Consider the following 70,180-nt stretch of genomic DNA (forward strand, 5'->3'; position numbering starts at 1 on the left):
CAGTATTCTAAATACTTACTGGCCCACAATAAGTTAGGCAGGCTAGAGCATGCTTGGGTGAAGATTTACATCTAGCCCATGAAAATACATAAAATGCTTACATTATATCTTATAGTACACAGATGCACGAATATAATTATAGTGCACGGTATGCCAAAGGCTCAAAATAGCAGAACACTTGTTTAATTGTAGTTTAGAATTTCTCAAATCACAACCTTGTCCTAAGAAGTCTGTGTCCTCATGGCATTGTCAGCCCCACAAAAAAAGCAGGAAATCATCTATCATTTGAACGTGAAATCTCCATCATATAGGAAAACATTTCTAACTAGATGTGTGGCTTGGGGCAAGCCACTTGATCTCTTCAACTTGAGAAACATTTTTGTGCCTACCACGTGCAAGGCTCTGGGACGGACTTCTGTGGGATGACTCAGATATGCCTCTAGGATTTGGAGCCTGAGTGATTTGGAGACTGGAATGCTTTCTAAGCAGCAAAATAGGAAGGAAGCAGGAAAACAGCAGGAAGAGTTAGTGGGGGGAAAAGCGTGACACTTTTGGTTTTAGACATATGAAGTTAAAGGTCCTTGTTGGAGGATCCAGCCGCAGCTTCCAATAGGTAACCGAAATGTGGACTCGGAGCTTGGGAGAGTTGTAGCGGCTGGAGACGTAGATCCGAGAGTTGCCGGAAGTGATAGTTGAACTTGACTGAATCTGTATTGATTAGGTTGTAGGTTCAGCTGACACAATAGTGATGCCCAAATAATAGTAGCTTAAACCAAACAGAAGTGTATCTTTTTTTTTTTTTAAAGATTTTATTTTTAAGTAATCTCTATGCCCAACGTGGGGCTCACACTTACAATCCCGAGATGGAGAGTTGCATGCTCTAGTGACTGAGCTAGCCAGTCTCCCCTAGAAGCATATTTCTTTCTCTGTCACATAAGAGTTCAGGAGTGAGCAGTCTAGGTCTGGTATGGTGGCTCTGGGAGGTCAGAGACTTAGGCTCCTTCTGTCTTTTTGCTTCAACAACCCCAGGGTCGTGACCTTGTTCATAGGGTCCAAGATGGCTCAACAGGACCACATGTGCACTTCCAGCCAGTGGAAAGGGGGGGGGGGGAGTGGGAAAAAGACATGACCTGAAAGTATGATAGGACCAGAACCCCAGTCTTTAGCTAGACATGGCTGCCACAATAAAAGTCACATTTCTTGTGTCCCTTGTAGATAATTGGTTAAGGGGAGGTGAGCAAAAGACATGTGAGCAACTTCTAGGTCCACTCCGTAAACATGTTTTGAATATCAATACGTCTTTGCACACTGAGTCAGAGAGGGCAGTGTTGAGAAAGTCAAATTAAGGAGAGTCTTCTTAAGGAGGGTTTTTTCAATGCTACAGACAGGTCAAGGAGGGTGGGAACCGAAGACATTCTTTAGTGGCCCTCAACCAGTCTGATTTTGCTCTCCAGAGGCTATTTGGCAATCTCTGGAGACATTTTTGACATCTGTGACAACTGGGGGGAGGGGATGCTGTTGGCATCTAGTAGTTAGAGGCCAGGGATGTTACTAAACAGCCTACAATGGGTAGGAAAACCCCCAGCAACAGAGAATGATCCTGGCCCCAAGTGTCTATAGGGCTGACAAGAGAAACCTCGCATTAGAGGATTAAGACAGCAATTCCCAAACTTTGCTACACAGTAGATTCATCCGGGAGCGTTTCAAAATCCTGATGCCCGGGTCACACTCAGACCAATTAAGTCAGTATCTCAGAGTGAGTTTGATTACATTGTTTTTCAAATCCCTTCCAACTCTAACACTTCGTGAGTAATACGAATGATTGAATACCTCATTTACATCCAAATTTCCAAGTAGCTGACAGTGTGACTCCAATCAATCTCTGTTATCTGGGAAGCCCCATTAGATCCATGTCCGTGGGGGTAAAGCAGAATGGGGATTTCTGCACGTGCTCAGTGGTGAGGATGATCAATCCATTTTGGACCCCTACGTCTTTCACACATTTTCATATAACTTCTACGGGCTGGGCTAGGGAAGTTAGGGAAGATCAGACTCTTTCTGGGTCACGTAAAGGCAAATATATGATTAAGAAGAAAAAATATCTTTGCCCCACACATACCCACGTGATAGAGGTTGATCCTTACTTCCCCTCTCTCGGCCAGTTTGCTACACAAGAGGGTAAAGTAGCTCGTCCTGGAAAGAAATGACTTGGAAAGGTAGCACCACAGGCTGGTGTTCACGACAGGACTAGGGGCACTGTGGAGGGGCGACGGAGATACTCGGTAGGACCTGCGATCCTTATTGAACCGGGCAGGGGACCCCGGGCGACTCTGCCTCCTTCTGCTGAGCCCTGAAAGCAGGAGCTTGGCTCCCTAATTGCCCCATATGCTGGTTTTATTTGGTGGCTCAGCTGGGTGGAGTGAACTCTAGGAAGAGATGCATTCATTTCTAGTTACCTCACCAGATTGCTAATTTTCACTCTGGCGGCATAAATCACCATAATTGCTGTGAACCCCAAGTGGGCAGGCAGCTCTTCTGGCACAGGGCAGCAGCTATTGCTACCGCCAAAGCTCTTCGACGGGAGGCTTGGGGCCCGGAGAGGCTGGGGAAGGAGTCTGGCATGGCTTGCTCTGCTGGGCATTCCAGATTCTGGATGGAGGCCCTGCTGGGAACTCACCCTCCTTCACCTGGGGGAAGAACTGGAGTTTCCAGAGGAGCAGTTTCTTTTGAGTTAGTGGCAAGAGTCTGCAGATTAACCCAGATCTTTGGTCCCGGACTAACTGGACAACCGTTTACATGCTTGGCTTGCAAAGAGAATGTCAGCCCCTCTTTATTCTGGTCTCCTCCCATTAATGCACTGCTTGGTTGGGCTTGTTTTTTGCATCTCTTCTGAGGAAAGCCTTAAAAGTTCCTAAAGAACAACCTCAAACATGGGCGCCTGGGTGGCTCAGTCGGTTAAGCAGCCAACTTCGGCTCAGGTCATGATCTCACAGTTCATGGGTTGAAGCCCTGGGCCCGGCTCTGTGCTGACAGCCCAGAGCCTGGAGCCTGTTTCAGATTCTGTGTCTCCCTCTCTCTCTGCCCCTCCCCTGTTCACGCTCTGTCTCTGTCTCAAGAATAAATAAACGTTAAAAACAACAACAAAAAAGAATGACCTCAAACAGAAACCAGAGGCTGCAAAAATATCACTAGAGAAAAAATAAGCCTAATGTAACATGTCACTTTGTTGCCCATACTTATCATAGTGACTGGTAAAAATTTCTGTTTGAAGAAAACCAACCTAGGGGTGCCTGGCTGGCTCGGTGGAAGATCATGTGATTCTTGATCTTGGGGTCATGAGTTCGAGCCCTGCATGGGGTATAGAAATAACTAAAAAAAAAAAAAAAAAAAAAAAAAAAAGACACTTAAAAATAAAGAAAACCAATCTAAATTAAGTTTAAGAAGCAGGGTCACTTAAAGGATGATTAATTCATAAATAAATATGTGAAAATTCCTTATCATTCTCACAGAAGGTGAGGAGGTGGAGATGAGAGAATAATCTTTTGTTTTTCGTTTTTCACCAAGTTCAAATTGTAAGGCTGTCTGGATGTCTGATTTTTTTTCTTTTTTCCTGATATTTTAAAGATAGGCCTTAAAGTGAGGAATGAGGAAATTTGTGATGAAAAAGAAAGAGCCACTTTTTCTTTTTAATGTTTATTTATTTTTGAGAGAGCGACAGAGTGCAAGCAGGGGAGGGGTAGAGAGAGAGGGAGACACAGAATCTGAAACAAGCTCCAGGCTCTGAGCTGTCAGTACAGAGCTGGATGTGGGGATTGAACTTGTGAACTGCGAGAGCTGAACCTGAGCCAAAGCTGGATGCTTAATTGAGCCACCCCGGCGCCTCAAGAAAGAGCCTCTTGAGGAATATTTTTTGCCTAATACCATGAAGTTTTGGAGAATTGCAGCCAAAGTATCCATTATTACTGATGGTATTTGATGGCCTAACAAGAGAGGGAATTTTAGGTCAGGGATATTTGGGGCAAAATTGAGGCTGTGCCTGGGCATAAAAAGATAAGGCTGACAAATAATGGGTTGCAGCAGGAGAAACTGCCCTGTGAAATGGCCCTGACCCTGGGCTGCCCCTTCTCCTCCCCCAGCTGCCCCCAGATGACAGGGAGCAGACCTGCTTTGTTTTTTGTCTTCCAATCACCTGCCCTCATGTTTAGGCAGCAGAGAGCAGCTGTTATAAACACAGCTCTGCCACCAGCCCCGAGTGCAGCATTTAGAGTATTCTAGTCCTTCCTTGATCGTTTCCCACCACCTTCCAGATCCCTAAGGGTCCTTTCCAGAACCTACCACAGGGCCCAGGCACAAAGTAGAGGTTTAATATGTGTTTGGATGAATCGATTCAAATTTGGAGAAGAATTTGGAGGAAGAGGCAAAGGGGTGTTTCAGGACTTCACTTGCTCTGGGGTCCCGTCCCTATCAGGGAGGGCCTCAAATGCAGGGGCTCAGGCCATGTTTGTCAATATCTTTGGGTTGCCTCAGGGCCCCAGTGGAGCAGTGAGGGAGGCGCCATTTTTTCTGAAGTTCCTCTGCATTAATAACAGTAACAACTGAGTGGCAGTTATATGCTTAGAAGCAAATCATTCTGATTTTGCCTTCCAGAGCAGAGGTGTTTCTCCTGAGACCTGAGTTTTACCCCAGCAGAACAAGCTAAGCTGTGTTGGTTGTAGCAATACCATTTTGTTTTGGTGACAGGAAGTCCTGATTTTTCTCACCAACTTCCCTAAGGATGCCACCTTTCAGCTACACACACTTAGATGATTTCTGCCTTCCCCCATCCAATCTAGGGTTGCTAAGAAGTTCAGTGCCTTCTGCTCTGCTTTCTACCTTCCCCAACTTCTTAGCCAAATGCCAGGAGCTGTGACTAGTTTCTGGGACAGAGCAGAAATAATGTGGAAATTGCGATTAGGGCCAAACACATATCATCAGTCTAGGAACAGACGTAAATGCAAAGTCCTTGTTACTACAAAGAGGGTGGTAGGAAATCATTTCTTACCCATCATGGGTGGTGGTGAAGGTGGTGACCAAGCATGCTAAACACAGGCTATTTATTTTAATATATATATATTTTTTGGTGAAGGTAAATTATTTACAGGGAACTGTCAATGGCTGTGTTAAGAGGGTCACAAGGAAGGTATCCAAGGAAAGCAATATAATGATAATGGGGGATTAATTGTATTGATGTAATATTAAAAATATCTTTTAATATTAATAAAAACGTTAATTAAATATATTAAGAACCAAAGGACAATTAGAATGCATTCGTTTTTGGACTGCATTTGATTCAGTGTCTCTTAAGAGAAGGAGGATACCATGTGTATCTGTGTTTGGCTGTCAGGTTCCATTATCTACGCTTTTCTTTCTTTTCCTTTGGCTTCAAAAAAATTCCTTGGTGTTACAGGAAATATGTGTATTGCATAACAAACTTGCACTCCTGAAACATACCTATGTAAATAAAATTTAATAAGTTTTCCTGTTCGTATTTACTGTTGAGATGTATGTTCAATAACTCCCAAATAATTCTAAAAGTTTCTACAGTATTTTACTGCTCCTACTATTACCCATTGTGGTTCTATAGCCCTTTTCCCCACAGAGATTTTAAGACAAAACAGACTCTATGTCCCCCCCCCCCCCCGCCTTCCAGTTAAATATTGGAGAAGAGCAGAATATAACATTTTTATTTTTTAATGTTTATTTCTTTTTGAGAGAGAGAGAGACAGCACGAGTCGGGGAGGGGCAGAGAGCAGGCTCTGAGCAGTCAGCACAGAGCCCGACGCAGGGCTGGAACTCACAGACCGCTAGATCACGACCTGAGCCGAAGTCGGGCGCTTAACTGACGGAGCCACCCAGGTGCCCCATAAATATAACATTTTTAAAAGCCAAGAAGCATAGAGAAAGGAAGTCAAATGGAGTAAGTCTCTAATATCCTAATTCCAAGCTGGCAAGTTGAGCAAGTTGAAGGATTTTCCTTTCCATTCACGGGGAAAAGGAATCAGTGCAGTACTGATTCCTTAGGGACCTGGAAACCTGGAGCTCTTGCAGTCAGCGAGAACTACTGCTCCGTGGTTTGCTCTGCCATTTCTAAGCCCATGCTGACATGTTGGAGGGGCACAGTCCAAAGGTGCAGCAGTGTAATGTAGCCTGAAGCTGAAAGCAAAAGGGTCCGATTTCCTCCCTTTTACTTGATCGGAGGGTCATTCACTTCGGGGTGCCTTCATTTCCTTATTCATCACACAGAGCAGTGTGGTGTGGAAAAATCCTTAACGGTTAACGTTAACCGACTGAGCACCCAAAATTATTTTTATTTTAGACACAGAGAGATTGTGAGTGGGGGAAAGGAGCAGAGGGAGAGAGAGAGAAAATCTTAAGCAGGCTCCATATTGAGCATAAGCCCAACTCAGGGGCTCCATTCCACGACCCTGGGATCATGACCTGAGCCAAAATCAAGAATTGAACACTTGGGGCACCTGGATGGCTCAGTCAGTTAAGTGTCCTACTCTTTAAAAAAAAATTTTTTTTTAATGTTTATATTTCAGAGAGAGAGACAGAGTATGAGCAGGGCAGGGGCAGAGAGAGAGAGGGAGACACAGAATCTGAAGCAGGCTCCAGGATCTGAACTGTCAGCACAGAACCCAATGCGGGGCTCCAACTCACGAACCGCGAGATCATGTCCTGAGCTGAAGTCAGACGCTTAACCGACTGAACCACGCAGGCGCCCCAAATGTCCCACTCTTGATTTCAGCTCAGGTCACGATCTCATGGTTCATGGGTTCAAGCCTCACATTGGGCTCTGTGCTGACAATGCAGAGCCTGCCTGGGATTCTCTCCCTCCTTCTGTCTGCCCCTCCCCAACTCACAGGCTCTCTCTCTCTCTCTCTCAAAAATAAATAAACTTAAAAAAAAAAAAAAAGAGTTGGACACTTAACTGACTGAGCCATCTAGGTTCCCCCCCAGAAGGGGTTTTCACAAGAGAGGAGCCAGGTGGCTCCCTGAGGTCTCAGATTGAGGGGATCTGTACTTGACAGATGAATTTTACAGTAGCCATAGTCTCTCTCAGTTTTGGGATTATAGTAACCGTCATTTGTAGTGTGTTTACTGTGCATTAGGTTCCTTGCACAATTATCTTATTTCGTTATCACCTAAGCCCAGTTAGAACAACATTATCCCGGTTTATAGATGAGAAAACAGGCTCCACAGATTAATTTGCCCAATGTCATTTAGCTAGATAACAGAAGTGTTGTTTCCTCATCTGTAAAATGAATTAATAACAGAAGTAGACTATCACCTACAGAATCGCTCGAGATAGTTATGAGCCACGAAGAGGCAAAGCCCTGGTAATACAGGGAACCTCTGTAAACCGAGTTTTGCCTTTTCCAAACTTGAATTTGAGTTCCTTTTTCAAAGCGCAGGCGCGCATGAGGCGCGGGGATCGTGACCTCCCCGGCGCCCCTTGCGCAGGCCACGGTCGCCCTCTGCCGACGGTGGGTGGGAGAGCTCTCAGAGTGAATGTTTCCGGGCCTGAGAACCGACCAAGAAACTGGACGGCCTGTAGAGGGCGCGGCCGGCGCCCAGAGTAACCCACTTGGCCGTCCCTTCCTTAAGCACTTCCTGTTTGATCTCTATGATTCTCTGTTGCGTCATGGGAAGTTCCGGTAGTTTTCAATTTACTGTAAACAACAGGGACGTGCGCCGACCCGGAAGTGAAAACTGGAGCAGGCCCGGAGCAGTTCAGAAGGCCGGGTAACGGGGTGCGGGCGGCTGTAGCCAGTAGCCATGGCCGTGGCCGTGGCCCTGGCGGGGGCTGTGACCGGAACAGAGCTAGGCCCCGCGGAAGAACTCGCCAAACTCGAGTATCTGTCTTTAGTGTCGAAAGTTTGCACCGAGCTGGACAATCACTTGGGGATCAACGACAAGGACCTGGGTAAGCTCGGGGAGGCCCCTGCGGCCGCTGGGCTTAGGGTCGAGGGAAGCGAAGGAGAAATGGGGTTGATAGGCTGAGTATTGTGTCCGTACGAGTCTCTTTTTCTCTGTCGCAGACACTCGGTCCTGCGGTACCTTCGGCCCGGAGTCACCGTTTGAGAACTCTCCAGGCCGAGCTGTTTAGAAACCATTGCCCAGAGCTGTCAGTGAAACCCAGAGTGGCTATCGCTCCTGCTTCCTGTTTTTATTTTCCTCAGGTCCCAGTTAATTAAACAGCGTTAATAACAGCAGCAGCAGCCGCATCATAATGATGATGATAATGGCCGAGATTTATTGGCATGCCAGATGTTATGCACGGTGTTTTACTTATGTTATCTTACTTGGTCTTGTCACGACCCTATGAGATGTATTATCTGTTTTTCGATTAAGAAAACAAGGCACTGATTAATTAATTAAGTAATCCCCCTCGATATCACATATCAAATGTGAGCCTGATCTGGAACCCAGGTCTTTTGAGGTTTGCCTTTAACAGTTCTCAACCATTTATTAGGCGTTTTGGGACAGACGGTACAGGTGGAGAACCCCAACCGAGGAACTGAAAAAGGCTAAGGGCCTAGAGCTAAGGCCACAGAAAAATGGAGTCCTTATGAAGGCAAAGGGATGGATGGAGTCAAGAGCATGAGTGGAGGAATTGACCTTTGATAGGTGCAGGGATGCCTGATCCATTAAAGGGTTTTTTTTTTTAATTATTTAAATTTATTTTTGAGAGAGAGTGTGCGCAAGTGGGGGGAGGGGCAGAGAGAGAGAAGGACAGAATCTGAAGCAGGCTCCAGGCTCTGAGCTGTCAGCCCAGAGCTGGATGTGGGGCTTGAACCCACGAAGTGTGCGATCATGACCTGAGCCGAAGTCGAAAGCTTAACTGACTGAGCCACCCCAGGTGCCCCTAAAGTCTTATTTAAATAATCCCTGTACCCATTGTGGGGCTGGAACTCATGACCCTGAGATCAAAAGTTGGATGCTTTTCTGACTGAGCCAGCCAGGCGGCCCATTTGATAGCCAGATGGCCCACTTCCTTAATAGGAAGGAGAACAGAGAATGTGGTTATAGATGCGGACAGGTTTAGGGGTTGGTGGTAGGAAGACGAGGGAGAGGCATCTATTTGATTGTTCTGCTTTCTAAATGAAGATGAAGTTAAGTCACCAGCTGGAGAGATGGAAGGGAAAGGGCATGTGACAGAAGGGGTCCGGGGAATTAGATTGTGTGACCTTGAGTAAGATACCCAATTTCTCTGAAGCCCTTTTCATCATCTATGAAATGGGGATGATAGTTGCTTTTCCCAGGGTGACCATATAGCACCTAGGAAGATGCCCTGCTGCCAGTGTATTTTAGTTCACTTTTTTCTTGCTTCCCAGTCAAGATGTGCCTGTCCTGTATCATTTTCTCTCATTCTCTTTCTCTTTTAGATGGTAATGAGCAACACTCCTGTAGTTTACTATCTGGGTAATATGTTCTTTCATTCAGCAAATACTGAGCCAGTGTTAAATTGTTTCGATGTTACCCTCATTATGTACAAAAGTAAAGTGAGGTGTAAACTCCATGATTTTCTAGCCTGTATATAACTGAAGACCCCATTTAATTTGCAAGTAAGGCACAAATATGCTTTTTCTGTTTCTAATTCCAACACCATTTATTCACATGTTTATTTATCTAAAAGGTTTTACTTTATTTTTTTAGATTTATTTATTTTGAGAGAGCGGGGGCTCACGTATGTTGGAGAGGGGCAGAGAGAGAGGGAGAGAGAATCCCAAGCAGGCTCCACACTGTCAGTGCAGAGCCCGACGCGGGGCTTGAATCCATGGACTGGGAGATCATGAACTGAGCTGAAATCAAGAGTCTGACGCTTAGCTGACTGAGCCACCCAGACGTCCTGAGATTTTTTTTTTTTTTTTAAAGTAATCTCTACACCCAACATGGGGTTTGAACTCATAACCCAGAGATCCAGAGTCGTATGCTCCACCCACTGAACCAGCCAGGCATACCTCCCCCCCCCCCCTGCAATTTATGATGTGTGTTTTTTCCAGTACCACTAGGCAATTCTGTGACACCAGCTCGGTGTCACTGAACTCAATGCTGACACTATCTGGAGATAGCATCAGATCCCACCGGTTAAGGGCTCAGGCCTGTAAGACTGACTCACCTTAAACTTCAGTTGCCATTCACAAGTCCAGGTGGTCACCTTTGCTGAGCCAGTGGCTATAGATCAGAGGTTCCAATGACTCCCCTCCTTGGATTTGATAATTTGCTAGAGCAGCTCCCAGAACTTAGAAACATTTTACTGACTAGATTACTGGTTTATTAGGGAAGGAGATAACCCAGGGACAGCCAGACGGAAGAGATGGGTAGGACAAGGTATGTGGGAAAGATTGAGGAGCTTCCATGCTGAGTGCCCCACTGCCTCAGGTCTCCACTTGTTCACCTACCCAGAAGCTCTCCAAACCCAGTCCTTTTGCGTGTTTGTGGAGGCTCCATTATAGGAGGCATAATCGATTAAATCATTGGCCATTGGTAAGTCAACTCGATTTCCAGCCCCTCTCCCCTCTCTGGAGGTCAGTGGTGGGGCTAAAAGTTCCAGCCTGTAATCGCATGGTTGGTTTCCCTGGCAACCAGCTCCCAAATGACATTATCTAGGGGTTTTACTAAAGTCATCTTCTTAATGTAACAAAAGATGTTTTTCACTCTACACTTCCTGAAATTCCAAGGCTTTTAGGAATGCTGTGCCTGGTAAGGGGATGAAGACCAAATATGAATATGAATATAAATATAAATAAGTATAAATAAACATAAATATATACACACACATATATGTATTTAATGTTTATTTATTTATTTTGAGAGAGCGAGCGAGCAGGGGGAGGGACAGAGGGGGGATGCAGAGAGAGAATTCCAAGCAGGCTCCCCACTGCAGAGCCAGATGTGGGTTTGATCCCACGAACCTGTGAGATCATGACCTGAGCCTAAAGCAAGAGTCAGACACTCAACCAACTGAGACACCCAGGTGCTCCAATGGACTTGTTTTTAACCACTAATTCATTTTTGGTAGCTCGGTTAATTTAATGTGCCCCCATATAATTCTGAAAATTAACAAAAAACAAAAACAACCGCCCTAATGACAGCTGCGGTGTGAATATGCTGCTGATTGCTTTGAAATAGACTCTTGAACATTGCATGTCTAGCACCATATGACTGACTTCTCCCTCCACATTTCTCTACCAAATGTGGGCTTTGAAGTCAGATTGCCTGGGTTCCAGTCCTGGCTCCACCGTTTATTATTGGGTAGGTCAGCATCTCAAACCCTTAGCCTCCTCGTCTGTAAAATAGGGCCAGTCATGGTACCTACCAATGAGGGTTATGAGGATCATGGGGATAGCTCATGTGAAGCACTTAGCATAGTGCCTGGCATGTAGCAGGTGGTCAAAAGTCTTAACTACTGGCATTGCTGATACTAACTTGTTATGTGTAGGCTATGTTCATGTAGCCTGAAGGCATTTAGCTTTTACTTAATGTCCTCAAAAAAGTAAAGACAGGGGCGCCCGGGTGGCTCAGTCAGTTAAGCATCCGACTTCGGCTCAGGTCATGATCTCATGGTCCGTGAGTTCAAGCCCCACATCGGGCTCTGTGCTGACAGCTCAGAGCCTGGAGCCTGCTTCAGATGCTGTGTCTCCCTCTCTCTCTGTTCCTTCCCTGCTCACACTCTGTCTCTGTCTCTCTCAAAAAATAAACATAAAAAAAAAAAAAAAGAAATTCAAACACTGGGCAGGTTTGTAGTGAAGAATTTGGGAAGCAAGTAAGTCTTTTATCAACTTGGAGATTGGACCATCCAGCAGCTGCCTGGCTCTCATATGTGGATTGAGTCTGACCTTGCAGAAACTGTAGAATGCATCCTACTGTGGGCTTTCATCAGGAGGGTGAGGGTGGGCTCTTGCTTTTGGACGTTGTTACTTCTGGAGTCTGTATGACAACAGGTCACAGCTAGTAGTCTCATGAGAAGAGTAGGAGATCATCTGGGACAGTGAGGTGTGCCATTTTGTAGGAATATCTTGTTTTCATTTCTAAAAATTAACTAGAACATACACGGATAATCTTGGTACTCTAAATTCTCTTTCTTTACCCTCACTGGATAGTACTCTTTGGTTTCTATGACTGTTGGATTGGCTAATTGGTTTTGCTTTTAATGTACTTGAAAATGATTTTTTGCTCGCCTCTGTTCCAGTTTTAATCCCTTTTCTCGTTTGCAGCTGAATTTGTGATCAGTCTTGCTGAGAAAAATACCACCTTTGATACTTTTAAGGCTTCTCTGGTCAAAAATGGTGCTGAATTCACGGTATGTGTATCTGGAGACCCCTATTTCGTTTTAATGTCACTATTGAATTTAAATTTTGATAGGATTTAACATAGGATTTTGATAGAGAAAGGAGAGAATTTGTACATACCAATCAAAGAAACCATTAAGTGTGTAATGTTTTTTTATGCCACCGAGCAGTGGTGACATAACTGGATTTCCTGTGACACCTTTCTAAGAAAATGGGGTAGGATTTCCATCATTAAGTCTTTATGAGTGTTTATATCCTTGTTCTATGAATCTGGAAGTCAAAAGCAAAAGAGTTTAGGTTCTGGAGGTAGTTCTAAACCGTGGAAAATAAAAATGGTTGAAGGGAACTAAATTACCTTTCCCTCCCAAAAGTCCAAAAATAGCCGCTTTATCCGAAGCTACTTTGCTAGGTTCACGCCACATCAAATTGATACTCTGCACTTCATTTGTTCCAATTAGCTACATTCAGCTATGCAACCACCCTGTAAAGGTCATCCCATTTCTGACTGTTTTCAAGCACTGTTTCAGGGGCTGATCATTTTTGTTCTGTTTCTTTTCAAAGGATTCTCTTATTAGTAACTTGCTACGCCTCATACAAACCATGCGGCCTCCAGCAAAGCCTTCTACTAGCAAAGGTGAGTAGGGCATCTGGCTGAGCTTCAGCCTCCAGAATGGTCTAGCTTGTGAGCATCCTGTAAATTGTTTCTGTCCCTTGCAGCAGCTGCTGAGCAAGTACACATCCTGGTAAAATTTTCCAAATGACTTAAGCTTACATAACCAGATGAATTCTGATGTATCTTCGCGCCCTCCCCCATGCCCACATAGTTTGTAATCAACGTTATTTTTAGGAAATTAAATTATGTGTATAGTAATGTATATGAATAACATGTAGAAAAATGCCATGTTCTGTTTTTAGTTTGATGCAAATCTGATGTTAAGGTTCACTGTTAACCATTAAGAATATTAAATATATCTTTTTTTTTTTTTTTTAACCCCTTTATATGCTCTGTGATGAAACAAGATCCAGTCGTTAAACCCAAAACTGGAAAGGAAAAGCTGAAGGAACTCTTCCCAGTGCTTTGTCAACCAGACAACCCTTCTGTCCGGGTACTGATACCATTTTGAGAATGTCTCTTCTAATTGGGTATTTCTCTGAGCCCTGTCCCTTTTGTGTGTGTCATTAGTTACTGGTTTTACATTTGTGTTCATTGTAATATGTTTTTCTTTTCTAAGTTTACGTATTTATTTTGAGAGAGAGAGTGTGTGAGCTGGGAAGGGGCAGAGAGAGAGAGGGAGAGAGAGAAACCCAAACAGGCTCCACGCTGTTAGTATGGAGCCCGATGTGGGGCTTAGTCTTACAAACCATGAGATCATGACCTGAGCTGAAATCGAGAGTTGGACGCTTAACCGACTGAGCCACCCAGGAGTTCTCATTGTAATATATTCTTCTTTCTTTCTTTTTTTTTAAAATGTTTATTTACTTTTGATAGTGAGTGAGCAGGGGAGGGGCTTAGAGAGGGAGACACAGAATCTGAAGCAGGCTCCAGGCTCTGAGCTGTCAGCACAGAGCCTGATGCGGGGCTCAAACTCATGAACCGTGAGATTATGACCTGAGCTGAAGTCAGATGCTTTACTGACTGAGCCACTCAGGGGCCCCATAATATATTTTTCAAATTGAAAGTGTTGGATCACTCCCTGAGCATGTACTATACATAGTATAGTGTTAAAGAGTTTAGAGAATATTTGAGGGAAATGGGATTGAGAATTGTGGGAAGCAGTGATTAGGGCTATGAAATAAGGTTCTAGAACAGATACATGATGTGTGAAGTGAGATTTTTTTGCTCTGTTATGTGTTCAGTCTAATTTTTTTAAAGTGTTTTGATTTTTAAATTTTATTCTGGCAAGTGTTTATTGAGTACCTACTATGTACCAAGCACTAATCTAAGTACCAGGGATACAGCTGTGAACAAGACAGATAGAATGTCTGCTCTCTTGGAGATTACATCATAGTATTGGGATGGGGGCAGGAAATAAACATGTAAACTCCACTAGTGGGGAGGATACAGGCAGTAAACAAGTACACAGTGTATAATATAGCTGATAACAGTAAGCACTGTGGAAAAAAATTTAGCAGGTGAAAGGGGGGAAGAGTGCAATTCTTTAAAAACACTTCTTTAAATTCTTTAAAAAGAATTGCTAGAATTCTTTTTTTTTAAGGTTTTTTTTTTGTTTTTTTTACATTTATTTATTTTTGAGAGACAAGCAGGGGAGGGACTGAGAGGGAATCAGACACAATCTGAAGCAGGCTCCAGGCTCCGAGCTGTCAGCACAGAGCCTGACACCGGGCTCGAACCCATGAACCTTGAGATCATGACCTGAGCCAGAGTTAGATGCTTAACTGACTGAGGCACCCAGGCACCCCGCTAAGCCTTCTTTTTAAAGCATTGCTTTTTTTTTTTTTTTTTAATTTTTTTTTTCCATTTATTTATTTTTGATAGAGATAGAGCACAAGTGGGGGAGGGGCAGAGAGAGAAGGAGACACAGAATCCAAAGCAGGCTCCAGGCTCCGAGCCATCAGCACAGAGCCCGACGCGGGGCTTGAACCCACGAACCGTGAGATCATGACCTGAGCCAAAGTCGGACACTTAACCGACTGAGCCGCTCAGGCACCCCAAAGCATTGCTTTTTAAAAATTTTAACATCATTTTCTATTTATAATACTTCTTGCATGCTTTCACGGGAGGGGTGATGGCTAATTGCCCTCCATGGGCTTGTATTAAGGACAAAGGGCACTTGCCAGATGTATCAACAGCTTCCAAGAGTGTTTGCTCACTCCTTCTGTCTCTCTCTCAAATGGTGTTGGAAATCTCCACCCGTCTCTGCCTCCTTCACATAAGTGGTCAGTGATGTAGGGGTTGTCAGGTTTGTAGATGTACCCAGAATACAGATTCTTACATGATTTTCTTCCCCTCCCCTCCTAACTTTGCTGGCCTCTGGTGTTGCAGACCATGCTGGATGAGGATGATGTAAAAGTCGCTGTGGATGTCCTGAAAGAACTGGAGGCCTTAATGCCCAGTGCAGCGGGCCAGGAGAAGCAAAGAGATGCGGAGCACCGGTTTGTCCATCATGTCCTATCCTTTGGAGGCTTAGGGTGCTGCAATAATTGAGTTTCGTGGGCCAGCTAAGCAAAATTTGGGACAAGTTTACAGACTCTAGACTGGCCATGTACTGTATTGTTAGATCTATTTTCATCGTTCCCTGCAAAGAGTATTTATGCAGAAAACGCTAAGACGTTTATAAGTTAGAAATCAGGGTTGAAGGAGGCACTTGTGACCTCATCCTTCATGGGCCTACAGGGATGTCCGAGAGAAACTAATTCAACTCAGCACTTAGTAGGTACCTGACATGTGTGTGGCACTGTGTGGGGTGCTTGGGGATGCAGAGGTGAAATTGGGCTGGTTTCTCTTTTAAAACAAATGTTTGTTGATTTGTTAGAGACAAGACAAAGAAGAAGAAGCGGAGCCGGAGCCGTGACCGTGACCGCGACCGCGACCGCGAGCGTGACCGGGAGCGGGAGCGAGACCGTGATAGAGACCACAAGAGGAGACACCGGTCCCGCTCTCGGTCACATTCCAGGACCCGGGAGAGGAATAAAGGGAAGTCTAGATATCGGTCTAGGAGCAGAAGTCAGAGTCCTCCCAAGGACCGGAAGGACCGGGACAAGTATGGGGAGAGGAATCTGGACAGATGGCGGGATAAACATGTGGACCGCCCTCCCCCGGAGGAGCCTGCCATTGGGGACATTTACAATGGCAAAGTTACCAGCATCATGCAGTTTGGATGCTTCGTGCAGCTAGAGGGATTAAGGTATTAGCTGGTGATCTTCTTTCAAACCTGTGATGGGCAGAATTTCTCTTCTCGCTGAGGATTTTCATGTTTTAAAAAGTTGTTACGATTAATGTCGCTTTAATCAAATCAGCCGTATCAGGTTGTTAGAATTTGACTTTTATTTGAAATGATATATAGCCACACATTCCTTACTCTCCCTTCAAGAGATCTGCCCTTTTGCTCACTGAGACACATGAGAATTTGTCCCCCATGTCTTTTCTTTGGGAGGGTGGTAATACTATTTTATTTTTTTTAACCGTCTTTTTGGTACTTTCCTCTTGAGTTTTTGAGCTTAAGACCATTTCCTCTTGTTGAGTTCCAACGGGGTGGAAATTGGTTGGGGAAAAGGTATTTTAGGCATGCTCCACATATATGTGACTCTCCCTCAGGAAGCGATGGGAAGGCCTGGTGCACATCTCTGAGCTCCGGCGAGAAGGCCGTGTGGCCAATGTGGCTGATGTGGTGAGCAAAGGCCAGAGGGTCAAAGTCAAAGTGCTCTCCTTCACTGGGACCAAGACCAGTCTGAGCATGAAGGTAGGTGAGATATCCAGTCTGTTTCCAGGTCTTAAAAAAACATTTTTTTTAATGCTTATTTATTTTTGAGAGAGAGAGAGCGAGAGAGTGCGCGTGTGCATGTGAGCAAGGGAGGGGGAGAGAGAGAGGAAGACAGGATCTGAAGCGGGCTCTGCACTCAGAGCGGAGAGCCCGATGCAGGGCTCCAACTCACCAACTGTGAGATCATGACCTAAGCCGAAGTCAGATGCTTAACCAACTGACCCACCCAGGCGCCCGTTTCCATATCTGATGGCCAAGGAAACAAGAGGACAGCAAATGAGTTAGTTCCTTTTTTTTTTTTTTTTTTTCTTTTTTTCCCTAGGATGTGGATCAAGAGACTGGTGAAGATCTAAATCCCAATCGACGACGAAATCTTGTTGGGGAGACTAATGAAGAGACTTCAATGAGGAATCCGGACAGACCCACTCACCTTTCCCTCGTCAGCGCCCCTGAAGTAGAGGATGACTCTCTGGAGCGCAAGCGCCTTACCCGCATCTCTGATCCAGAGAAATGGGAGATCAAACAGGTTGGGGCCATTTGCCTATATGGCTTCATAACCATTCTGCATGTAGCGTGGTGGTTAGGAGTGTGGCCCCTGGAGCTCAGTGGCCCGGGGGAACTTCCTGGCCGCTTACTAGCCGTGGGATCCTGAGCCAAGCCACTCTACTTCTTTGTGCCTCAGTACCCTCATCTGTGGAACAGGACCAGTAGTGGCACCGTGGGGATTAAATGAGGCGGAAGAAGTGGAGCACTTACGTTAGTGCCTGCGTGTGGTTAGTGCTGTGTGAGTTCTTGTTTCCACCATTCCTCAGTACATGTCAGAGCCAGGTGATGGAGACAAATGTATCATGGTTCCTCACCCTTGAGGAGCTCAAGGTCTAGTGGCGGGAGACAGATAGAAACATAATTGTCAAAGTTGGATGTTACATAACAGGGAATGTGCGCAGTGCTGCGGAAACCAGGGAAGGAGCAGATAATGCTTCCTGGGGCACGACCCTTGAGCCCTGCTTTTAAGCACCATGTTGTGCCCCCTAAGGATGAGATATGTGATGTTTGAAGCCCTGCAATCCTGGTCAAAAGAAGAAAAACCTTGGTTTCCTATGTGGAACCTCTGTACTGCAAAAGAAGAGTTTCGATCCCAGCAGGTTACAGATGTCGCTTCTGTCCTTTCACTAGATGATCGCTGCCAATGTCCTTTCCAAAGAAGAGTTTCCGGACTTCGATGAAGAGACTGGCATTCTCCCTAAAGTGGATGATGAAGAAGGTAACTAGCCACTTAGATTGAGCAGGATGGTGGATCAGGACAGTGGATGAGCTGAGCAGTTGGGTAGGGTGGTTTAGATGTAGTTTAACCTAGTGGCTTAACTCATTTGTTTCCTAGGTCTTACCACTCATTACCTCCAAGAACAAGGGCTCCTCCAGGTTGGAAGCAGAAAATTCATTTTTCTTTTTTCTTTTTTTTTTAAAGGTGCAAATTGGTTTCTTTTTTTTTCCTTTTTTTAACTTAAATTTTTAGAGAGACACAGAGTGCACACGTCGGGGAGAGAGGCAGAGGGAGAGAATGTTAAGCAGGCTCTATGCTGAATGTGGAGCCCAAAGCAGGGCTTGATCCCACGACCCTGGGATCATGACCTGAACCAAAATCAAGAGTCAGACGCTCAAGCAACTGAGCCACCCAAAAATTCATTTTTCTGACAGATGTTTATATATTGTTATACTTTTTGGTTATGATACATATTCAGGATACAAAAAATTCTGATTATATTTTGGGGAGGAAATTTCATCTCATAATCTTAGTAAGTGTTCTGCAAACCTTGGATCCAAGTAGATTACCTCTGAGTTGCCCTGGAAACAACTTTTAACTCAGCCTAGTAACAATTTTTAAAGATTGTGAAATAAATCCAATAAGACATATAATTGATGTAATAGTAATAAAGGAACACCTATGTACCTACTCAATTTAAGTGGAATTTTTTTTAAATTTCTTTATTTTGAAAGAGAGAGAGAATGCCAGGGAGGGACAGAGAGATGGAGAGAGAGGATCCCAAGCAGGCTCTGCGCTCACGTCACACGACCTGGGGCTTGATCCCAGGAACCGTGAGATCATAACCTGAGCCAAGATGAAGAGTCAGATGCTTAACTGACTGAGCCACTCAGGCGCCCCGGTTAAGTGGAATTTTATCAGCAGCTTTGAAGCCCTTACATGTACCCCTCTGATGAAATCTTCTTACTCTTTTCTCTGGGTAGCCACTGTTCTAAATTTTGTGTTATTTCCCTGCCTTTTTTTTTTTTTTTTAACATTTTATTATCTGTATATCTGTCCCTAAACATTGTCTTGTTTGGTCAGTTTTTGAACTTCATTCATTTTTTTCTGATCATGCTTTTGATATTTATCTATGATGATTTTTATAGTTGTATTTCACTTTTGCTGGTGTAGTGTTTTCTGTATAGAAATTTATCATCATTTATCCATTTTGCTTTCGATGGGCATAAGGGCTATTTCTGGTATTTTGTTTACATGTAACGCTATTATGAAATTCCTATTCTTGTTTCTTAATACACATAGCAGGACCTTTTCTTTTCCCTATATGTGTAGGAGAAGAATGACTGGGTAGTAGGAAGTGTGTGATTTAAACCTTATGACGCAGTCCAAATTGCTTCTTAAAGTTTGTGTTTCAATTTACACCTCTTTTTTTTTTAAAGATTTTATTTTTGGGAAGCCTGGATGGCCCAGTCGATTGAGCTTCCGCCTCTTGGTTTTGACTCAGGTCATGATCTTGTGGTTTGTGGGTTTGAGCCCTGTGTCAGGCTCTGTGCTGACAGCTCGAGTCTGCTGGGATTCTCTGTCTCCTTCTCTCTGCCCCTCCCCTGCTTGTGTGTGCACCTGCTCTCTCAAATAAAAAACACTAAAATCATTTTAAAAAGAGACTTTTGGTTTTAACTCATTTTTGTGACCAATGTGGGGCTCAAACTTAGAATCCCAAGATCAAGAGTCTCATGCTCTACCCACTGAGTCAACCAGGTGCCCCCAATTTATACTTTTATCGTAAGTGTGCGCTCCTGTGGCTCATATTCTTGACGACAGTCGGTATCGTCCAATTGTTCAACTTAATTTTCTTGCCAATCTGTTGTGGGTTAAGTTACTCCATAATGAAGTTGGGTGGAAAATACCTAGTAACATTTGGGATGTTAGACCACGTTTCTCTACAGGCTTAACTTCTTTTGGAAGTAGTTCCGCTGATCAGTTTTTAGGCCAGAACATAAATGCTCAGAAGTACCTGGAGGGCAGGGGAAACAGTCATTTCCATTAGTTTCACTTGGATTGCTGTCTTTTTGACCTTGGGAGCTATCTTTGATAAAGATTGCTGGTGCCCATGGAAACCAGTTGTGGTGAAAATGATTGGCTATTTCTCTCTTATTTTTTTTGCTAATTCTTCTTTGGGGGGACTTTTAGATGAAGATCTTGAGATCGAGCTGGTTGAGGAAGAGCCTCCATTCCTGAGAGGGCACACCAAGCAAAGCATGGACATGAGCCCTATTAAAATCGTTAAGGTGAGAAATGCTGGGACTCTAACTTGGGACACGTCACATGAACTTCTTTTCCCTAAAGTAACTGTTCCGTTTTTCAGAGCAGGCTATTACGTCCATGTAAGCAGAACTCAGGCTAGAAGGTGTATTGACTGTTGGTCAGGGTCTAGAATATTATTGTTTTAAAGGGTGACTGACGGCTTTGTTACTTTGGACTTTTTAATTCTTTTGCTCTCATTCTACTGTATTTTGGGAAGAAAGAGGGAAATAGGAGTGTTTGATCTATCACTGCTTTTGCCCTTGCCTTAGGGGCTTGGCTAATTACCTTACACGTTCAAAGGCAGTTTTGAAGCCTTCACTTGACCATTTGGGGCTGGCCCTCAGTGGAAAGCGGGTACTGGGAAAGACAGAGCTGTGAAGAGAATTCGTGGGAAGTTGTGATAAGTTTTTAGGTTTGGAGAAGGGTATTTTATTTTATTAATTAATTTATATTTTGGAGAAGGGTATTTTTAAAAAGTCTCCCAGCCCAGCCATCCATGCAGTGCTTGTAATTCACTTGTGTCCTGCAGTGTTCCTCCCATGTAGTCTTCGATCTGCTTGACATCGTTGGTGACAGAGAACTCATCAACCCTTAAGGAGAGCCATTCCGTCTCCAGATGGATCTGATTATTAGCTCTTCTGTAAGCAGAGTTGAAATCTCTCATTGAGGCATCCATGATGGTCTTAATTTTAGTTCTTGGGACCTTACAGAAGAATTCTTATCCCTTTCTTGTCTGTCCTCTCTCTCATGGGGTTCTCATCGTCAACCAACACCCCCAGTACCTCCAGTGTAGTATGGTACGTCCTTCTAGGTGGGTCTCGTTTTTTAGATTCAAGGGGCTTAACATTTACATTTTAGTTCCTGGCCGTTTTATGCTGAGATCTCATTCTGATGCTGCTTGTCTTCTGTTGCACTAGAACCCGGATGGTTCCCTCTCCCAAGCAGCAATGATGCAGAGTGCCTTAGCCAAAGAAAGGCGGGAACTCAAGCAGGCCCAGCGGGAAGCTGAGATGGATTCTATTCCCATGGGGCTCAACAAACACTGGGTTGATCCTCTGCCTGATGGTAAGACCCTGGTAGGGGTGTGTGGACTTCTCAAAAATAACCCGAGCCTTGAAGTACAAGCACTGCCAGCACATACTAAAAATTTAGCCTTAGCTTTGATTTGGGGATTTTTCCCTTTGGTTAAAGCATGTTTTTTGTGTGCTTGTTTGTTTGTTTGTTTTTAAACGTTTAAAACCAAAAATGTTTTAGTAACCCTGGTCAAATCATTAGACTGAGTTTTTCTTCTGAATAACTTAAGAATTTTTTATGCTTGGGGTGCCTGGCTGGCTCAGTCAGTATAGCATGGGACTCTTGATCTCAGGGTCATGAGTTCAAGCCCTATGTTGAGCATAGAGCTTACTTAAAAAAGAAAAAGATTTTTTAAAAAGTATTTTATTGTCAAGCGATCTCCACACTCAGTGTGGGGCTCAAACTCACAACCCCAAGATCAAGAGCCATACACTCTACTAATTGAGCCAGCCAGACACCCTAAGAATTTTTTTATGCTAAAGATAATACAGCTTTGAAACTTCCATTTTTACATAATTCTTTGTGCAGTAAATGTTAAGTAACTCCTCGATACAGTCATAACAAGTACTTAGTAATATGTGTTAGGCAACTGGGGAACTGAGCCACACTTTAAAGTAAGTAGACATGATCTCTTACGAGGCTTGCAGTTTAGCGGGGAAAATCAATTATTAATCAAACAGTTCCCAAATTACTAACTAAATCAGGACTAGTGGTACATGAAGAAGTACAGGTGGTGTAGGTCACTTCCCTGAGAAAGTTGAGACTGGAAGGATAAATAGGACTTTGTCATCGGAGGGGCTGAGGTGGGGCCAGGGGGCACGTGTTCCAGGCTGAGGAATTTTTTGGGCTTGGGCCATGAGGTGGAAAGCAGGCCTGTGTGGCTGGACTGGAATGGTGGGGATGAGGGGGGGGGGGCAGGACTTCAAGATGGCATTAGGAATTGGGGCTCAATTCTAAAGTCCACTCGGGAGTGTTGCCAGGTTCTAAACAGGGGAAGGGCATGATCAGAGTTGCATTACCAAAGAATTACTGAGGGTACCCTGTAGAATGGATTGGATGGGCAAGTGTAGACACCTGAGCTGACTTAGGGCTTTTCTAATGGAAGAGACTGGATGGTGGCTTGAACACAAGAGGTAGCAGACAGGAGGGATGAACCGGAGAAATGGGATTTGTTGACTGTTGAGGGCAGGGGCACTGAGGTAGCTTCAGGATAGTACTAAGTTGCCTGTTTTCCTTTGCAGCGGAAGGCAGACAGATCGCTGCCAATATGAGGGGTATCGGGATGATGCCCAATGACATTCCTGAGTGGAAGAAGCATGCTTTTGGGGGCAACAAAGCTTCTTATGGAAAAAAGACCCAAATGTCAATCATTGAACAGAGAGAGAGCCTGCCCATCTACAAACTGAAGGAGCAGCTTGTCCAGGTGAGATGCCCCTTTGTGTTGTATTGGTGCAGGAGTAGCGGTGTTTTCTAAAAGAAGGATGACGTGTTTGAACTGAAATTAGCTGGACAGGTATGTGTACATTTGTACATTTGTACATTCTCCAAAGAGGATAGAAAAAAACCCAGAATGTTTCCAAGTACTTTAAAATACATATGTGTATTAGTGTATACATTGTCTAAAGTTTATTTAAGTAATCTGTACCTAACATGGGGCTTGAACTCACAACTCCCAGATCAAGAGTTGGATGTTTCACAGACTGAACCATCCAGGCGCCTCTACCTTTTTTTTTTCCCCCAAAGAAGAAATAAACCTGTTGGAACTGGTGGCCCCTAGAGCAGTTCCAAGTGGGCAGACCAATATCTCTGGTCAGTAAGAAAAATGGGGATGCTTGACCAATGATCCCATATGGGCAAGACTTTGCTTTAGGTAGTTATTTCCATTTTTTTGGAGATTGGATTTTAAGACAACCAAACTTTCCCTAGGCAACTGAGTTTACTAGTTCACAGTGAATCCTTTCAGTGCTATCTCAGACGTACACAAACAAGTACAAGTACATATGCACATGCATTCATAGACATTATATGTTTTATGTGTATTGTATGTTTCTAGATGGCAGGCAGCATATTACGCATATACTCTGCATCTTGTTTTTCCCCTTAATGATACAGCTCAGAAATTGTTCCTTTTTTCGTGTGTGGTGGTGGTTTGTTATGTGGATATGCCCTGGCTTATTTAACTAGTCCTTATTTAACTAGCCCTGTATTAATAGACATATAGGTTGATGGCAATCCTTTGCTGTTATAAACGGTGTAGAAATAAGATGACTTTTGGGGTATGGAGATTTGGCAGTGGAAAGGAACACGTTATATGCCTATTTTATTTACTGTTGAATTCTTTAACCATGTGGATGTAGTACTTAAAAAAAATATGTAGAATCAGAGATACCTGGGTGGTAGCTTACGCTTTTAGCATTGCCTTTATGTTTTTATAAATTTAAGAAAATGAATAAGGGGCGCTGGGTGGCTCAGTCGGTTGAGCGTCCGACTTCAGCTCAGGTCATGATCTCACACTCCATGAGTTCGAGCCCCGTGTCGGGCTGTGTGCTGACAGCTCAGAGCCTGGAGCCCGCTTCAGATTCTGTGTCTCCCCCTCTCTCTGCCCCTCCCCTGCTCATGCTCTCTCTCTCTCTCTCAAAAATAACTAAAAACATTAAAAAAAAAATTTAAAAAGAAAACGAATAAAATTTTTAAAAAATAGAATTGAGTCATTTAAAGAATACCCATAAAGTTTCAAGTTTTTAAGTTATACATGCAGTTAAAATAAGAAAGAGCCTTGCCCATAGAAAACCACCATTAATATTTTTTTATGTGTGATTAAAAATAATTTTAACTCTGTAATCTCACCATATGTATATTATCGATCCCCCTTTTCTTCTTTAGTGTTGGAACGTAAATATTATTTTCCTCCAGAGTAATGTGGGAGATTTTAATGACTGTATTTGTTTATATTCTGTTAATTTCAGGCTGTTCATGACAATCAAATCCTGATTGTTATTGGAGAGACAGGATCTGGGAAGACAACGCAGATCACCCAATACCTGGCAGAGGCAGGCTACACTTCCCGGGGCAAGATTGGATGTACCCAGCCCCGAAGAGTAGCAGCCATGTCGGTGGCCAAAAGAGTGTCGGAGGAGTTTGGTTGTTGCTTAGGCCAGGAGGTAAATGGGTACTGAAGTTGTTTCGGAAATGCCTAAAGAAAGTGTCAAAAGGCCCACATCTCCACCTATAAAATGAGAATAGTACTACCTTTCTTCAGGTTTCTCCTGAGGGGTAGAGGGTTGTCGTCATTGATGTGTTCAGGGTCAAGTCCAAGGCAGATTTTACTAAGAGGAAATCACTGCACATCTTGCTCAGATTCTTACCTAAGATTTCAGGTAACAGTCTAACTGGGCTACAGTCTTGGTTGGGAATTGCAGAGAGGAGAGATTTGTGTCTAGGTTTTCAGCTTTGGTTCTGCTTTAGGTGGGCTACACCATTCGGTTTGAGGACTGCACCAGCCCAGAAACAGTCATCAAGTACATGACAGATGGGATGTTGCTCCGAGAGTGCCTGATTGATCCCGACCTCACACAGTATGCAATCATCATGCTGGATGAGGCGCACGAGAGAACAATTCACACTGATGTGCTCTTTGGATTGTTGAAGAAGGTACTAGGTGCTCTTTGGCGACCCTTCTTCTACCTGTTGGGGACTGAATCCTGGGAATTGGATTTGAGTACCTGTGCCTTACTGGTGAGTCCTTCTTAGTAAAGCCACACTGCACTTCTCTTTAGACGGTCCAGAAACGGCAGGACATGAAGCTGATTGTCACCTCAGCCACATTGGATGCAGTGAAGTTTTCTCAGTACTTCTATGAAGCTCCCATCTTCACCATCCCAGGTCGAACATATCCAGTGGAAATACTGTACACAAAGGAACCTGAGACAGATTATCTGGATGCCAGCTTGATCACTGTCATGCAGATCCACTTAACAGAACCACCAGGTAGGAGGAAAGAGAATTTTTTTCCTCATGGGCCAAAAGTCCTAATGCAGGTAGCTTTTTTTCTCATCTTTTAAAAAATGTCTTTTAAATATTGGTCTCCCTGCAAGCCCAAGTCTTGCATGTTTGAAGCGGTGGTAATGGTCTATACAATAACATGAAGCATAGACACAAATTTTAAAAAATAAAAAATGAGAAAAAATGAAAAACCAGAATAAACATGGACAGATGAAAACCTCTTGGTTTCTTAGAGGTCGGAATAGGAGCGTGTTTTCCATCATTGGGCGTTCTTTTAATATCACCGTGGCTTTCGTGTGGAACATACACACAGGAAGTAAACGTTCTCTTCTTAGGTGACATCCTCGTCTTCCTGACTGGTCAGGAGGAGATCGATACCGCGTGCGAGATCCTGTACGAGAGAATGAAATCCCTGGGACCGGATGTCCCGGAGCTGATCATCCTGCCCGTGTACTCTGCTCTCCCCAGTGAGATGCAGACCCGAATCTTTGACCCGGCCCCACCTGGCAGCAGAAAGGTAACGCTGGGCAGATGGGAAGCGCCCGCATGCTCTGAAACCACGTGGGGTGTGCACCTGGCCCTGATGGGGATTGCTTCGGGTGTATGCGAGCCTTGTTTTTTTATGTCTTAGAAAATAGTCCGACCAATCTGTTAAGGAATGAGGATCTTATATGCGGCCCCTGCTCCTCTTCCTCTCCTTCATTCAGCAAGTATCTTTGAAGCGTCTGTCAGGCTTTGGGGTACACGCCGGGGTGGGAGGCCAGGCCTCTATCTGCCATGGGGCATCTACTGAGAGACAGGCCTTTAACATATGGTGTGAAAGAGCTGCTGGGGCTCTGTGTACCCAGAGGGGGAGCCCCTGACCCAGAATTCTTAGAGGAGGTGAGGATCTAAGCTAGTCCTGAAGAGCACGTGGCTGCTCACATAGACGAGAAGGACAGCAGGACACGAGAGGACAGCCTGTGGTAGCCCAGGGGCAAGAGCATGCAGAGCCTTTCAGGGGCTGCGTAGTTCGTAGTTCATGGCTGGAGCTAACTGCTGTGCATGTGAGACGGGAGAGAGGAGGCAGATGGACTTTTTCAAATAACAGTTTTACTAAGATAGATATAAATACAATTCACCTCTTTAAAACAGAATTCAGTGACTTTTAGTATATTCACAGAATTGTGTGACCATTAATTACCATTAATAGTAATTAACCATTAATCAGTACAGTTGATTTTAGAATAATTTCATGACCCCCAGAAGAAACCCTGTCCCCTTTAACAGTCACCTCCTCCCCCCCGCTCGCCCCCCCACAATTCCCCCTTCTGCTCAGCCCCTGGAAACCACTAATCTATTTTCTGGAGTTGCTTATTCTGGACACTTCATATAAATGGAATAATGTAATATGTGGTCCTTGGTGACTGGCTTCTTTCACTCAGCATATTTTCAAGCTCCATCCATGTTGTTGCATGTGTCAGGACTTCATTTTTTTTTTTTTTTTTTTTTGCCCAATAATATTCTGTCGTAGAATGATATTCTACATCCACAGAGTGGATGTACCACATTTTGTTTACCCGTTCCTCAGCTGTTGGACATTTGGGTTGTTTCCACATTTTAGGTATTATGAACAATGCTGCTAGGAGCGTTTGTTTACAAGTTTCTGTGCAGGCATATGTTTTCACTTCTCTTGAGTATATTCCTAGGAATGGAAGACAGATGGATTTGAATAACATTGAAGAGTTAGAGTGGGCAAGACCTAGTGGGTGCCTGGAGGTATAGGGGTGAAGGGCGGGGAGAAGTCAAGAATGACTCCCAGCTTTCTGGCTTGGACAGCTGGACGGAAGATGGTGCTGAGGAGGGAAAGACGGAGGAGGAGCAGGTTTGGGGGGGTGGAAAGACGGCGATTCCTCCTCTGTTCTGTTGGTGATGATCGGACTTCTTTGGAAGAGGGCTCTGCAGCTCTGTGGCAGGTGGAAGCCTTTCAGGGCCAGTGAGATGCTGGCATGACGTGGGATGTTCTGGTGCTTCCTTGCAATGATTTTTCCAAGCAATTGTGGTTTATTAGCTGAACCTCTGTGGAAGAACAGTGGCAGTGCCAAGCCGAGACCAATAATCTTCTAGATCACGCGTACTGCTGCATACACACAAACCGTGAAATTCCTCTGCCGCCTCGTTCATTTTATGATCGGGGAAAAAAAAAATCTCTCTCTTGTTCCACATACACAAACAGCCCATTTTGTAGTCCAGATGTCCCCACGGGGGAAGAAAAATCTCATTTTGCACTGGCACATGTGATGCCAGGAAATCTCTGCTTTCCCAGGGTGCGAGAAAATTAAAATTGTAGTAATCAACATTGGATCTAGAAAATGAGATATGTAGCCATTTGCACCAAATGAAATTGGCTTTCATTGGCTTTTGCTTTCTCCTCTTCCACTTCTCCTCTCAGGTACCACCCTGTCCCCAACTTGACCCTTAAGATGAAGCCAAACAGAATAAGTGCCAGCTAGTCACCTAGAAAGGGAGATTGCTGCACAGTCCTTTAGGAAAGATGTCTGGGGTCAGATGTCCTGTGTCACACCTCAGGGCTGAGCCTGGGCAGCTCACTCCAGCTGTGTCCCTCTTGTCTGCAGGTCGTGATTGCCACCAACATCGCAGAGACCTCGCTGACCATTGACGGCATCTACTATGTGGTGGACCCTGGGTTTGTGAAGCAGAAAGTTTACAATTCCAAGACTGGCATCGACCAGCTCGTGGTCACTCCAATCTCTCAGGTATGGCAGCGTCTATCCACAGTGGTCCTGAAAATCCTCTTTGAGGCTTCTCTGAAAATTTTTTATGATTTTGTATTTTGAACTTCATTGTTTTCAAAGATGAACCTTTAAGGTACTAGGGGCTTTTGTGAGATAAGGGACGTTTTTGTGTTGTTTGTGTTTAATCTTCAGGGTAGTGTTTTGATATTAAAAAGCCTCGTCAAATGTGAAATTAAAAAAAAAGTTTAACTTAGCACTCTAGATTATAAAAATATAAAAGAACGTATTTTTAAAAATACCGTGCTTAGCCGCAGACATCTGAGGTAGTAATAATGCATGAGACGTTAATGTGTTTCTTTGGTTATTATGGAATCATTTCCTACTCAAATTATTTTTAAAAATGAATAACCTGGTCTGCCTTTTTGAGGACATTTTGGCTACAGCGTATCCAACATTGAAAAGTTCATTCTTTGGACAAAAGAGTTCCACTTCCGGGAGTACATCTCAAAGTTTAGTAGTGACTGAGCGCATGTCTGAGAGTAAGGGAAACGGATGTTCACTGAAGCATTATTTATGTGAAAGGAAACCTGGGAAAATTCTAGCTGAACTCCAGAAGGAAAGTCGTTTAATAAAAGATGGTATATCCACGCCATAGAATGTTGTGTGGCGTTAACAGGGTGGTGCGCATCTATGTTTAATGACATCAGCATATAATTGTGATGTGTTTTTTGAAAAAAGTGAGCTGAAACGTAGCATGAGCAGTAGAATCCAACTTTTGTTTAAAAATAAATAGCGCACGCGGGTATACAGTGTGCATGAGCGTGCCTGGGACTGAAAGCACGTAGTCAACACGGTCGTCGGGGTTATCTGTCGGTGGAGCTGCTGGCTACCATGTTGAGGGGGGTGAAATGCATTGTTTTTCTTTATGCTTCTACGTATTTTCTTAATATTTTATAAGAGGCACGTATGATTTTCGTCATCCATAAAAATCATAAGGCTGTTTTCATTTTGAGCTTAAGGTAACAGTAGCTACCACTTGTAGAGTTCTTAGTAAGTGCCAGGCGTGAGGTACTTGTACAATACACAAACTCATTGCATTCTCACATCCATCCTCGGTGGTGGGTGTTGTTATTACCCTCATTTCACAGATGAGCATGAGGCACAGAGGGGTTAAGTGACTTGCCTAAGGTCACACAGCTGGGGGAGCCAGGATTGGAACCGGGGTAGTCTGGCCCCTGCGTGGTGGGTGCAACTCGCAGTGATTGAGAAATTAGCTGTACTTGGCCTCTCTGATTTGGAGAGACATCTGTAGAATGCTGTGGAGTCTGCCAGTGTGTGCCATTGCTGCCTGCCTTTGTGTGGTTAGAGACTTCTACTGTATCCTTTGGTTTGGGGCTGGCATAGGAATTTGTAAAATCCTGATAACCATTTTTTTTTGTTTTGTTTTGTTTTGAAAGTTCACTTATTTTGAGGGCGGGGGAAGGGCAGAATGAGAGAAGGAGAGAGAGAGAATCCCAAGCAAGCTCTGCACTGTCAGTGCAGAGCCTGATGAAGGGCTCGAACTCATGAACTGTGAGATCATGACCTGAGCTGAAATCCAAAGTCGGACGCTTAACCACCCAGGTGCCCCAATCCCGATACCGTTTGTCATAAGACAGGTGGTTTTGTCAGCAAATTGCCCTCTTCAGATTGCTATTCACTGTTTCCTGGCAACCTGTGGTTAAACTACCTATATATCTTTTTTGTATTTTTTATTTTTTGTAATTTTTTTTTAATGTTTATTCATTTTTGAGAGACATAGAGCAGGAGCAGGGGACGGGCAGAGAGAGAGGGAAACACAGAATCTGAAGCAGGCTTCAGGCTGTGAGCTGTCAGCACAGAGCCCAACGCGGGGCTCGAGCCCACGAATTGTGAGATTATGGCCTGAGCTGAAGTTGGATGCTTAACTGACTGAGTCACCCAGGTGCCCCTCCCTGTATATCTTTTTAATTTAAAAATTAGTGCTCCTTTCCCTTAAATAGTGCAGAGAAGTATTACATTATTTGGGGGAAATAGGAGAAAAATGTTTAAATTATCCATAATCCTACTACCACCAACTGTCATCATTTTGATGTTTTTCATGCCCATCTTTTTTATTTTTATTTTTTTTACCTTTATTTATTTTTGAGAGACAGAGAAAGAGCACAAGCGGGGGAGGGGCAGAGAGAGAAGGAGACACAGAATCTGACGCAGGCTCCAGGCTCCAAGCCGTCAGCACAGAGCCCGATGTGGGGCTCGAACTTACCAACCGCGAGATCATGACCTGAGCCGAAGTCAGACGCTCAACCGACTGAGCCACCCAGGCGCCCCTTGCCCATCTTTTTTTATGTTTGTTGCTTGTTTGCAAGTCTAGTAGTCTACTAAGTATGCAGTTTTGTGCATTTTTTGTTTAAATATTTAATTTTCTTCATTATTAAGGTATAAAACATGTTCAACATCAGATATTTGTGAAAGTATAGAAAATAGAACCTATCTGCAAGCCTACCATCAGAGTTAGCCTCAGTTTTAGGGCAATTTTTTCCTTTTGCTAGTTTTTTTTTTTTTAATACAAAATTAGTATTATTTTATAACTTGCTTTTTCACTTCTATGCATGAACATTTCCTTCTGTCATTGAGAGTCCCAACCTGATTTTTAAAATGGCTACAAGAGTCATCATTGTTATGGTTAACGTTACATTTCTTTAGTTCATTTACATTTTTGGCCACAACTGTGGGGATGGTGTTTTTCATGTTACGCTTTTTCTATTGTGCCACACTATTTTGAATGTGTATTTCTGGGATCTTTATATTTCTTCCATTCACATTGCTTGTATTTGCCTCACTTGAACTTTCCTGAAATGCTGAGTTTTAGGGAATGATAAAAGCATTGATAGTCTCGGAAATGGTCCTAAAGGAAGTGAAAAACCCCACTTCAGATTTTTGCCGGTTGCTAAGTGTCCCCCGCCCTTTAGCAGATTTCCTGGGCAAAGCCGTTCAGCAACGTTTTACAGATATGTTACTTTTATATACCCGCCCCTCTAGGCTCAGGCAAAGCAGCGAGCTGGCAGAGCCGGGAGAACGGGCCCAGGGAAGTGTTACAGGCTGTACACAGAACGTGCCTACCGAGATGAAATGCTGACCACCAATGTGCCGGAAATCCAGAGGACCAACCTGGCGAGCACAGTGCTCTCTCTCAAGGTAGAAATCACTGTCTTGTTAGAATGGGTTGGTGGAATACTCCAATCCTACGTCCATAGTAAATGAATGTCAGTTTTACGAACCTCGTTAAATACTTTAGTAACCTCCTGGAACCAGTCCCTTTGAAAGGAATGCAAACGGCTGTGATAACAGCCTCTCCACTGTGGGTCTGGGGCTAAGTTGCCATGTCTGCTGTGAGCACACGGTTTTTTCTTACCTTAACAGCCAGCAGGATACTTGGTTATAAAAGATTTTAGTTAGCGTTTTCTAAAAGGATATTAGAAAAATCTAATTAGTGCCAAAGTGTGGACAGGCACAGTTCCTTCAACCCTCGTCCAATTCTCTTCTTTTAGAATGGCAGCAGAACTCCCCGTCCAAAAACTTTGCAAGGGAACTGTCAGTACAGGTTTGAGACTGACCCTCTGGGAGCTTGGTTTTCATTCTGAATCATTGCTCTTCCTCTCTCAGTCCCCAGTGAGGACCCTCATTTTCTTTTGGCAGGGGGAGCTGCATGAATAATTTCCCAGATGATGGCATCCCCACCCCCTGACACTGATGCTGCCCTGGGGCCCTGGCACTCTACTGGTGCAGAGTGCTCTGTTGTAATTTATTATTCATTTGGTATAAGAGAGACTAAACCAGAGCTTCAGGAAAAAAACCCGGTTCAGTCTCTGGAGTGAGAACAGAGCGGCATCTGTGGCTCAAACTTCTGCTCCGAGCTCTGAGTCCTTGGCAAATTTATCTGCTCAGCCCTCTGTTCTACGTTCTCCTTTCCAAAAGTGAGCTATTAATAGTATCTGTTGTGAAAATAAAAGATAATACAGGTAAAGGCCCTTGGCATAGTGCTTACTGATTGCTAGCATAATTCCTTGTAGTTGTTATTCATACAATAAGCATTTATTGAACACCTGCTGTGTTTATGGTCACAGTCATGTTAGGGGAGAGAAACAGAAGGCTTAGGTCCTACCGCATCCCCCTTATATGCCCTGGGATAATGCATCATTCATTTGTTTCTTTGATTCATCAGATTAGCTAACAAATGTATTGAATGCCTACTCTGTAAGGCCCGCCGATTGCACTGTTATTGTGGTTTTGTGTCTGTGCTTTCCATTGTGAACTCTTCGAGAACTGGGACCATACCTTAGTCATCCTTATAGCCTGACAGGGTATGAGGCACTTCCTAGATGCACAGTAGTAATTATGTATGCAAGAGACAGCAGAAGCTGGTGTGCTGTTTTTTTTTTTTTTTAAATTGTGGTAAAATACACAGCACATTACCCTTTTAACCTTTTTAAGATATATAGTTCAATGGCATTCAGTACATTCACAGTGCTGTGCAGCCATCACCACTGTCCGTTCCCAGGACTTTTTCTTCATTCCAGACAGAGACTTTGTACCCCGTAAACTAAACCATCCCTTCTTTGCTCCCTCCAGCCCCTGGTAACCATTATTCCACTTTCTGGTCTCTGTGAACTTAATTTCCATGTAAATGGAATCATGCAGTATTTGTCCTTTTGTGTCTGGGCTGTTTTGCTTAGCATAGTGTTTTCAAGGTTCATTATGTTGGAGCATGTGTTAGAATTTCATTCCTTTTTAAGGGTGAATACTATTCCATCGTGTATGTCTTGTTTATCCATTCATCTGTTGATGGATATTTGGGTGGTTTCTACCTTTTGGCTATTGTGAATAGTGCTGCTGTGAAAATTAGTGTACAAGTGTCTGCTTGTGTCCCTCCTTTCTTTTGGGCATATCTAGAAGTGGGAGTTGCTGGATCATATGGTGATCCTATGTTTAACTTACTGAGAAATCATCAAGCTTCTTCACAGCGGCAGCACCGTTTTTGCCTTGTCACTGGCAATGTATGAGGGTCCTGATTTTTCTACATCCTTGCCAACACTTGTTCTGTTCTTTTCCTGATTCTAGCCATCCTAGTGGGTGTGAAATGGCATCTCGTTGTGCTTTTGATTTGCATTTCCCTAATTACCAGTTATGTCGAGCATATTTTCATGTGCTTTTTGGCCATTTTTATAACCTCTGTGGGGAAATGTCTCTTCAAATCCTTTGCCCCCCCCCCTTTTTTTGGAAAATCATCTTCCAGTAACTTTAGGGGGAAAAATACGTGTATATATATACGTGTATGTGTGTGTGTGTGTGTGTGTGTGTGTGTGTGTGTGTGTGTATGTTTGTGTTTATATATATTATATATATATATTTTTAAGTTTATTTAGTTAATTTTGAGAGAGCACGTGAGCAAGGGAGGGTCAGAGAGAGAGAGAGAGAGAGAGAGAGAGAATCCCAGTCTCCACACTATCAGCACATAGCCCAACATGGGGCTCGAACTCACAAACTGTGAGATCATGCCTTGAGCCGAAGTCAAGAGTCAGATCCTTAACTGACTGAGCCGCCCAGGTGCCCCTGCCCATTTGTAAGTTGTCTTCTTTTTGTTGTTGAGTTGTATTTACATTTACTTTGAAGGAGTGGTTTTTATTTTTATTTTATTTTTTTTTTAAGTTTTTATATTTAGAGAGAACGACAGAGCACGCATGTGTGTATAGGCGCGAGTGGGAGAGGGGCGGAAAGAGAGAGAGGGAGAGAGAGAATCCCAAGCAGGCCCCACGCTGTCAGTGCAGAGCCTGATGTGGGGCTCAATCCCACGAACTGTGAGATCATGATCTGAGCCAAGATCAAGAGACGGACGCTTAACCAACTGAACCACCCAGGGCGCCCTGAAGAAGTGGTTTTAAAAGTCTCCTGAGAGGAGCTCCTGAGTGGCTCAGTCGGTTAAGTGTCTGACTGTGGCTTAGGTCATGATCTCACAGTTTGTGAGTTCAAGCCCCGTGTTGGGCTCTGTGCCGACAGCTCAGAGCCTGGAGTTGCTTCAGATTCTGTGTCTCCCTCTCTTTCTGCCCCCCTGCCACTCGTGCTCTCTCTCAAAAACAAATAAACATTAAAAAAAAAAAAAAGTTTCCTGAGAACGTGTAAGCTTTCTGTCGGTCTGAGTTTTATGTGGTTCAGCCGTGGGGGTGACTGCTGATCTTGAGGATGACTTCCTACTTGCAATAGAAGAAACTGGAAAGAAGTAGACAAGTACTCTCCTTCCACGTTAACACTGGCAGGGCTGACCCTCCCAACACACACTTTCTTTCCTTCTTTTCTAGGCCATGGGCATCAATGACCTGCTGTCCTTTGACTTCATGGATGCCCCTCCGATGGAAACCTTGATCACAGCCATGGAGCAACTGTACACACTGGGGGCCTTGGATGACGAGGGCCTGCTTACTCGCCTGGGCCGCAGGGTAGGAGACAGACTTAACTTCTGGTCCTTTTGGGGAGATTCCCTGGCCAGCCTTCCATACTCTTTATTCTGTGCAAAATCAAACTCTGGGGCCCTGGATAAACTTTGAGGAGAATTCTAGATGCCCGTTTTTAAATTGGATTTTCCACTGTTACTTAAAACTATTTCTTCTTTACAGAAAAAGGAATTCTATCCACAGTTTTACTTCAGGATGTATATATATGTATATGTTTTTTAAATTAAAACAGTTTTCTTTTGTTTTGGGGGAGGAGTGTATGTGCGTGCATGCGAGTGGGAAGAGGGGAAGAAGGAAAGAGAGAGAGAGAGAGAGAGAGAGAAAATCTCAAGCAGGCCCCATGCTCAGTGCAGAGGCCAACACAGGGCTTGATCCCATAACTGTGGCATCATAACCTGAACTGAAGTCAAGAGTTGGAGGCTCAACCGACTAAGCCACCCAGGTACCCCTCTTCAGGATATGTTATTGAGTCTAAATTTTAAAAGATGTCTGCAAAATTCCCATCTGTCCCGACAGTAGTTATGTCTTTGGTCACATACATTTCGTTGAGGTTTATTTGGGAAAGTAAAAAACGACATTCTTCCGATAGAGAGAGGCAACTCACATCATCATGCTTGAGTCAATGTCCTGTGGTCTGTTGCCCCCTCGGACCATCAGTGTCTGATGCTGGCAAGTACCGACGGGTTTTCCCCAGGGCAACTGTAGTTTCTTCTTCTCCCTCTAGATGGCAGAATTCCCTCTGGAGCCAATGCTGTGCAAAATGCTGATCATGTCTGTGCATCTGGGCTGCAGTGAGGAAATGCTGACCATTGTGTCCATGCTGTCTGTGCAGAATGTCTTCTACAGGCCCAAGGTAGGGAGTTCAGACTCAAATTCAGGTAGGGGTGTGGCGAAGGTGGGTAAAATCAGCCTGTTGCCACAGAAGTGCTTACAGTGGACACTTGACAGGGTCACATAGGGCTCCCTGGAACTGCTGGGTGATTACTTAGTAGCTGTTGGACAGAAAACGATCCTCTATCCCACTTCTTGGCAGGATAAACAAGCCCTTGCAGATCAAAAGAAAGCTAAATTCCACCAGACCGAAGGGGACCACCTCACCCTACTGGCTGTGTACAACTCCTGGAAGAACAACAAGTTCTCCAACCCCTGGTGCTATGAGAACTTCATCCAGGCTCGTTCGCTGCGTCGGGCCCAGGATATTCGCAAGCAGATGTTAGGCATAATGGACAGGTAACATCTGGCGACTTTTCGAAACCATGTGTGAATTCAACCTGCTTGACCGTCATGTCTGTTGATCTCTAAATGCACCTGAGAGAAGTTACAGGCTCCTCACATAAGCTTTTTCCTCCAGCTTTTCCATCTTTGTTATACCTCTCTCCAAGCAAGGGTGCAGCTGAGAATCACTTCAGAAAGTTCCTAAGAGGTTGATTTATTAGTTGTTGAAAAATGCTTAGTTTACAGGCATCTGGGACATTATTGGTAGAGTTGAATAAGATCTCTGGCTCTTACTGTATCCATCTTGCCCACTGTGGAGCTGTGCCTGTGGTACCTTTAGGTACCTCTTCCAGAGGGGAACCCCAGACTCTGGGGACCCATGGTGGGGGTGTTGGGCACCATCATTCTGGAAGACAGAACCTCTGAATGCAAGGTAGTCTCCCATCTTTATCTTCCCTTGATTTATTGCCCTGCTAGACACAAGCTGGATGTGGTCTCCTGTGGCAAGTCCACAGTCCGAGTGCAAAAGGCCATCTGCAGTGGATTCTTCCGGAATGCTGCCAAGAAAGACCCTCAGGAGGGCTACCGGACACTGATTGACCAACAGGTGGTCTACATCCACCCTTCCAGTGCTCTCTTCAATAGACAGCCAGAATGGTAGGTGGGCAGGGGCAGGGCCAGGGTCTGGGGGCAGTTGTGGACAGAAAGAACCTGTAAATTCTACTGCCATGTTACATTTAGGTGTTCGCCCAACCCAGCACGTTCTCCTCCGACATTGCTTCTGTTTCTAGAACAGTGGAAGCCTGAAGTGGGCACAGTATCCGGCCTATTCAAGAGAAATAAAATCATAGGGGTGAGAGGGAAGGCGGATTTTAGAGATTGTCTAATGAGGTGGTTTAAACAAGTTTTTTATGTAACATTTTTAAAAAATGGGACTCTTACCCACCCTAATATCAAACTGATAAGAAACCACGGTGCTGCCTTGCAGGGAGGATCGGAGATGCAGATTCTTGCTGCGTGGCCTTCCCCGGTCCCTGTGGCAGCCCCCGAGGCTCCTCTTCAGGGCCCCAGAGTCTGTGTAGACAGCCTGAAAAACCACCCTCACGCTCCACAGAGCAGGGAACCAGGTCCAGAGAAGGGCTGTGTTTGGCTTCGTGTCACTTAACCAGTTAGGGCCAGAGCCTCCTGACAGCTTTCTCGTGGGTAGAGGTGTGCAGGCTCCTCAGTACTGGGGTGTGGCTGTCGTAAACAGAGACTGCAGTCCCCTGAGGGTTCAGGCAGGGGAGTTAAGAGGGTAAAACTCAAGCTCAGCTGAGGCCCACAGGGGACCACGGTGACTGGAGTGGAGCCTGGATGGGAGGCTTGAGCCTGATCTCTGTGCCCCACTCAGGGTGGTGTATCACGAGCTGGTACTGACCACGAAGGAGTACATGCGTGAGGTCACCACTATCGACCCCAGGTGGCTTGTGGAATTTGCTCCAGCCTTCTTCAAGGTCTCCGACCCGACCAAGCTAAGCAAGCAGAAGAAGCAGCAGCGTCTTGAACCCTTGTACAACCGCTACGAGGAACCCAACGCGTGGAGAATATCCCGGGCCTTCCGACGGCGCTGAGAGGTGACACTTCTCTGTCTGCCTCTCCTGCAGAGGGGGCCCAGGGCTTGGACTCCCTTTTATTGATGCAAAGCTGGTCCTGAGGATGCAGCCGTCCAGTGACTGAGTATCTTCACGGGGCATTTTCTAAACTTGATTCTTATTTCTTCCCCGGTGGTCAAAATAGAAACAGGGATTTACGCCCGGTTTGACCAGAGCCCCCAGCCCTGACCGCCTCGAGGCAGTGTGGCCAGCTGGGGCTCGCAGCCAGTATGGGAGTACATGGCATCATCTCCACAAAACGGGCAACGCGTGGAGCCCTAGGATGGGAAAACGGAGTTGCGAGCATCTGACACCCAGACGTAGCGAGGGCCCTGACGCCCGAGCTGGGACTCTGGAGGAAGGGGCCGCGGAGCTCACTGACAGTGTTGGCCCCACTTCTGCCCCTGCCCAGCCCCTGTACTCTCGCTTAACCTCTTGGAAATATTTATTTTCTTAAGGAAACATAAATGGTTTTCTGTGGCCGTTTCTTCTAGCTGAAAGGCTAGGATATTGGCCTGGGCCCAGGGTGGGGAGATTTGTGACTTTGGTGCACATGGTGGAGAGTCCCCTGTAACCAGAGCTTGGGGCCTCTTTGGGCTCGGAGGTGACGCATAGCCCAAGCCTGCAGTCGTATCTCTTGACACCCGCACGAGCCCGGTGTGGCTGCACACGGTCCCATGATTAACCACATCCACTGCCCCAGTCTGGGCGCCTGAGTGGTTACAGATGCAGCATGTGGAATCCAGAAGGCTCTCCTGGCTCCCTCCGCTGCACACCACACAATGTGCAGCGTGTCCTTTTCCCTTTTGAAACATGCAAGGGACGTCACAGCTTTTGTTTTGTTTGTTTTTTGTTTTTATTCCCCCTCCCCCCGCCCAGGTCCTCGATGGGCTTTAACAAAGGGTTTTTATGGTCAAAGCCTCTCGTCCCCCCACCACAAACAGAAAACCCACCGAACCCCTTTCAGAGTCAGCTTGCTGTTGCCGAGTGGGTTTCTTGTAGCATTTGGTTGGGGAATAGCCACCTCCCAGCGCCCCCGTCATGGCTCCCAAGGAAGCTCTTGACTTTGAAGGACATCCCACAGATGCTGCCAGGCCAGGTTGTTTCCAGAGCTTCTGGAAAGCTGGTCTGGATGTGGAGCTTGTAGGGAAGCCCCTGGGGGGTTGGACACCTCGTATAGAACTACTGACTTGTCCACCAGATGCTGAGTTTATGACATTCTAGGATGTGAAAGAACGTAAGCTGTTGTTGGGCGGCAAACTGACCACCCTAAAGACGATTCAGAGAGAATCCAGCAGAGAAGAGCACAGGCCAGGGAGTCTGCTGACTGAGATCCCCACCCCTTCTTTGAGTTGAGTGAGCGCCTCCAATTCTGTTTGCTCCTGGGAAGCCCTGGCCAGTAATTAAGGGCAGGGGATCTTTGTGTGTTCACCTTTAAGGCCCTACGGGGAGAGAGAGGCAGGGATGTACAGAGGAGGAGGCCGAGAGCAAAGCAGGGGCTGGGCACCCAGCTCCCCAGTCTCTAAGAACTCCCTCCGGGCTTGGCAGCCTGCCTGCCCCAGCTGAGCGCCCAGCACCAAAGACATTGGCACCTAGGAGATGGTTATGGCCCTGAGGGCAGGGTGGGGAGGTTTGGGATTGAAGCTGAGGTTGAGAAGGACATGTTCCACAGGCAAAGGTGAGAGACAGCAGGGCTAGCCATCTCCTGTGGGTTAGGTGAGCAAAGGACCCTGGCTCTGTGGGTGTTCCTTAAACAACTGTCCCAAGAGCTGTCTCTCTGCTATGTCAAGGTGGTTGATGTCTGACCTTCCGACTGGCCATCAGGAAACAGCATGTCGGCAGCATCGCTGAGCCTGCTCAGAGGGAGATGGGCCAGATTGGGAAGAACTTGCCTGCTGCTCCCACACAATGGGGCCCTTGTTTCTCTTCCTCGAAACAATATTTCCCGAGATTGAGTGACAGGTCAGGAGAGGATGTGGGTCTCCTGCAGGGAGCTGGAATCTTCTAGGCCATTCACCCCACCCCGCAGGAGCCTAGCTCAGGGATTTCCTGCCCCTGTGCACGTGCTGAGTCTGTGCTTGCGTACGTCGGGGGGACCATCCCCGTGGGGCTCGTGTAAACTCTACCGCTGGGTCAGGCTCCTCGGTCTAGGGTTCACCTTCATCCAGTCCGGAGCTTGATTTCCCCTGGTGGTTGCTAGAAGCTGCCTCCTCTAAGCAGTGGCCCTCCAAGGTTAAGGATTTGAACAAAGAGCTGTGAGGAGTGACTTGTTAATAAACATTTCAGAGGGTAGAGGTCAGGCTGTGGACACCGTTTCTCACCCAAATCTGTCACTCCTATACACATACTCGGGACCTCAGGGTTTCCATGGACTTCTACACCTTCCTACCATGAGAGCCTGGTTTTAATATGGAATTAAATAACATGCATTTTTTTTTATGAAGATTTTTTTTTTTAATGTTTATTTTTGAGAGAGGGAGAGAGTGCAAGGAAGGGAGGGGACAGAGAGAGAGGAAGACACGGGATCTGAAACAGGCTCCAGGCTCTGAGCTGTCAGCACAGAGCCTGACGTGGGGCTCAGCTCAAACTCACGAACCGTGAGATCATGACCTGAGTCAAAGTCAGGCGCTTAACCGACTGAGCCACCCAGGTGCCCCTACATTATATGTATTTTTAAAAAACGTATATTTTTAAAAACTTGTGTTTTATTTAAAAAGAAAATGTTTTAATGTTTATTCTTTTTGAGAGAGAGAGAGAGTGTGAGTGGAGAGGGGCAGAGGGGGAGACACAGAATCTGAAGCAGGCTCCAGACTCTGAGCCGTCAGCACAGAGCCTGACGCGGGGCTCGAACTCCCAAACCGTGAGATTGTGACCTGAGCTGATCGGATGCCTAACTGACTGAGCTACCCAGGTGCCCCTAAAACTTGTATCTTAAAAGTTTATATGGGGCGCCTGGGTGGCTCAGTCGGTTAAGCGTCCGACTTCAGCTCAGTTCACGATCTTGCGGTCCGTGAGTTCGAGCCCCGTGTCAGGCTCTGGGCTGATGGCCCAGAGCCTGGAGCCTGCTTCCAATTCTGTGTCTCCCTCTCTCTCTGCCCCTCCCCCGTTCATGCTCCGTCTCACTCTGTCTCAAAAATAAATAAACGTTAAAAAAAAAAAAAGTTTCTGTTCCCTTGCTCTAAATTATAAAAGTTGTTTTTGGTTTCTAGGAAGAACAGTAATGTTGCTTTTTATTTGTGCATAGTGGCTGACCAGCACCCTTCCTTTGAGGGCTCGGGGACTGGGGACCCAGGCTGTTCAAGCCTTAAGGAGGGCTGGGCCAGCGCAGCCTCGGCGCTGCAGTTCTGGTTTACCTGAAGAGTACATTTTCGCCAGAGCCTGGATCCTGGGAAGCCGTTTCCACAGGGCCTGGGTCTAGAACCTTCCATTCTGCCCCCTCGCACCTCGAGGGGTATCAGGTCTACTCCCTCCAGGTGTCACCACTTTCTCAGCCTTGCCTCTCCCAGCACCCACAGAGAACAGCCCCAGGATTCTGGGCAAGGGGCACGTGTTTTCTGTTCCCCTTTCCCTGAAGATGTAGTGTCTTTTCTTCCACAGGCCAGCATGCAGGGCCTGCTCTGGCCTTTCCCTACACCCTCTTGCCCGGGTGCCTTTCTTCTCTCTCCATTCTCCAGACCCTCTCCATACAAACTCTTGTCCCCATTTTCAGCAAAAACCAACCTGGAGCCACTGCAGGAGGGAGGGACACACAGTTGAGGTGTAGACATGGGTAGCATGGCCATGGGAAGGGCATCATAGAACCCACAGGCCAAAGCCTGCCTGAGGAAGCCCCGGGAGGGCCTCCAAGCTCAGTAGCCCAATCTGGCCCCTGCCCGGGCAGGGAGACGCCTGGTGGCCAGGTGTCACCAGGCCAGATTATAAAAGTACCCTTCAACCATTCTTCCAGGACCCGGACACAATAATCGTGGGAGGAGGAGAGGCCAGGTAACACTGAGCCCATTTTTCAGAGGAAAAGAATCGGAGGTGAACTGTCTTCTCCCAGATCCATAAGGGAAGTAACGTGTCAGGGCCAGGCCCCAAACTCTGATCGTCTGCCCCAAAGCTGGGGCTCTTTCCAACCCCAATTCTTCTCCCATGGTGGCAAAGAGGACACAGGATGCTAAGGAGAAGCAGGGGCCTTTATTGGGGTCTGGCAGATGTGGTGGAGGTGGGGGTGGAATCCCAGGCCCGGGGCCTAGGAAAAGGCAGAGAAGAGGCAAAGGGCCCTAGGAGCAGGAACCCAGCCCTCCCTGCCTCCACCCTGCAGCCCCTCCCCCACCCCAGGTTCCTTACTCCAGCCTCCCCCTGCCTCTGGGAACACAGCACCAAGAATGGACAAGCAGGACCCTCCAGGGCCACCGCTTGGAGCGGAGTGCAGGATCCAGGCTTCTGTCTGCCCACAGTGGGAGATCTGGGGAGCTCAATGCACCCTTCTCCACCAGGATAAAGTGGGAACGCGCCTTCTGTCCCCCAGAACAGAGCAGACTCTTTTCTCTGTGATGGGGGGAGAGGAGTGAAGCTTGGGCCTCGACGTAGAACCTGGGAAGAGGCTGGAGGTGACATCCCCAGAGGAGCTTCTAGACCCCACCTTTGCACTTGCAGGGTCTCCGCTTTTCCTTCCCATCAACTCTGGTGAGCGGTTCAGAGTCTGGGCAGGGGCAACTGGTGGGCCAACGGGGATCTGCTCCAAAGACATCTGCGGGCTTCAGAGTGAGGGTTTCCCCAACACCAAATTCATCTATATGTACACAGGGCAGCACCCACCGGCAGTAGGGGAGCAGCGGCCAGGGCTAGTAAGAGTAGCCACCCTTGGGGCCAAAGGGCTGGGCAGGGCCAGCCAGCTCTGGGAGGTAGGCAGGGCTCTCGTCCAAGTGGGACAAAGGGACTGTGTCCTCCTCACTGACTGGCCGGTCAAACTCGGCCTTGAGGGCTGGACGCTGATTGTCCGGGAAGGCCAGGGAGAAGAGGGCCTCAGGCTCACACACAAACTTGTACACGTAGCGCTCACCAGCCACCTGTGGGAAGAGAGGGGCTGGGTGGGCCTAGCTCTCCCTCCAGGTGAGTGTGGGTTGGGGGACGCAGCCCTGGGCCAGGTCCCAGCAGGTGCGTGGGGCACATCTCTCCCGTGCCGGCTCCTCCGAGAAGCCAGCTCCCCACAGAGTTCCCATTCTCCAATCTCAATGTCTCCACACTTTGGGCTTTTCACTTACTGTTTGAGCACTTTTTTGGGGAGAGGGAAATCTTGTCCACAGTTTCTCATTCCCTCTGTCCGGTTCATCATCGGCTCCCACCAACTTGCTGAGAAATGCTCCCCTGCCCCCATCACCTTCCCACAGTTACTGCCTCTCACCCGCCCCGGCCCTGGGGCCTCGGCCCCTCACCTTCTGCATGATGCCTTTTTCATAGTAGTATCGGAGCGAGCGGCTCAGTTTGTCGTAGTTCATGGCCGGCCGGTTTTTCTGGATGCCCCAGAGCCTGGCAACCTGGGGACGGGACAGAGGTTTGGGATGCTGGTGCTGGCTCAGCAGACAAAAACGGGGGGCAGGTCAGAAAGAGCACCTGAGATTCTTCGTGCAAAACAGAAGCTGGCCCTGCAGACCAAGCAGCAGCCCACAGACCCAGGTTTGACAAGAATTCAGGTCAGGGGAGGCATGTGCCGCATTCCCAGATCCTGTTATCTCCAGCACCCAGAGATGTTGGGAGGAGAGGTGGGGACATCTGGGAGGCCCACCTCCTCGGGCTCTATTAGTTTGAACTCCATCCCCCGGCCAGTCCAGGCGATGAAGTGGGCATTCGTTGGGTCATCCAGCAGGGCCACCAGAAATTGCCACAGTTGCAAGGCGCCCCTGCGCTGGTAGGGCGGTCCCTCTCGGAACGCTCCGACCCCTTCCTGCTTGATGTCTCCTGGGGAACACAGAAAGCAGGTGTCAGGTTTGTGCCTCCTGGTCCCCCAAGTAACCCCATCTCCCCTCCCCAGCGGTATTGTGATTCTCGGGGTGGGGGGTGGGGACACAGAAGGCAAGGGTAAGACCCTGGCCCTTTTGTAGTCACTTCTCTGACCTTCAAATTTCTCAGGGACAACACAGACATCATCTGGGAATGGTCGAAGAGGTTTCTCATAGCCATAACCTTGAGGAGGAAGTTGGGGGTCACTCAGATCTGGGGGCTCATCGATATGAGCCTCCAGAGAGTCCAGAGGGACTCCTGCACAGGAGACCCTCCCCGACAGCATGACTCCCTCCTCCACCTTGGAGGGCTTGGCGGAGAGGAGGGGGCTGCCTTACCCATGGCCCCGTCGCCTGGAGAGTGTCCGGAGAAACCCTCCGTGTGAAGATACATTGATGCACACCCAGGGACATCTGGGAGGGGAGGAGAGAAGAAAGGGTGATGTTACAGGTGGCTGCGGTGGGGGCAGCAGTCCTACTCACATTCGAGAACTCCTTCCTGCCAGCCTGCTTTCCGGTTCTTTTCCCAGCTGCCTGCCAACCACCAAATCCCAAGGCAAGTTCACCCAGAGGGGGCACAAGGCTTGAAACTCTCAGCTTGAAGTTTGGGCCAGAGGGCATGGCCGGCAGCAGCTGGGCCTGGCAAACTGTTGCACAAGGCCCAAGATTCCAGGGAACAGCTGTTTCCTGTGAGTTTAGGGGGAGGAGGAAGGGGAGGGATGAACCTCCGGGGAAAGGGTTCAGTGTCCATACCTAAGACTCCCTTGGAATGGGCTAACCTCCGGTCAGCAGGTTGGGTTTCTAGCTGTGTGTGTGTGTGTGTGTGTGTGTGTGAGAGAGAGAGAGAGAGAGAGAGAGAGAGCGCGCGAGCACACTGAGCATGTGTTTAGGGAGGGAGGAAACGGAGGTCAGGGGCTGGGGGAAGACCAGCAGGTAGGTAGGGAAGGAGAGGGGGAGAGGGAGAGAGAGGGAGAGGGGGAGAGGGAGGAAGGGGGGAGAGCGAGAGCACGCCAGAAGCCAGAATGTATCTGTATCTGGGGACAAGGCAGTGGGCACTGGGCCGTGTTTTTTTCATTTCTGACAGCAGAGCATATTCACTCCCTTTTCATTCTACTCCCTAGGATGGAAATATCCCTACTCCACCTGGAGGAGGCGGCTGTGTGAAGCCACCCGTTCAAGTCCCAGCCCCTTCCCGCCCTACCCCCTCCACTCCCACCTATGAATGAGATGGTGAAACCCGACACCTCCGGGAGGAGGCGGGAGGGTGGGCTCATTCATGCCTCCATTTTGTGAATGGAATTCCTGACTCCATTGAGAGGAAGCTGAAGGGGGAGGGGCAGGAGTTCAAGGGCATGTAACCAGATCTCCTCCGGTCTACATCCTTTGAAGGTCAGCAGCGAGAGCGTTTCCCTCCTCCTTCCTCCACCTCACTGCCTGGTGAGACTCAGCTAATGCCCCGGGTTTGAGGAGAGGCGGGCCTTTCTGGTTCTCACTGGGGTAGCCCTGGATTGGGGAGGGGGGGGGGAGTTGTGGTTCATCCCCCTACCCCTGAAAGACTGGACATCAGGAAAAGGGAAATTCGAAAGCTCGAGCCAGCTCTGCGCCTACTCGAACCTCAGTATTTATTTTTCTCATACAAGCTGGCAGATGAATTCAAATTTGGGGATGGCAACAGTGGAACAGAAACCAAGGTTTTCTGGGTCCCTCCTAAATGAGAAAGGCCCTCCCTTCGGGACTTGAGGCTTTGAATTCCAGCTGTTTATGAATGTGGCTGAGCGTATCTCACTCCTGTCCACAGCCAGGCGGAACTAGCAGTCCTATTTCGGTATCCGGCCCCATCAACCCGGAGGCCCCAACAAGAAGGTGGAAACCACACAGTCACCCCGCGTTCCAGTTGGGAACTGAGCCTGGCTAGCTGCGGGTTCATGTTTCTCTTCATTCAAATCCGTTTATGTGTTTCGGATTCTGTGGGGACTGGGACACATCCTATTCATCACTGTGTCTTCCAGGGCCACAAGCCCACACTCCAGGCCGGTAAGGTCATTATAACCTCAAACCCTTGCTGAAGAGAAACAGGAAGAAAGGCTTCCTAGGAAGTCACAAGCTGCCTGAGGGCAAGGACCTGCAAACCACTCATCTTTTATCTGAGTACAAGTTTGCTGACTGGAAAATGACAATTGTTTTGAACCTCCATTAAAAAAAAGCGAGTGGTTGGGTGGGTTGGAGGTAGGCACTGGTAAATGGGCGTGGGGGTGGGTGGGGAAAACACTGGGGAGACATTCGGGGTCTAGTGGAACCGTCCATTTGATCACGTGCCACCCTCCCCGGCGATCCCCCCCAAACTCCTCCTCCCCCTCCCCGGGAGCATTTCTTACCAGAGTCGTAGGTGAAGTCCGTCTGCTCCTGTTTGATCACCACCCCCGCCCCTGGGTACCTGTGCCCGCTGACTCCACCCTGGCCCACTGGCGGCTGGCCCGCCTGTTCGTACAGGGGGTCAAGGTATTCCTGCTTGAAGGTCTGCTGGGGGTAGGGTGGGCAGGGCTCCGACAGCTGGTGTGGGTAGGGGGCCGGGAGGGGTTCCCGGCCCCCTCCCTGGGAGGATGTGAGGGGGTGGCAAATATCCAAGGGTTGCTGGAAGACAGAGCTGGGTGTGGTTGGAGGGAGAAGGAAGAAGAGATTAATTTGAGCCGTGCTGGGTCCTCGCGCCGGCCACCCCCAGAGCTTGCAGAGTGGGCTCAGGTGTGTGTGTGTGTGTGTGTGTGTGTGTGTGTCAGAGTTGGGGGTGGGGCGTCGACATCCCTTCTTCCCTACCTCCCCCCACGCCAGGTCTCTTAAGGGCAGGTGGAGAACACTCAGGGATTGAGGAAGAACTGGTGAGGCCCGGGCCCCCAGGTTCTGTGCGTCTCCTGGCCTCCTCCTTACCTATGCTCCCCGACGTACCCATGGCCAGGGTGGGGCTGGGAGGTGCCGGAGGATCTCAGGAAACTCCGTTGTTCTGCCCGGGAGAAGGGCTGCAGGGGCGACTGTCCAGGGGCACCGGGGGCGGGGGACTTGATGGCGATTTGTCTAGGGGGGTCATAGGCACTGGAGTTGAGGGGGAGATGGGGGTGAGGGGGCAGAGAAGCTGGGCGAGCATCTTTGAACCCTTTATCCCCCCGGGAAGTGAGTCACAGGGATCAGGGGAGGAGGACGAGTAGAAGGTGCTGGGAAAGGCCTGGGCCCCAAGCGAACTCTTTTTCTCCTTTTGTGAATCCTGAGAATGCCTCTCCCCTGGGTGGGCCGGTGGCTTCCTCGGGTGGAAGGGCTCTGCCCAGGCCTTGACACACACATCCCTTGAACCCCCTTGCTGCGTTCTTCCTCCCGCCAACTCAGAGGAAATCCTGAGCCGTGGGGCTCCCCTTACAGGGGCTCAGAAATCCTTTCTGTGGTCTATGTGGCAGTGCATCTGCCGCCTTTCGCCCTCCCTCCCCCATCCCGGCCCTTCACCAGGGCCAGGCTGGGGCTTACCTGGAATAAAGGCACTGCTCGCCATGGTGGTAGGGGAGTGGCAGCTTCCTGCTGCAGGACAGGGCCGGGTCTGTGCGGGGACTCTGGGGCTCCTTCTTGATCCTGGTGGGGGGGCTGTGGAAAGCTACTGCAGGGGGTGAGGGGTGGGGGTGGGGGCAGAACAAGGCCAGAGCGGGTCACAGAAGAGGCCAGAAGAGCTCCCGACACCTTCTGCTCTTTGACGGCCAGCTGGGTGACCTGTGCAGACTCAGCCCCTCTCTGGGTCTCAGTTTTCAGAGACTCACGGTCAGACAGTTGGGCTGTTGACGCCATGTCTAGCTTTATACGTCGGGCTGATGTCCAATATTAACCAAAGAAACTGTCCAAAATCCAACATTTACTACAACCCCAACCCCCAAAAAAACACCTTTGTAGGACTGAGCACCTCCAACCCATGGCCTGTGGTTTGCCTGAGCGCCCTGGAAAATTCCAAGGGAGAGAGATGTTTTCTTATTTGGTGCTCTAAAGAATCTTTCTTTTCCCGGTTGAGGTTGGATATTAGCCTACTTGCACGTCAGCTGACCAACATTAAACACATGGTCCTGATTCTCTGTGAAGACTAGTCTCTCCTGTGGCCCCCGCTGGGTCTGCAAACCCCAGCCACCAGGCCGCGCAGCACATTTGGTTCCAAGTCTGCTGAGCGCGAGGGTCTGTCTTCCTGCGTGGAGCCAAATGCCTGTGACTGACTGTTCCCTGTTTTCCATTATATGTGTCCTTACTGCATTTTATCAAAGACAGTTGAGACCGGAGTATCTGACAGTAAATCGGGGCTTCTCAACAGGGCACTATTGACCTTTGGGCCAGATCATTCTTGTTGTGGGGGGCCGTCCTGAGCATTACGGGGTGTTCAGCAGCACCTCTGGCCTCCCTACCCACTAGATGCCTGTAGCACCCCACCCTCGGTTGTGACAACCCCAAACATCTACAGACGTTGCCCCGTGTCTCCTCGGGGGCAAAATTGCTCCTGGGTGCGTGAAAGTAACTGAGAAAAGTAGAACCGGACCCTGCTGAGCTGGCCCAAGCCCCACATTTCGGAAACTGGGAACTGGGGGATCAGAGAGATGAAGTTCGCACGTCCCACAGCCAGGATGCAGAAAGCCCCGATTTGGACCAAGGGCCTCATCTCCCAGTTACTGAGTCCTGGAGTCCAAACCTAAGAATGGGGAGCCCTGTTCTCCCTTTCCTTTAGGAGGGAACAAGTTCATCTTTTGTGATTCTCTATCCCTATGACTCATTTCCTGCCCTCCCCTACTCCCCACTCCCTTGACCCAGGGCCCTCCACTCACAGTTTTCTGAATGGAAATCAGGAACGAACTGCTCATCACTGTCTGGTACCTGGGCTGCAGAGAGAGAGGTCAGAGGTGAGTCTGGGTGGGGCCCCCCCCCATGGCAGTCCCAGGAGACACCACTGCGGTGGCCTTGCAGATTAGCACCAGCCCAAGGGGAAAACAGCCTTCCTAGGACGCAAGGCAACCCCACCCCAGGTCCTAGCGCCCTCCATCTCTACGCTCCATTAAGACCCTGGAGGGCAGGCTGCAAGTTCCCAGAACCTGTCTGAGCAGATTCCAGAGTCTTTTCCTGGATGCTTTGTATTCATTCCCTCCATTTTCCTGAAGTGAAGGCAGCCCTGCCCCTCCCAGATCTCCCAGCAGAGTCACATCTGGGAGGGGCAGGCATTGCAGGATATCCTAATGAACCTAGAATAACATGGGGAGATTCTGTAGCTGGGCCGGGCCCTGGAATCTGTGTTTTATACAACCTCCCGGGTGAAATCTAGAACCTGGGGAAGAAGATGGAATAGAGGAAGGGTGGTGGTTCAAGAGAGGTGCATAAGAGGACAGTGGGAGAGGAAGTGGCTGGGGACACGGGCAGGTCCCCTTGTCTCCTGTCTGCAGCGTGCAGCTAGGAGAGGAAGGTTTCCGAGCTTGGAGGTCTGAGAAGCACTCCCAGGGTGCCAGCATGGGTGGCACTGGGTTTGGGAGTTAGGCAGCAACAGAACAGCAGTTCATCCATGATCTCCAACCTGGATATTCCAGCTTTAATTTCTAGTGCTTACCCTGGCCTCTCCAACACCTTCAGGAGGGAATATAGCAGAGTCCCTCCCCTGACCCCAGAATCTTTGCCCCTCTCTCAAGAATAGTCAAAACAGAAGTGGGAAGGGGTAGACACCAAGAAGAACTCCCGGATACTCCAGGAAGAGAGTGGCTTGAAAGTGACGTGGTGGTGGAAGCCAAGGAAGGAGACTGCTCTCAGAGTGGACAAGGAGGAAAGTGACGGAGAAGGCAACCAGATCGAGAACGGCTGGGAAGGACGAAGGGCAGGAGGAGACGGCTGGAGAATACCTCCACTCCCAGCCCTGCACACACACACCCCAGCCTCTAGGCTTCCCAGTCAGCAGAGGCTCCATGGTTTCTTCCTGGGACTTCAGCCAGAGCCTCTATATTGGAACTCCCTGCTTCCGTGCTTACCTCCTACAGCAGGTGCCACACAGCTGTCAGAGTGGTCTTTCTGCAATAGAAGGCCCCTCCCTTTTCTCCTTGCTTAAAGCAGGGACCCCAGAGTCTTCTTCTCAGCAGGCCTCTGATGCCCCACATGGTCTGGCCTGCTTACCTGTCCGACCTGCCTCTCCTTGTCCTTCGTCTCCAGAGCTCTTCATTCCTCTTCCCCAAACCTTTGCCTGCCTGTATTTTTTTTTTTCCTGGCCACTGAAGTCCTAGCTGTCACTTGGTCACTTCCTCAGACGTCTTCTCTGACCACCCACACCGAAGTGGTCCCTCTTGGCTACCCATCGCTTCCCTTGTTTATTTTTGCCCTCGCATGTACAGCTACGTGCATGTATCTTATTAATTTACTTGCATCTCTTTAATTCATTTACTTTTATGGGTTTGTTGTCTACCTTCTCCACCTGAAAGTTAAGCTCCCTGAGGGCAGGGGCGTTTGCTTTCTCTGTCTTCCTGATACCCCAGCATCTGGAAAATGGGGTCTGGCTAAGAATAGATGCTCAATGCATTATTTGTGGACTGTGTGAATAAACATACCACGATCCCATCCCCAGGCTGGTGGGAGCTGACACTGTGGACTGGGGAGCAAGAGTGGCAGAGATCCTAACAAATCAGCTCTTCCCTCTCCCTGAGGACATCCCCCTTCCCACACACAGGCTAACTTTAATAAAGGCAAGTCCTCCCTCCAGAGAAAGCACATCTCACAAGGGATGCTTTAGGCTGTGATCAATTGCCCGGCAGGAGGATTCTTCCCCAACTTGCTTTGAATATCAGATGTGCCAAGTACTTCAAGGTACGTTTATGGATAGTTGACATCTTGACAGAGGGACTGGACTGAAGGGTTTAAGAATCAGAAGCCACGAGCAGCTAAAGAAGGACTCCTGAGAAGTCAGCGGGAAACTATTCCAAAGTGATCAAATAAATGAGTAGGACACGAAGTCCCCTGGCAAAAACACACAGGCAGCATCTATCTATTCAGAAGCACAGCTGAGGCACGAAGGCAACCATCCCCCAAACTGACCCAAATCAAGAATCCCCAGGGCATTAAAAGTACATATCCCTGGGGCGCCTGGGTGGCTCACTTCAGCTGGGGTCATGATCCCAGGGTTGTGGGATCAAGCTCCGCGTCGGGCTCCACACTGAGTGTAGAGCCTGCTTGAGATTCTCTCTCTCTCCCTCTGCCCCTCATCCCTGCTCTCTCTAGCTGAAGTAAATACAATGAAAAAAAGAAAAAGAAGAAAGAGTACACATTCCTGGGGCCCCTGGCTGGCTCTTCGAGCCCCACGTTGGGTGTAAAGTTTGCTTAAACATGCACACACTCCCGGTCCCCACCCCTGGAGAATCTAATTCCATAGGCAGGGTTGAAGCCCAGGCACCTGTACTTTTAACAAGCACCCCTGGTGGCCCATAAGAACAGGCAGGTTTGAGGGGCGCCTCACGGTCATGCGATCAAGCCCCTCTTTGAGTGTCCACACTGAGTGTGGAGCCTGCTTGAAATTCTCTCCCCGGCCTCCCCTGCGCTCTCTCTCTCTCGCTCTCTCTCTCTCTCTCTCTCTTAAAAAAAAAAAAAAAAAGTCAGGTTTGGGAAACACGAGATAAAAGGAAGGAGCAAACCTTGCTCTGGGGCGCAAGGGCCAAGTTCATCCCCGATGTGCCCTCTGGCCCAGCCACGGGCGATACCCCCAAAATTGGCAGGATGGGGGTGATGGAGCAGGATAAGCAACCTTCCCATCCCTGCTACCTAGGCAAGGAGGGAGGGTCCCCAGGGCAGGGGAGGTGCAGAGCGTGGGGGAGGCTGATGCATTCTGGGCCCCCTTTGGGGCTTCATTACCTGCCAGTTTCCATTGAGGTAATGGGCGGGGGGCATCTCCTGCTGGTGTCACAGGCCAGTCACAGGCCAGTTCACATGACTCTAGAGAGCCCTAGGGGTCATCCTGCCTTCCCTCCTGCCTCAGGCCCCCGAGGTTTGACCCCAATGTCCACTCCGCAGCAGTCCCCGGGGAGGCCCCTCCTCCCAGCACACAGCCCCTCCTCCCAAAGAGAGGCCATCCTCTTCCCAGGGCCAGGAGAAATCAGCCAAGGCAAAAATGGGCTGTGATGTGAACCCCAGTCTCTGCTTGGCTCCTGCCCAGAACACTGGCTTCTCAAACCAAAAGGATAGGAGAGGGGCCTCAATCAGAGACTGTCCACAAGGATAGAAATAGGAACAGGAACACCGAGCCCCGAGTTCCTGGAGAGCAGGAGAATTTCTAATTACCGTGTTTGGTCTTGAGTGTATGCCATTTTATTTATTTGTTGACTTGGCTGAGTTTTGGCTGCCGAGCTAGTGTGCCAGGGTCTACCCCCAACTCCATCCTGGCACTAAGGTGGAGTTTATCTGCCCGGGGACATGGCAGATGATTACGGAGGGGGTGGAAAAAGTGCCACGCCAGCATAATGCCCAGAAAGAGAGAATTTTGGGGATCATCCCTCCAATATGGGGGTCAGTAGAAGAGAAGGGGCTTGGAAGCCTCCCAGGCTGGGCTCCAAGAGAAGCAGGTTAAAATAGCCAAGCAGCTTAAGCTCACCCCAGGTTAGCCACCTACCTACACCATATACGCCCCATCATCTTCTCCCCTTCCTGGGGCCCCATCACAGGGTGAAGGGGCCTCTTCAGGAGTTCCAGTAGAAGTAGGGGGAGGCATTCTCCAGGGCTTCTGCTCCACCGTGTCACCACTGGCCTTGTCGCTCACCCTTACCCTGCCCCCACCCTGGTAGCCTCTGTACTGGAAGGAACCAGTTCTCTATCTATGGAGGGACATTTGTCCCCAAGAGCCTTCTGGAAGGGGAGGAGACAGAAAGATGTCGAAGGAGGCATTGTAGCTAGGAAAAACTGGGGGAGGGGATTAACCCCATCTTGCTCCACGGACACGCTGAGGCACCAGCGTGCAAGCACACAGATTCACACACACCCTAATTCCTTTTACTATACGGCAGCACACGGGTGAAACACATCTTCCGTGCACACCCTTCACACACTAGGGTCTCTTTTTCGGCTTGCAAAAACGATGGGGGAAAACCAAAGGGCAAAGGGACTGGAGAACTTGGAGGAAGATTTGGGAGCCGTAAAGCTTCTGTAAAGGGGAGCACAGACCCACCCCTTTAAGAACCTCATAAAAGCTATGGATCTTCTCTTCCTAGAAAAATCCACATTGCTTTGTGTATGGTGCACCCCTAACGATTTTACACAGTATCAGAGGGCTTAAGGACCCCTGCAACCTATCCACACAGAATCTGCAAATCCACAGACTCTACATTATAGACCCCAGCCTCATACAAAGGACATACGTGGCCCAGACTCAATGTTCCTTAATACCAAACAGAACAAAGTCATTGTCCCTGAGGGTTCCCGAAGGCTTCCGACAAGCCCAGAAAGGAACCTTCGACCAGAAGCAGCACATTTTTTTACCATAACCAGGCACAGCTTGGGCTCAGCCTGCCCGAACCTAGGTTTCCCTACAGCAGCCTGATCCTTTCTCTAGCAACTCAACAGATACCCAAAAACAGACACACCCTCTTAGCCTTACTTCAACCACCCCCCCCCCCCCATCCCCGGCCACTGTCTAGAAAAACCTCAAACCCAAAGATGTCTAAGTTGTCTCTACAGAGCCCCACTCACACTCACCCCTAAATAAGCCCGGACGCCAGACTGAACCCACAACCACATCCTCCCGGACCCAGCCTGGCATCCCCTGAATTCTTCACAGCCCCACCCACACTACTAGGACTCACCGCATCTCTCCAAATTGGGGCTTAAAAAAAAAATCAAACTTGCGAAGGGGAGGTCGGGCTCCGGGTCCCACTCCTCCTGGTGCACCCCACCACTGGCAAGTTTCCAAAGAAGCTAGACCCCTCCCTACCACCCCAAAGCTCCCCCCTGGGCTTCGGGAGTCACTGACCTGGTGGGAAGAGGCAGGAGAGGAGGCTGGGGTGGTGCTGGGATGGTGCAGGGGGACAAGGCCCCGGCAGCTGCATCTGTCTCCGCAGAGAGAGTGAGGAGCCAGTGGCCTCAGCATCCCCCTCTCAGGCCTGGCCATCCATCGCCAGCTGGGAACCTGAGCTGCTCCCTCAGAAGGAAGGAGAGGGAACCAAGGAGATCCCCACCCCCACCTCCCCACCCACTGGATTTAAATGTACAGGGACTCCCAGGGCAGCAGCATTGAAACACACACACTCGCCCTCACACTGACACATGCACAGTCTCTAGACCCCCCACCGCCAAGGGGTGGGGCTTCCAAGGTTGAGAGAACGTTTTCCTTCCCTTCCCATTCCAGAACCAGGCACAAATGGACCAGCTGCTGCCAAAATGCCCACCTCCGAGTCTGCCCTTAAATCACAGCCCTGGGAGCTGCCCACTGTGGGGAGCACAGGGACCCTCCGCTGACAGACAAGAAGCCTGGCAAGCCAGACAGAAATCAGGCATTGGGAAAGGAAGTCTTTGAGAGACTGTGGAAACTGACACCCCTGCGTTCTTCAGCTCCAGCCCAGCTCCGGAACCTCGGGAGGAGGATGGGCCGACAGGGCATACTCTGACTGTCACTCAGGGCTGGGCACATGGGGCTTGCAGTTGGGAGAAGATCTGTATAATACCCCAGATCCGTGTGTAATACCCCAGATCCCTCCAGCACCCATGCAGCCATTGGCCACAAATTCTACAAAACGTCCTGAGTGTTTGCTCCATGCTAAATAGTCGTTCCATTAATACACATATTTTGGGGATACCACGGTAGTCAAGACAGATAGTCTCACTCCAAGGATCCAGTCAGGGGTCTTCCCCTTTTATCTGAAGGTTTTAAAGATGGTTCCAGAGGAGCTGGGTTTGAGCTTTAAAAATCACCAGATACCCAGGTGGAAGGATGGCGAGATCTTAAAGGAAAGCCCTTAGAAAGGGGTTCCCAGTGGGCAGTGGTTTCTTGGTTTCCAGAGTGTTAAAATAAAAGGACCCTAAGATGGGGGTATTAACCCTTCCCTTTCAGAGACGGTCTAAATACCATAAGGCTTCTACCTGCAACCCCACCAGCGACACCCTGAGGCTCCACCAAAACACACCAGTGGATCCAACCAGAAAACACTCGGAACCCACCTCCCTACCCGGAGAAGGCCCAGCTCCTGACCCCTCCCCAGCCAGCTCGCAGCTAACCCCTCCGCAAACACCCCAGCCAAAGCAGGGGGAATTTGCCTAGGGCAGAGGTATTCAGGAGGGAAGGAGGAGGGAGGATCACATGCCATCAGAATTACAATCAAGGCTGTTTGGGGGGGGAAGCCCTGGGCCCTCTCTGCCAAAGTGCCGCAAAAAGGAATTATTTAAACTTTTGTTGTGCTTTTGGCTCAGACAGTAAATTGTTTAGCATTGGGGGTTGGAAAGAGGAGAAACCAAGGGGGGGTGAAAATCAATGTTTTGGCAACTCCAGCACATAGGTTACATATTAATTGCTCTTTCTCCCCACCCTCCTGTCTCTTATCCGCCCCCCACCCCCAACACACCAACACACACCTTGGCCTGGTGTCTGCTGCTTAACCAACTTTGCAAATGAAAATTTCTACCAGGAAAACGGGCCTGGGGCCAAGTTCCATTCAAATAAGCAAATACCCCACACAATGGTCTGATTCATCCCCAGGCCTAGTTACACAAGCCTGGCTCAGGGCAGAGAAAATAAATATCAATATAAGTGTCCACACTGGGCGCTGGGGAGAGCAGGGAGTAGGAACTGGGGGCGGGGTGGGGGGGTGTCTTGGAGAGCTCCTTGAGGCAGGGAGAGAGAAGTGGGTTAGGTTGGAATACCAATTCCAGAGAATTCCTCACCCCAATAATAGAGAAAAGGTCACAAAACTACTCACCTTCAGCGAGCCACGTCTCCTGGAAGTGACTGAGATCCTGGAAGAGATCTGAGGGGTGAATAATGGAATTGGAGAAGGTGAGGTGGAGGTGATGGTGAGAGGGAGGGAGCCCTAGCAAGCCGGGTGGCCCTCCCCCCTTGGTGGTAGGGGCCCAAGAATGATCAGAATCCCTTGGAGGGGACTCCTTTGGGGAACGAGGCGGGGGCTCCGGGATCGGCCCTCTGGGTGTGCGAGGTGGGGAGGGTCACGATTTGTCTCTCCGGCTCTTTACCTTCGGAGTCGGGGGGCGGCAGGGAGCCCGGGTCCATGAGCTTTCCCTGCGGGACCATCAGCGCTTCGCGCAAGCTCCCATTTCCGGGCGATTTCTGCGGAGAAGGGGAAGAATGCCCCCGAGTCACCCCGAGGCCGCGGGGCCTGGGGGGCGGGGCTGGGGTCCCGGGGTGACACAGGGGCTGGTCAGCGCTGGACCGCCTGGGGGTCTCGGGGAAGGGGCTGTGGGGCGGGGTGCGGGGCGGGGGCGGGCGTGGAGGCCGGCGCGGCGCTCACGCTGCAGAAGGTGTAGGGCACTTGCTGGTCCAAGTATCCGCCTTTCATCCTCCGCTCCATCCGGCCGCTCCCTCCGGCCGCACGGCCAGGGCCCCGCGCGGGGGCAGAGACCTGGGGGCGGGGGGGCTGCGTTCGCACACCGTCCTGGGAAGGCATTGGGTGGGGGGGGGTAAGGGCAGCAGGGAGGGGCAGTCCCGAGGCTCTAGGTCCGACAGCAAAACTTCTCCGACTCACTCAGGCAATGGGGAGGTTTCCGCCTGCCGAGCTGAGCGCCGCCACCACTCCCCCTCCCGCCAAAGGAGGTCCCACCTGCTCCTGGGAGCCAGGCTCGGCGTTTCGGCTGCTTTCTGCAGCCCTGCTCTGCCCAAGCTCGGTTACATAAGACGTGTGTGTGTGTGTGTGTGTGTGTGTGTGTGCGCTCGCGCGCGGAGGAGCGGGCGAGGCGCTCACCATTCGCACGCCCACAACTCCCGCGCCCCCTCCAACCCGGAATCCCAGCGCCTCCCACCCCTTGCCCTAGAATCTGCGGAGGCGGCAGTTGAAGAGTGCAGCGTGTGTTGGAGATGGGGCGAGGAGTCACAGACGCTCTCCCTCCCTCCCCCTCCCGCAGCCTCACCTGAGGCCCGGGCGTCTGTCTTGGAGCCCCGGGGGCTCGAGAGCTTGCCCCGGGGCCGCACGGAGGGCCGCGGGGCTAGGCCGGAGCGAGGCAACCCCGGCCCTGGGTTCCCCGCGCACCCGCTTGTTTTCCGGGCGCCGCCGACAGTTGTGAGCCCGGGGGAGCCGCTGATTGGTGCATTTCCTTTGCCTCGGCCTCGACTCTCTCTCCAACCCCCACACCCCCACCCCGTTCCCTTTGTTTCATTGACTTTTGTGAATGAAACCCCAGGGCCGGGCACGCCCGCCAATCCGGAGACTCGCCCGGCCGAGCCGTGGGGGGCGGAGTTTCCCAGACGCGGGGGCCAATCAGGACGCAGGGGCTGGCTCCCGGCTTCATTCACGGCCTGGGCTCCCATTCATAAAAAAATAAACTCCTCAGCGGCCGGAGTTCATTCATAAAGAGCTGAGAGAAAAGGAGCTAAGCGAAGGACCCGAAGGCTTCACCGAGGGGTTGAGCGGTGTCCCTGGGTGTGAAGCTCAGCGAGCTCCTCGGGCTGGCCCGGCTGGCGTCTGCACACGTCTCTGCATCTGCGTGTACGTGGGAGTGTGAACATGCCTGTGTGTGCGCGCCCTGCGGGGAGGCGAGCGGACTTGTGCCCAGAGGAACAGTAATAACTAGCATTTATGAAGCACTTCGCTTCCACGTGCTCATTTCATTCCCATAACCTGGCGAAGTGCTTCTATTGTTTCCATTTGACAGAGATTGAGAATGAAAACTCAGTGAGGGTGGTGACTTGGCCGCGGTCACTCAGCACAGCTGGGGTTTACAGCCCCCAACCCCCCACATTCTCCTGTACAGCCCTTTGAGGCCACAGTTAAATGAATTAAGCTTTGTGACAACAACTGATACACAGTAGGCCCTCAATAAATGTAAGTTAGCATGGAATCCAGGCTCTTCCTCAAGGGTCTGCTCTTCAGAGCTGTTCTGTGACCTACTTTCTGTTGATTGCAGTAGAAACCAGAGGCCCCAGCATGGACTTCGGAGAGTGCAGTTTCTCTGAGCTACCTTTCCCCTTACCCTGAGAGCAAACATAGAGTCTTAGGGAGAAAAGCCTCAAGGTATCTGAGAACCTGGGGGTAGGACTGGTTTCAGTCTAGCCAAAAAGCTGGTCATAGGCTCTGTTCCCTCAATCATTCACCAATTCATTCAATAAACATTTATTGTGCCAGACATAGTGCTGGGTGTCAGGTAGGCAGCTGTGACCAAGACACCTGATAAGAGCGGGGCTGTTTAGGCTATAGCCATGGGGGCACACAGGACATGAAGTCACCCAGGCCTTCTTTCAGAGACAGTCTCTGGGTCTACAGAGCATACATTCCTTTAAGGAGTGACTGAGGGACGCCTGGTGGCTCAGTCGGTGTCAGACTTGGGCTCAGGTCATGATCTCACCTCTCCTGAGTTCCAGCCCCGCGTCGTCAGGCTCTGTGCTGACAGCTCCAAGCTTAGAGCCTGTTTCAGATTCTGTGTCTCTGCCCCTTGCCTGCTCATACTCTCTCTCTCTCTCTCAAAAATAAATATACACATTAAAAAAAAAAAAAAAAGAGGAGTGCCTGATTTTGCCCCTTGCCTATTTGTGATATATAGAAGAGACTAGTTGAACCCCAGGCCAGTTGGGGCTGCTTTCAAAATTCATCTAACCTGGGGTGACTGGCTGGCTCAGGAGGTAGAGCAATGGGGCTCTTGATCTCTGGGTTGTGAGTTCGAGCCCCATGCCGGTGGTAGCGTTTATTTAAAACAAACCACAAAATTCATCTAATTTAACACCCCCACTTTACAAGTGAGGCAATGGAGTTTCAGAGAAGGAAGTGATACCTGTAAGCTCTATCAGCTGGTCAGGGTTAGAACTCGGACTAGAACGCCAAACCTCTAGCACCCAGGACTATTTATTTTATTTAGTGCTCATTCCAGGAGATCATTGTGGGCAAATGAAAATAAACTTCTCTCTTTTCTCCAAGCAACCATTCTTTAAAATGTTTTTTTTTCTTACATTTATTTATTTTTTGAGAGACAGAGAGACAGAGCACAAGTTGTGGAGGGGCAGAGAGAGAAGGAGACACGACTCCGAAGCAGGCTCCAAGCTGTCAGCACAGAACCTGACGCGGGGCTCGAACTCACAAACCATGTGATCATGACCTGAGCCAAAGTCAGACGCCCAACCAATGGAGCCACCCAGGCGCCCCGCAAGCAACCATCCTTTAAAGCTCATGTTTCTTGCCCCTCTCCTCCAGGAAGCCTTACAGATAACTGAGTCTTAAGGACCCCACAACATTCCTGCCTATATCTCTGTTGTAGATGCCTTTCCTTCTGCCTCATTGGTGTAGTCATCCTTATGTATGGAGAGCTCTCCAGGTCCTGAGGACCCAGGTCTCATTGCCTCTTAGAATCTTCCCCCAGCCTGTTTCATGCTTGTGAGAGTCCCGTGAAATACTAGTTCTGTGAATAGGTGCAATAAAGACCAAACTAATCGAGCTTAGTAGGAGCCCTGCCCCAAGAAGGAGAGACAAGCCCAAGCAAATCCCAGCTTTGGGCTGGATGGAACCAGCTTAGGGAGGAGTTTGTGTCTCAGGGCCAAAAGAAGTGGGGGAGGAGGACAGAGGATTCTTCCTGGAAGGCAGCTCTGATGTGGTCTCCATGACAATGAAGAAGGTTCCCGGGGGTCCCAGAGCAGGCACTCTGGGTGGGTGGGGGGGCTCTCTTAGGGGTGCCTCTCTGGTTCTGAGCTTTTGCATTTCTCTGGAGGGCCCCAGGCTCTCTGGGGAGTGAGTGTTCTCTTTCTATTCCCCTTCCGGGGTCCCGGCTGAGAGCCACCCCCAACCCCTTCCGGCTCTGGCTCAGCATGCTGGCTGAGCCAGAGGAAATACCACTGCTGTTGCCACTGCCCTCACCTGGCCTCTGATTCAACACCCAGGTTCAGAGCAGTGACAACTCCAAGGGGAACATTTTAGCCTCTTCCAGGGCTTGAGCTAGTTCGGGAAAGGAAGGAATAGAGGGGCTGGAGGTTTCTGTCGGAAATCACATCACGATAAGAAACGTATTCTGAGCACGTCCAGTGCTTAACCTGCATTAACTCGTACAGCCTTCACAGTGATCCTGTGAGGTGTCTTCTCCCCATTACACATGAGGAAATTGAGGCTTTGCAAACACACATCCTCCCCAAGGGTTTACTCCACAGACCAAGAACACCAAAAACAGACTCTTTGTCACAGAGACAATGTATTGAGGGAACACACAACAGGCTGGTTGGAGGATTCTCCAGAGTCAGGACACAGACTCGTGGACACAACTCAGCTTAAGGATGTTCACAGTCCCCTCTGGCGGGGGGGGGGGGGGGACGAAGCACAACATACTCCCTGAAATGTCCCCAACACACCGTGGGTGGGGGTTGCCCAGGTAAATGCTTCTTTCTAGTATATCGGGGCTGGAGTCTGACCAGTTTCCCAGGAGTGTTGGTCAGTGTGGGTTTTTTAGAAATGCAAATGTTCATGTACAAGCAGCCTGGGGCTTATTCAGAGAGCTGGGCTGAACCCTGGAAGGAGAAGAGAGAGGCACCTAGATCAGACAGGGAGGCCCCGGAGCCATCAGAGAAGCCGGCTATCCCAGGCGGCTTTCAGAGAGAGTGTCGTGGCGGAGCGCTGGGTGACCTGTCCAGCCTGACTGTGAAGGGTGGACATAAATATTGTCAAAGGCCTGGCTTCCTCAGTGCCTGGGAGAGTGCAGAGTCCCAGGGGCATAAAGGGTGGAATTCAGAAGGTAACCCCAGGAGACAGCTCTGTAAGGCCGGATGGATGAGACAAACAGGGTCAAGGGTTGTCCCATGTCCCTTTAGTGTCTCCCAAACTAGAGCTGTCACCAGGGGGAATGAACCAGAGAACAGGGTCAGGCTGTAGGGGTGGGGAATCATGGGGTCTTCCCCACGGGCTGGTGGGGCAGGACCACCAAAAACAAAGTACCACTCGTGGGCATCCTTTTGTCCTTGACTCACAGTCCCGCGCTCACATTGATCCCTGCAAAGCGAAGGGGTTCTGAAGCAGGTCCGTGGACGTACCACCCACTGAAGCCAGCTGCCTGCATGGGTGTGTGTGTGTGTGTGTGTGTGTGTGTACACGTTGCTGAGGAGAGGGGCCATGGCTTTTAGCAGGGTCATCACAGAGCAGGTCTGTGATTCCCCTACCTCCTCCACCTCCAGGTTAAGAACCACTGTGCTGGGGCACCTGGGTAGCTCAGTAGATTAAGCATCTGACTGTGGCTCAGGTCATAATCTCATGGTTCATGAGTTCGAGCCCGGGTCAGACTGTCTGATCTCAGCGCAGAGCCCGCCTCAGATACTCTCTCCTCCTCTCTCTCTGCTCTCCCCTGCTCCCTCACGCTTGCACACACGCGCTCTCTCTCTCAAAAATAAATAAACATAAAAAAAAAAAAAAAAGAACCACTGTGTTAATGTCTTTCATCATAGATGTCTTTACAAATATCTTGTCAATATCTATTACCTTAAAAATGGTTGGGGGCGCCTGAGTGGCTCAGTCGATTAAGCGTCTGACTTTGACTCGGGTCATGATCTTGAGGTTCATAGGTTTGAGTCCTGTGTCAGGCTCAGAGCCTGGAGCCTGCTTCGGATTCTGTGTCTCCCTCTCCCTTTGCCCCTCCCCCACTTGCTCTGTCTCTCAAAAATAAACATGAAAAAAGAAAATTTTTTAAGTGGTCAGAAAGGCATCCACTTTGGAGGATATATTGGGGGTGGGAGTTGCAACCACTTCCCTTGTTCATGTCTACCTTCCCTTTCTTGTGACTCCACAGAAAAGGGAGCCCTCCTTCTAGTCAGATGGCTGGGAGCATATGAGGCTAAAGGGGAAGGTGCTGGTAAAGCTGATGTCTTGCTCAATTCCAGAGGGCACCCTGGTAGAGGAGAGTTGTTTTGGGAGAAAAGTCCTAAAGATGAGGTCTTGGAGACCAGGCTTCTCTTTCTCTTGGGTATTGTAGGGTGGGTTATACTCAAGAACTTTGGGAGAAGTAGAAGGTGATGGGGCGCCTGGGTGGCTCAGTCGGTTAAGCGTCTGACTTGGGCTCAGGCCATGATCTCATGTCTGTGGGATCGAGCCCTACATGGGGCTCTGTGCTGACAGATCAGAGCCTGGAACCTTCTTTGGATTCAGTGTCTCCCTCTCTCTCTCTGCCCCTCCCCCACTCTCTCTCTCAAAACTAAATAAAGGTTAAGGAAAAAAAAAAAATAGAAGGTGATCAACACCAGCCTGACTCCCAGGGAATCTTCTATGACAGAAGGAGCTGGCAGTCAGTACTTTGAGGTGGGAGGTCCAGGGCTCCAGAAGACCCTCATCTGAGTGTGGCAGCTGTGATATCCTCAGGAGGAGAGGGATGGACACAGTGACCTCCTTGGGGCCCGATCCAATCCCTGGGAGGGGCTGATTTTAGGATTCTTCCTGGGGAGCCATATTTTGGGGGAGGGCTGTATAAGAACTTGTCACAAACCTAGTGAATAGCATTTAAATATATTTTTAAGTAAGCTCTACACTGCACCCAATGTGGGGCTCAAGCTCACGACTCTGAGATCAAGAGTCACATGTTCTACTGACTGAGCCACCCAGGAGCCCCTAGCATTTCAATATTTTAGTATTTAAAAAAAATTAACAATAATTTTTAAATTATTATTTATTTTTGAGAGAGAAAGAAAGAGAGAGAACGCACAGACGAGCAGGGGAGGGACAGAGTGGGAGACAAAGGATCCGAGGCAGGCTCCTCACTGATAGCAGAGAGCCCCATGCAGAGCTTGAATTCACAAGATCATGACCTGAGCCAAAGTGGGACGCTTAACCGACTGAGCCATCCGGGCGCCCCTAGCATTTCAATATTTTTAAACAAGGCTGAATACATGTATCCTCCTTTCATCTGGAATATTGTCCCAAGAAGAAAAGTTGAGCCTAATACTGGGAAGAGTCTGGAAGGCCAAAGAGAGACCAAGGGCGCCCCGAGGAGAGTAATGTTTATTTTTAGAAGGTTCTGGTGACTTCAGCTTTTCCTATTTGCTCCCTGCAGCTGCTCGGGACTCCCCCAGAATGCAAAGCCTTCCTTGTCCTGTTCTGTCTCTTCCCCTATTAATTTAGCTTTCAACCCTCTACTTATAGACCAAGTGCCCCAGCTCAAGTTCAGGCCCTGTCTGAAAGCTTCAGGATTGAAGATTCTTTTTTTTCCCCCCTTTTGATTTTTACCCACTCTTTTTATCAAAGAGAGACAAACAGACAAATGTCAGCAGCCCGAAGGATTAGAATGGAAATGGTGCCAGTTGGGCAGAGTCCAGAATGCTCCCCTTTTTAATTGCGTGCAGACTTGAATTATGAATGGTCACAGCTCCTGCTGGGCGGGGCTCTACCAAGGGAAGGCAATTTTTCCTTTTAAAGATTAAAAGTCTTTTATTTCACTTAGTCTCTCTGAGTGTCTATATTTGCTCTTTGTCATCACGAATAATGGGCAACTGAAGGGATGCCCCAAATCGCTAAGGCTGTGGCAAGAAGCCAGGGTACTTGACTCGTTCTGGACTGTTTTCGGGGGAAGAGTGGTGGGGATTCCCGGTTTTATTTCTGAGTGTTTTTGTTCTCCAAAACAGAAACTCGTCTGTCACCCCCAGCCCCTGGCGGCCCCTGAGGCACCCTAGGGCTAAACTGTGACTCAGGGAGCCCCTGCTGTAGATTTACTTCTGTTGATCCTCATCTGTCCCGCCTGCTGGTGACCGCAGCCTACATTTATCTGGCAATTTACAGCCATGTTTGTTAATTTACGGTCTGGGACCACGGAGCCCGGAGCCCAGAGCCCAGGAAATGACCCTCCCTCTGGGTGGAGCTCTGTTTTCTTCTCTCTCTGTGGGGACCAAGTGCCTGGGTGGAGAAAGTACGTGGCAGAGAGGAAGGACGGTAGGGGGGCGCCTGCTGAGAGGACGCAATACCTAACCCGGGGAGGAGGGGGGATGACCAGGCATTCGGAATCCCAGTTTGAATTTCCAAAATATGGTGTTCGCACACAGGCTTTATGCTTTATTTTCCTAAGCCTTTTCAGAGAGGACACAATACCTAACCTGGGGAGGAGGGGGGCGACCAGGCATTCGGAATCCCAGTTTAAATTTCCAAAATATGGTGTTCTCACACAGGCTTTATGCTTTATTGTTTTCCTAAGCCTTTTCAGATATGTTATCTTACATTTGCCCAGCCCTCCTTGAAATTGGTATTTTTAGGTCCGTTTTGTTTATTTATTTTTTTCTTAATGTTTATTTATTTTTCAGACAGAGAGAGATAGAGCAGGAACGGGGGAAGGTCAGAGAGAGAGGGAGATGCAGAATCCCAAGCAGGCTCCAGGCTCCGAGCTGTCAGCACAGAGCTGACGCGGGGCTCGAACCCACGAGCCACGAGATCATGACCTGAGCCGAAGTCTGACGCTTAACCGACTGGGCCACCCAGGCACCCCTGGTTCCATTTTATAGTTGAGCACTTTAAAGTTCAGAGAGCAATTCACTTTTGTCATCAGGGGCGGGGACCAAACTCTTAGCTCCCGATTCCCCTCCAAGCTCCACCCAGTTCCAGGGGTGGCTGCCGCGTCTGGGAGTAGAGAGCAGACAGGAGACAAAAGCAAGTTGTTCTTAGCAGCGGATCCCTAGTCCTCCACACCCTGACCCCATCTGACCCCCCCCCCCCCGCCCTTGACATTTACTTTTTATGTTCTCCCCCGCCCCCCACAAGTCCCACTTTCCTGATAAGAAATACCTGTTAGGGTCTTGTTAATTGCGGATCTTCTTAGGGGGTGCTTCAGCATTTTCTTAAATTGCGCATCAGACATGAATGTCTCCCACAAAGGGAAAGCTGATGGGGGGGGGTAGCATTTTGCTCCCTAGAAATTGAGAATGTAAAGTATATTTAATTAAAATGATAAATCTGATCTTCAGTTTTGTTTTTACTACTGCTTAAAACTAATCTATTTTATGCGTGTTTCCAGAGGCTGCAGCCATCAAATCAGAGAATATTAGAGCTGTGAGGCACCTGGAGATCTTTCTGGGCCAAACCCTTCATTTTATAGACAAAGAAACCGAGTCCCAGATTGGCGAAGGGTCCCCTGAAGTTCCAGTGATGTGTGAGGGGCTGGTTTTCCGTGGCTCCACCTCCTTCTTCTGTTTGGATTTACTGGTGTATTTCAGGAATCACCGGCTGGGCTCCTCACTTTAAACGTCTCTCCCCCCAATCCCCCAACCCTCCATGCAAACTCCTGCTGGGAGGGGCTTGGCCTCTGGCGCCCCTTCTCCTGCCTCCCTAGTTGGTACCAGTTCTCTTCTCTGCCCACTTCCCTCCCTCTCACTTTCCTGACTTCCTCACTCTGCATGGATCTCATTTGGTGATGTTTTAAATTGTATTTGGTTCTCTGTATTTTTCTGTCTGCATTACTACAAGGCAGTGACCAGACCCTTGTTTTTGTTTTTGTTTTTTGTCCCAGGTACGTCTTCAGAGTTGGAAACAGAAGCTATTGAACTCTGTTGTTTTTGCTTAACACGAGGCGGTAAATGTTGTAAGGCGTTTCTTTCTTTCTTTGAATAGGTAAGACATCCATATGGTACCAAATCCGCAAGTCATGTAATATTCTCCGGTGGGATTTTATCATCTCTGTCCTGGCAACCCATTTTGCCTTCCTAGGGGCATCCAAGATGTTCGCTTTCTTGTGTGTTCTTGGTGACCTGGACCATGTATGTGTGTATACACGCGTGCGCGCGCGCGCACACACACACACACACACACACAGCAGCAGCAGCAAATACAGACCTCACACACATACATTAATCTCCTCTCCTTTGTTTACACAAATGGTGTGGAATTGTGAGCACGGAGGCCTGAGTGTATCACCAGCAAAGACACTTCATCCCGACAGAGTCTGGCACAACCAGAGAAGCAATAGTTCTAGTAGAACTGGTAGTTCTGTAGTAGAAACAATTTATGCATCAGGACCAGAACTTCTGGAGGTTGTTCTGTGTATTGTTAAGATACAACGGTTGTGCCCCTTGTCCCATGCCACACAATTAAAAATACAAACAATAGATAATAGAAACCACTGAATAACTTAGAGGAAGTCCAGACAAGATTTGATTTTTATCTTTCTATTTTTTTTTTAGTGTTTATTGTTGATAGCGGGAGAGAGACAGAGTGTGAGCAGGGGAGGGGCAGAGAGAGAGGGAGACACGGTATCCGAAGCAGGCTCCAGGCTCTGAGCTGTCAGCACAGAGCCTGACATGGGACTCGAACTCACAGACCACGAGATCATGACCTGAGCTGAAGTCGGACGCTCAACCAAACTGAGCCACCCAGGCGCCTCAATTTTTATCCTGACCACCAATACCAGAGCATTTAAAAGAAAAAAAGATGTGGCACCTCTGTTTTGCTGGAGCCCTAGGCATAATCATAGACTGACTCTGGGGTTAGCGGCATGGGTTGGGAAGTAGGCCTAGATCCAGATTCTGGTTGTGCCTCTGATTGGCTTTGTGATCTGGGTGAGTCAAGTAATCTCTTTGTTTCTTTCTATAATTTATTTATTTTTTATAATTTACATCCAGGTTAGTTAGCATATGGTGCAACAATGATTTCAGGAGTAGATTCCTTAATGCCCCTTACCCATTTAGCCCATCTCCCTCCCTCAACCCCTCCAGTAACCCTCTGTTTGTTCTCTATATTTAAGAGTCTTTGATGTTTTGTCCGCCTCCCTGTTTTTATATTAGTTTTGCTTCCCTCCCCTTATGTTCATCTGTTTTGTATTTTAAAGTCCTCAGACAAGTGAAGTCATATGATATTTGTGTCTCTCTAATTTCGCTTAGCATAATACCCTCTAGTTCCATCCACGTAGTGGCAAAAGGCAAGATTTCATTCTTTTTGATTGCCAAGTAATACTCCATTATATATATATATATATATATATATATATATATACCACATCTTCTTTATGCATTCATCTGTTGTTGGACATTTGGGCTCTTTCCATACTTTGGCTATTGTCGATAGCACTGCTATAAACATGGGGGAGCATGTGTCCCTTCGAAACAGCCCACCTGTATCCCTTGGATAAATACCTAGTAGTGCAATTGCTGGGTCGTAGGGTAGTTCTCTTTTTAGTTTTTTGAGGAATCTCCATTCTGTTTTCCAGAGTGGCTGCACCAGTTTGCATTCCCATCAAGTAATCTCTTTGAACCTCAGTATCCTCATCTGTACAATGGGGATAATAAGATCTCCCTTGGCTCTTGATGTCAGTGACCTTATAGGAGGGAAAGCCCTGGAGATAATGTGTAGTAAATGCCAAGTTAACAGGACAAGCCCTTTCCCAGTCTCTCTTTGTATGTTTGTGCACATATATGCATGTGCATGTGCAAGTGGCCGTCCCTTTTCCTACACCCTCACTTCATTGCCTCCTCCTCTTCAGGCTCTCAGTGTACGGACTGACGTTGGATAGGCAGCACATCCTGTGGGCAGTGGTGGGTGGTGGGCTAGCTTCGGGGTCAAGGGCACTGGCGGTGGGTGGTGGGAGGGGTGGAGTCCCAGTCCCCTGAGAATTCCTCTGGGGAGGTCAGTCAGCCCTGGCAACCAGGGTGAGGAGGAGAAAACCAGTGGTGTGGGGGTGGTGGTAAGGGCTCTTTTCAATCTGTCCCGACTATTCCTCCCGCTTCTCCTGCGTGCTGCTACCTTGGGCATGCATCAGTAGCTGTCAGCCATGGTTCTGGTTTGCCAGCTTCAAGGGAGTGACCCATCTCATTCATTGGGTATTGGTGATCGGGCTCCTGTGGATCCTAGGGGAGTTGGCTTTGAGGCTTCTAGAGCCCAGTCTGCTGCGGCTGTTGGGATGTCTCAGAGACTTCACATTTTTTTTGGCAGAGAAGTGGGCTGTCCAGTTAAGAGGCAGGAGGTGGCTGTCAGAGAAGGGGGGGTTTGTGGGTCGGTGTGTGTGTGTGTGTGGACACACACGGACAATAGTAGTTGCTGCTTCCCTTCTTCTTTTCAAGAAGTCAGAAGGCTGCGGTAACTCTCCCAGAATGAGGAACCCCCTCTAAGAGCCTCTTAGGTTGTGCCCAAGACAGCTGGCACATTCCTGGGGAAGGCCTTTCTGGAACCTGGGGAGTTGGAGATAATGGAGGGAACAACACAGTCTAGTTGGTTCAATTTCCATCAAATCTTTGTCATCCGCTCTCCCGTCCCCACCCTCCTTTCAATCTCAGCAGACATTTACTAAAACATACTTTGTACGAAGAACATGTCCTTGGAGGGGCGCCTGGGTGGCTCGGTCGGTTAAGTATTCGACTCTTGGTCTCAGCTCAGGTCATGATCCCATGGTTTGTGGGATCGAGCCCTGCATCAGGCTCTGCACTGACAGTGTGGAGCCTGCTTGGGACTCTCTCTCTCTGCCCCTCCCCTGCACGTGCTCTCTCTCTCCTTCTCTAAATAAATAAATAAATAAATAAAAAATAACTTAAAAAAAAGAGAGAGATTCCTTTCTTTGGGAGCAAGAATTACTACAAAATAAAAAACAGACAAACGAAACACGTTTTTTGGGAGGATCCAGAGGCTAAGAAATGAGTCAGGCCCCCACCCCTGCCCCAAGTAGCCCACCGTCCAGTGATGGCATTATGGGTATGAGGCGTGGCTACACATTCTCAGTGTTTTTGTGCAAAAGCCAGAGGGTGCCCTTCGTGTGGAGGTGACCTCTTCATTCCTGGAGTTCCTGTTCTCCAGTCCATCTCCAAAGTCATTTCCTCCATGGGGTCTTTCCTGGTACATTTCTTCTCCCAGAGAGCTGGTTATTTTCCCTCAACTTTTCCAAGCACGTTGCCAGAACTTGCTTGTTCACTGGATAAGGTAAGTTCTCTCTCATGACCCTGATCTTTATCCACCTGTGTTAGACTCCTCCTTGGACTTGTCTTGGACACCCCCATTGGATTAGAAGTTCCTAAGGGGCAGGCTGGGTGCCCCACTCCTTTCCTGTACCCCTGTGTGGTGCCCCGTCCAGTCCCTGGAATAGTTAGCGCTTTGCAAAGGGCCTGCTGAAGCTGCTTTGTGCCGCCCCCGGAACTGAGTTTGTGGCCAGGGGATGCTCGCTGGAGAGATCTGGAAGGACCAGAGTCTCTGAGGGGAGGCTTGGGAAACTATGGCCTGTGGGCCACCTCGGGCCCAGTGCCTGTTTTTGTGTGGCCTGCAAGCTATGAAGGGTTCTCACTTTTTTTCTCTTCTTTTCTTTTAATATTTTAAGTTTTTAAAAGTTTACTTACTCATTTGAGACAGACAGAGACAGCAAGTCGGAGGGGCAGAGAGAGAGGGAGAGAGAGAGAATCCTAAGCAGGCTCCGCACTGTCAGTGCAGAGCCTAGTTCGGGGCTTGAACTCATGAACCGTGAGATCATGCCCCAAGCCGAAACCAAGTGTCGAACGCTTCACCAACGGGGCCACCCAGGCGTCCCCTCACCTTTTTTCAATGACTAGAAAGCAGCTAAAGAAAAACAACATTTAGGACATGCAAAAGATAAGAAATTCAAATTTTAGTGACTCTAAGTAGTTTCATTGGGACACAGTCACACTTACCGGGTTACATGTTGTCTGGTTGCTTTTGTGCTGCGACAGAGGAGTTGAGTATTGCAGGAAAGACAGTGTGTCTGATTCTCAAAGCCTATGTTATTTATTCTCTGTCCTTTGACCGAAAAAGTTTGCTGAGCCTTGCTCTCGAGTGTAGATGAAGGACATAATTCACAGAGAGTAGGAGTCCGTGTTGGAGGTTGGGCAGCCCAATGGAAGGGGCCGACTATCTCTGGGCAAGTCAAGGGCAGAGGCAGCCCATGACCCATCTTGCCAGCAGGAACCCTGACTGCCCAGGAAGCCAAGAAGGACCCTTGCAGGTGTATCTTCCCCAGGTCAGGAAAGCTGGAGGGTGGGGTGAAGAGTTAGGTGACAAAGGGGCAGGGGCTTTTCTTCTATGTGGCTTGGCCATCTGGCTCTAGGTCCAAGCTTCTTCCCAGGGCCCTCCGGGGTACAGAGGAGTGAGGAACCTGCAGGAGGGGAAGAACAGGCTCCAAATACACCATGCTCTTACTTTCCTGAAGCCTGACTTAAGGATGAGATGGGGAAGCGAATCAGAATCCTCGGGGAAGAGCCCTGCCCATCACCACACACCGGGTCCTGAGTCCACAGGATGCAAAGTGACAGCTCAGCCACCGTGTCACTGGAGTCAGCCCCCGGCCAGCCCTCCACCACCTAGAAAGATGGGGTTCAAGGGGGACTGTGCTCCCCTCCTAATTCCTGCACCCTCATTGGGGAGGCCAGGCAGCTGGAGACACTTAGGAAACTTGCCTTAAAGAACAGCCAAGAAGGAAACAATCAGCAAAACTAAAAGGCAACTGACAGAATGGGAGAAGATATTTGCAAATGACACATCGGATAAAGGGTTAGGATCCAAAATCTATAAATAACTTATCAAACTCAACACCCAAAAAACAAATAATCCAGTGAAGAAATGGGCAAAAGACATGCAT

At 48.5% G+C, this 70,180-nt stretch overlaps 2 protein-coding genes across 2 annotated transcripts; one reads left to right on the top strand and one right to left on the bottom strand.

Moving 5' to 3' along the window:
• The first annotated feature begins 7,721 nt into the window (after positions 1-7,721).
• Positions 7,722-39,966, top strand: DHX8 (DEAH-box helicase 8). Its single transcript, XM_049636197.1, has 23 exons — positions 7,722-7,966; positions 12,261-12,346; positions 12,897-12,969; positions 13,356-13,441; positions 15,340-15,449; positions 15,830-16,201; positions 16,612-16,756; positions 17,100-17,303; positions 17,954-18,041; positions 20,232-20,329; positions 21,263-21,410; positions 22,661-22,842; positions 24,386-24,580; positions 24,885-25,070; positions 25,196-25,406; positions 25,757-25,938; positions 28,037-28,177; positions 31,217-31,372; positions 34,531-34,668; positions 35,408-35,536; positions 35,717-35,913; positions 36,376-36,555; positions 37,289-39,966. Exons 1-23 carry the CDS (start codon positions 7,819-7,821, stop codon positions 37,506-37,508), a joined length of 3,675 nt encoding a protein of 1,224 aa, XP_049492154.1. The 5' UTR covers positions 7,722-7,818; the 3' UTR covers positions 37,509-39,966.
• A 1,731-nt stretch (positions 39,967-41,697) lies between these two features.
• Positions 41,698-56,188, bottom strand: ETV4 (ETS variant transcription factor 4). The gene is made up of 12 exons (XM_049636198.1): positions 55,984-56,188; positions 55,709-55,802; positions 55,438-55,485; positions 48,346-48,399; positions 47,021-47,147; positions 46,436-46,597; positions 45,889-46,157; positions 43,853-43,927; positions 43,629-43,697; positions 43,300-43,472; positions 42,950-43,051; positions 41,698-42,583 (listed from the first exon to the last, which is right to left on the bottom strand). Exons 1-12 carry the CDS (start codon positions 56,137-56,139, stop codon positions 42,359-42,361), a joined length of 1,554 nt encoding a protein of 517 aa, XP_049492155.1. The 5' UTR covers positions 56,140-56,188; the 3' UTR covers positions 41,698-42,358.
• Positions 56,189-70,180: the final 13,992 nt, after the last annotated feature.

The sequence above is a fragment of the Panthera uncia genome, chromosome E1 (assembly GCF_023721935.1).
Source record: "Panthera uncia isolate 11264 chromosome E1, Puncia_PCG_1.0, whole genome shotgun sequence".
NCBI lineage: Eukaryota > Metazoa > Chordata > Mammalia > Carnivora > Felidae > Panthera > Panthera uncia.

Coding starts and splice junctions, on each gene's coding strand:
- DHX8 (XM_049636197.1), top strand. CDS start 7,819: ATGGCCGTGGCCGTGGCCCTGGCGGGGGCTGTGACCGGAACAGAGCTA. Junction 20,330..21,262: donor GCCCTATTAAAATCGTTAAG/GTGAGAAATGCT, acceptor CTGTTGCACTAG/AACCCGGATGGTTCCCTCTC. Junction 25,407..25,756: donor CCACTTAACAGAACCACCAG/GTAGGAGGAAAG, acceptor TTCTCTTCTTAG/GTGACATCCTCGTCTTCCTG.
- ETV4 (XM_049636198.1), bottom strand. CDS start 56,139: ATGCCTTCCCAGGACGGTGTGCGAACGCAGCCCCCCCGCCCCCAGGTC. Junction 55,803..55,983: donor TGCCCTACACCTTCTGCAGC/GTGAGCGCCGCG, acceptor CCTTCTCCGCAG/AAATCGCCCGGAAATGGGAG. Junction 42,584..42,949: donor AAAAAGGCATCATGCAGAAG/GTGAGGGGCCGA, acceptor CTCTTCCCACAG/GTGGCTGGTGAGCGCTACGT.